We start from the raw sequence: 72,089 nt of genomic DNA, 5'->3' as shown, positions 1-72,089 counted from the left end.
GCTAAGAGGAGGTACACAACTGCAAGGAAAGAGTTGCTTCTGTATAACCTGCTCCAAGCCCACCGCTTGCAAACCTTTCCCTACCAGGCAGGACCATCACGTATACAGGCCAGGATGAAGAAGTCTGGCTACACAAGCTCTGCCACTGACTTCGATGACTTTAATTGAATCCTTTCTCTCTCCTTATACACATTTCCTCCTTCATCTTCTGTCAGCCTTCAGACTACCAGTTTTGGGGAGCAGGAATTATCCCCCCTATGTGCTATAGCATACATGGCACAACATTGCTGCAGATCCCGAGTCACAGTACACCATATAATCAACAGCAGCCAAGGATATCTCCTCTCCACTCAACTCGCTTACCTTTGTCACTCATTTCAAGGCCACTGATCCCACACAACCATCCAATATTCAAGAGGTTAAAAAAACTGATTCCAAGACTCCTAAGGCAGACAAAACCCAAACAGATTTCACGTCTTTGAATTTTGAGAGTTAGATGTACTGAATAGAGTTTGGTTGGGTAAGTAAAGGCAGCTAAGCTTAGAAAGATGTGAAGGCCAATTGATCACGTTTACTGCGATGTGGCCAAGTTAGCATATCATCACCATAACCTTCTGGGCTCAAACTGAAATTGTTTCCCTCCCCCCACTTCAAACACATAGGACGTTCGCTTTTATAATAAATTCCAAACAAATTAATGGATTCCAACATGCATCATCAAATTTATATTTCTTCCTCCACAGAGCCCTACCCCTGTAAGTAATCCTTAAAATTCGTCATGAAGCTTTCAAAACAATTTATGCAAACAAACATCAAGCGGAGCTATTTGTATTGGCAGCACATTTCACTTAACAACCTACAACAAGGAACAGATGGTCTGAGCTCTGGAAACAGCTACAAAGAAAACAGTAGGAGCAAGTCCATCAGAAGCACTTTTTTCCCCCAATTTTGTGAAGATTACAGACTTGTTCTTGTTTATTTCTTTGATTAGGCTGTTATTTTATGTACTCATGAATCCTTCCCTTGCATTTCATGGAACAAATCCACCAGAAGCACATTCCCCAACTGTCTGTAGTTTACAGAAGCACTGCTTTATGAACTGAGCTATCTGTTCCTCACTGATCCAGCGCTCTCTAAAGTGGCAGGGAAGGAAGTGAAACAACATACAGATGTTGTACAAGGGATTGACAAATTTAAGGCAAACCTCTTAACAATTCATAGTTATCTTTACCCCTTTGCCCATCCCTTGGTCTCCAATATGAAAACCAGCAAAAAGCAGATGATTCTCATGGTCACATCCACTACACATCGCTTAGTACTATTACTGGTCTTTAAGATGCGATGGTCTCTTCCTCTTCCCCTTTTCTAAGGGGACCTTCATCTTGTGAAGATGGATTACAAGAGGCTCAGCCCCAGCAGGATACTATGGCACAAGCAAAGGAGAAGCAGAATGATTAATACCTACAGCACAACGAGCGGGGTCTGCGCTAGCCGGTAAGAAGCCTGGTCAAATGGAAGCCTGGTTTACGCCCAGGTTGGAACCAGAGGGCTCTTCAAGGGAAGAGAAGGCCACACTGCTCAGTACAGTGTGGGAAGCAATCTAGCAAGCAAACATCAATAATAGTATTTTGAAATAAAGCAGAGAGGAATAATGTGGAAATGAAGCAAAAGTTACCCCAATGAGATTCTTTAATGGAAATGTAATGTTTCCTCATGTCAAAACAAGTAATAGAAAAAGTTTTATAAAAAGTAGAAACAATACTAAACTGTATAGATCTTTGAAAGAAATCAATCTATCCCTGATCACCAGTAATCATGTGTTTCTTGTCACTACCACCATCATGAAATTCACTGTCAGGTCCACTAGTATCTGTGCTTTCTTCACAAGGATTCCTATGAATTCATCCGCAAAGACTCTCACCCAGCCCTGGATTGAATTTGAGTAACATTAGGGACAGATAACATGCTGCCCAGTGTCAGCCCACCAGCCACAAACACACCGCCCCCTCTCTTGTTATCAGAAGACAGAGGCAAATTAGCCCCCTGGAGTTACACAGGGATGAATATGGACCATGATGTTAAAAAACGATGATAAACAAGGAATGAAGGACTTCTGACCAGAGACACAATCATGACATCTTGAAATAACAGAAATCTTTGAAGGGCATTAACCTGGGTGGAGACAGAGGTCAGTTTGGAAGGGTTTGGCTTTGAGAACTGAAACCATGTTAAGTTTTGGTGGAGCAGAATCAAGGACAAAGCAGACCAAACTGACAGCTTAATAGGACCTTTGAGCATCACAGATGAATAAACTTTGTTCCACACAACACTATGTAATTTCTGCTTTCATACTCTTGTTAGTGGAACAGTTTCCTATCAGGCTGACTACAAAGCTGTTTTCACTGGCTGCCTTGGCAAGCCATGGTTGCCAGTCCTTACATACCATACACATCTTCCGCGGGACCACTTAACCGACTGAGCAAGATGACTAAAATACTACTGAGGAGCAAACCCAAACACATCAGAACCACTTTCTGCCTTACGCAGCATCACAGACCCAAGCTTTTCTTTTTGGGGTGAAATACAACTAGATGCAGCAGCAAAAGCCCACGCAGCCCACGTACGTACTTTCGATGCAGCTTTTCCCATTACTCATCTGGTTGCAGGAAGAGGAAAGCAAACTCAAGCAGATGATAAAGCTAAACTAACAGTGCTGTTGAGCAAAAGGTGTCTCAGGGAAAACAGCCGAAGAAGAGTATCTGGACAAGCTTTGTCACGTACACGTTGCTCCTAGGTTTTACTTGTAAAAATAAAAATAAAAAAGTGAAAGTTGCTTTTTCAGGACTTGAACTGTCTGGCTGTAGTTTAAACTAATTTGAGAGTAGGTACAACTCTGAGTTCACAATCTGACCCTGTAACATGATACCCAAACTGAGCAAACAGTTTGAAGTTCACTTCAGATTTCTTCATTTGGAGGATTACGATGAAGCGTTTCCTGAGATGTCACGCTTTAAACAGCTAATGGCATGTGACAACCGGGCGCTTTTACATCTTACATTCTAAAGTTGCAAACACTCGGCCTCTCCCCCAAGCAGAGAAATATGTAGCAGCCCTAAGAGCTTGACATTTGGGGCCCCGTCGGACTCTTACTTCAGCAGGCACTGGATGCAACCAGGAGTCTGCTCACTGCAAGAGGAAGAAACTTCTCTGCCAACGCCTCGGCGCGAGGGGCCGCAGGGACTGCGGTGGGACCGTGGCGCTGGAGGAGGCAGAGAGCCCCTGACTGACAGCAGCATGGTTACATATTGAGCCTGGGTCACCCCAGCCTCCCAAAACAAGCTGGTTTATGCCTTTTTCCAACTTTTTTCATAAGGTACATGTGAAGTGGTATTAAAAAAAGACACAAGACAAGGAAGAGTTTCAAAGGCACAAGTGGAAGTAGATGCCCAATCCCTCTGGTGACCTCCCCCAAGCGTGTCTTAAGGCTTTTGGAGTTGATCAAATAAAACGGCATCATCAGGCAAAAAGCTGCAGTTTGACACAGTACCTGCCCGGGTTTCCCTAGCACCTCCGCAGGCCAGAGCTCAGCAAGGCCACTGTGCTTTATTGGAGCACAAGATTATGGATCACAGTCCTTTCTAGGAAAGGCTGCAAGTTCTGGAGACATTGAAAGTGTTTGTATATATTATGTATCCATACAAAAAAAAAAAAATCAAACTTCATTGACAACCAGTAAAGTTTTTGGTTCGGTTTCATCTCTATTTTAGTTTGCAAGCTTGCCTGTGTACTTCTTTTTAAATCAACAATAGAATTTCTGAACTACTGTAACTCAAAGAATCACCCTTAATTATTACATAGTACTAAGCAAGAGGCATTGCAACACATACAAAGCACCAGGACCCAGCTGCTGAGCACCAGCACTAACCAACGCCCTGACACTGCTTCTAGGTTTTGCTCCGAATACCAGAGCCAAAACTATTCTCAAGCACAGATAAAAAAAATCAGGATGCTTGCTATTAAGCTTCAAGTTTCCTTCTACTGGAGAAACGCTGTTTCAGCTGAATTTGGTGGAATTACAGGAGCTGATTAGGTTAACCACTGACTGTGTTTCCTGGAGGGCATCTGAGACTATGCCCTGACCCAAATTATTTAATCTTGATCCAGATATGAACCGTTTAATTTTAAGCTCTGGGAAACGAAAAAGGTAATACAAACTTTAGAGCAGCTTTTAAATTTGAGAGGTAGCAAGGGGCAGGGCACAAACGTGATCGCTCCCAGCCATTCGGGGCAGCAAAACCCAAAGCCTTGCTGCTCCTGCTGAGCGGAAAGCTTTGCCAGAGCAGGTTGTGGAGGGCAGGGATGGGGGTTTGATGCTGGCTGGGCACAAGCTGGCTGTTTTGCAGAACATTACAGTGCCAGTCAACCCTTTAGCTTCAGGACCTGAGTGAAATTCTGGCCAAAAGAGAGAAGAGCGGCAAATGAGCCCAGGCAGGCTCCAGAATCACTCCCTGGGCACCCCCGCGCCCAGAACCTGGCTCCTCCCAGCCCAGGAGAGGGACTTCCCCTGTCCCACATTATTTATACCTAGTAGAGTTTAAACCATCGCCTCTCCAGCTTTGACCATAAACCCCAGCCTGCTGTTGAGATTTTTTTAATGATGCTTTCATTGTGAAATAAGTCCCAATTACTTTTGTTTGGGATGTTATTTGTCAGACTGAAGGCATCCAGCCACACTGTGTCAATAATAATGAACTTCTTAGCTTGGAAAAGAGAAAATATTGATCAACTTGCTCACACCTTCCAACAGCTTGCTCAGTAACAGCATCAGGAGATTAAAATACTTCAATCTTTGCGTGAAAGGGGTTTTTAAACAACACATGAAGTGTGCAAGAGTATTCCTCAACTGCATGATGCAGCAGCACGCAAAACTATGTACTGTACCTTGTAAGATGCTGAGCGAGATACCAGAAGCTGCATAGCCATGTTAGCAGGATACCCCATAGAGCTAATTAGCCCAGGGGAGAAGCAGCATTCATTAATTCAGGCCAATGGCCCTATACCTTGGCTGTAACCACAGGGATGTATCCACAGTGATTTCAGATATCTTTCAACTGCACAACATTGTGCCATGTACCTTAAAAACTGAACAATTTAGCTCCAGACTCAGTTCAGCACAGGACAATTTAGCCCAGACATTTTACTACCCGCCACACACGAGTCCAGTTAAAGTATAGCAGTGAGGACAGTACAAGCTTACCAGCAACACAGAAAAAAGACTTTCAGTGGGATGCTACAGCACGTCCCCAACAAGCTTCGGACATGTCATCTTCTCCACTCCCAGACAGAGGGGTACACCCACAACCTCTGGCTGCAGTCAGTGAACGGTGAGAGGGTTCACCTGGGCAGCACCGTCCCGTCCCAGCCTCCCCTCCCCAGCAGGATGGCAAAGCCCCCCAAAACTGAGGACCTGGGCACAGCTCCCCTCCGCTCCTGGGCAATTACAGCCTGCTTTCAATTATACACAGGGCAAGACAGCGTAAATCTCAAATACACTGAATCTATTTCAGTAAGGGATAGTAATTTTCAGTCTTCCCTCCACAGCCTATAACCTCAGCTGAGCAATTCTGAAAAAGCTATGTCCTGGTGAAGCAGCCAAGCCCTCTCCCATACACTCCTGACCTACAGATATGCTTAATATGTTAATTTTTGTTTTGGTTTCAGAACAAAACCTGCCTTTTAAAGAAAATTTTAACAGATTCTAAACCAGAAACACTGCACTCCCCTGAGGCATTAAAAAATGCAAACTGAAGACTTCCCATGTGTCGGGGTTATTACTTATTTCCTTCTAAAAACAGAAGAAGTGTTGCAACAGTTGTAATGCTCCAGCTCACTAGGCCAAGAAGATGTTTTCTTTCTGCACACTCATTAACCATAGTGTGGAACTCAATAACTGTTCTAATTTCCTACCTTAAATGTTTTTCTTCCCCCCAGTTTTCATTTTATGCTTTACATTTACATAGGACTATACTCCACCACTTACCTTGAGAGTCTAGTTGCTGTCAAACACAATAAAAGGAAAGGAAAAGTGTCTGGAATCACAGAAGCTTTAGTGTTGAAAATTGTAATTTAATTTCTAGAAATGAATTTAAGCACTCAAAGCTTTCTTTGTCAGCCACAGATGAGAAATTGATAGGCTTTGAAGGCAAGCAAATGTTTTTTTTTAGTTGAATCTCTCAAGTAAATATTTATGTTAGATATAATAAGAGATGTTATTTCACACCACAAATTAAATACCAGCTAGTTATTAAATCTGGTGCAACGCTATGAAATGCTCAGGTACTGCTGCCCACAATAGGTGCACTGTAATTAGGCTGGCTGGGCTCCAGGAGGGTTCCTGAGCCTCATCTCCAAACACAGAGCATCGGTCAAGCTGCTGCCGTGGCCTCGGGAGCCCTCGGTACCAAGCCCGGCTCAAGGACAGATCTGCTCTGTGATACAGGGAAAAATCACCTAACCCTGCCACGCCTCTGCTGGTTTTGTAAAATGCTTCTGCCTTCAGGAGCAAAACACTGTTTCTTCTTTAGTTTGCAAGGACACAGAGTCTGCGAAGGGAGATGGGGACCCAGCCTGGGGAAGGGACGGGACCCTCCCTGGCCCAGCAGCCTCCCCAGCTGGAAGATGCCGGATTACATGTACCCCCTCTGTGGGGTGACGTTTTCTCTGGGCGAGCACACAGAGCCCCAAGCCGTTCTTTAAAGTCTTAAAGGTACAAAAGACACATCACACTGAATTTTATTTCTAAGAATAAATATACCAATATTCACACACCTAAGGCATAACAGGGACAAAAACTGCATCGTGCAAAATCATCCTGAATCCAGCCCAGACAAGTCATGCCACTAGTGCAGATACAGCAGCACAAGCTTCCGAGAGCAAGCGGTCTGGGGACCCGCGATGCTCAGCGGGGGCTCCAGCAGAAGAGGCAGCCCCTGCCCAGCAGCGCTGCGGGACCAGGCAGGCCAGAGCTGCTCTGCCCCAGGGCCCCGCTCCGCTGCCGCCCGGGCACGGCACCTGCTCCACCTGCACGCTGACGCCTTGTGGGAGGTGATAGAGCAGCAGCAGATGTAAATGCTGCTTTTTTTTCCTTTAAGTATCTTATTTGGCTAATTGTACAATCACAAGGAGGCTTCAAAGCATGCCAGAGCGCGGGATAACGACACTTCATGGGTGAAAAGGCCTTTCATTTCTCCTTTTCCTCTAATAACCACTGATGATGAACTATTATCCTACTGTGTTGCCCTGCCTTGTTGTGTCTTAATGCATATATTTAATAAGATTACTTTGAGTATAGCACAGGGGATGTCTAATAAGGCAAGATCATTAATTTTGAAAGTCCCGCTTTATCTCTTATTACTGCAATATTTTTGCCTGCTGCCTCGGCAGAGCACGAGGGCGGTAAACCAGCAGGGCTGGGCGGCGGGATTCCTTTACTCCACGTGGAGCTGCCTCACTGAGCGTAGTTTCAGTACTCTGGTTATGGCATTTTGTAAAGGCTGTTTTGGTTAGGGCACTCATAAGTCATTCCAAAGTGTCAGAAAGGAAAGGGAAAGGGTTGGCTGTAACAGATCAAGAGGGAGAGGGAAAGGGTGAAGGAAATGCATTCGGGTATCATCCATAACCCTAGTACAATGAAAATCCTAGGCTGGTGAACGGAACTGAGGCACGTCTGACTGGCGTGGTGGGACCCAGCCAGCCAGGGAGCCTGGAGACACACAGAAGTCAACAGGAATAAGTCAGCACATAGCAACACCTTGCTCCAGGCTTGTCGTTTGGTGCCCATGAGCAACCGCACTGAACTCAAAGGTAGTGCCATGTGCTCAAAATCAGGACAGCAGCTTTCAAACACACAACTTAATAAGTCAGGCTGACTACATCCATCTGTCCTTGCCAAACAGGAGGGTAAGCAGCAGCCTTGCTGCTGTTCCTGCTGGAGAGGAGCACAACATCCCACCAGCAAGCAACGCTGCAGCCGTGTATAGTCACCCAGACAAGTTATTTAACTAAGAGATGCTCACACGATCTCCTCTCACTCCTGGAGCATCATCAGGTTGCGAGAACTTTTTAGCAAGATGACGCAATTCTAAAAGTACATTAAATCACAGAAGCACCAAGGTGCAAAATAAGGCACATTCTTACCACTGGTAGACCATCATAATATTTTCCTCTGTTAGTCAGGATAATAAAACAGAGGGTAAAGCTCTGCAAACACAAAATTAAGCTAGAATTCTAGCAAAAAGGGCCTAGGAATCATACTGCATTTCACTAACTATCTACTAAGGAAGAATACAAGCATACACTTTCTAAAGAAAGAACACATACATAGTATGCTAAATGCAGTAAGTATTAATTAAATCATTATTAGCAATCAAAATCTAATTTCTTTCTGTCACTTTCTGATATCTTAACTAAAGGCATATTTGCAATACTATTATAACGAGTTACAGTTCGAGCAATAGAGCTGCTTGCAATAATTCAGAAACATGTACACTTTCATATGAATATATCATGCCTAACTAATGAGATTGCTCATTTCATAACTTCAGTTCCATTTTTATTATTTCATAAAACTGGAAGTCCTTATCCATTTTATGAAAAACACCAAACCTTTGTGAAATTCATTAAATAAGCATAAAAAATTCATTAAACAAGTGAATTGCATTCATGGCTGCTTTGATGCAAATGCCCTTTAAGCAATGTAAAACTCCATATTGATTTAACCTTTCATGTTCTGATATTTCCATGTGGAGAGATATATATATAAAAAAATCTTTATTCAAGGAATGAAATTAAGTGCTGATCCCTTGATCTCCAGCCAGGGCAAGGTAGATTGGTCAATTTAAATAGTCACTGCTGATCAGCAAACAGCTGAGTTTGTATTAAAACAGAGCACTAGTGTTTCTGTACATCTTTGCTGGCAAATTAATATACATATAATATCTTGGGCCAAATCAATATGACGCCTGAAGTTTCCTCTGTAGCAGAAAGTCAACCAAATATTGGCTAAATCCTACGGGACTAGTTATAACAAGGCCATGCTGGTCAAGCAAAAAGTAGAAGAGCTTCTCTTGAGTACCCGGTGAGGTTTAGCTGCTCGTTCCCATTGCCCTCGTTCCCACAGAAAGCTGCTGCAAACCCTACAGCCAACGAGCCAGGGTCTGTCTGAACCTACCACCATGTACCACCTGCACCAGGGAGCTGCCAAACTGAAGGATCAACTCAGTTCTCTTGGGGTTACTCTGCATCCCTTCATCCAGTGGTTGCAATATTCACTTGCCTCAGTTCCTACCTTTAAACTCCACTGAAACCACAATCCTCTCCCACTACTTACGGCAGCGTGAAGAATTAAAGAAGTCACTACTCCCTAGTCCAGTAGAGTCATTCTCTTCTGTGTTCCCAATGCATTGTACTAGAGAGGAGGTAACGTGAAACAAATCTGCAACAAATACGTGTGGCTGCTACCCAAGATGTGCGTCTGATTAGACATGGAATTGTCACGGAATAAGAAGTTCTTGTACTCCTCCAATCATGCAAAAACACCTGTTGACAAGAAGCCATTAGTTCCTCAAAGGCTTGTAACAGTTTGACCACAGCAAGCTAAGAAAAAGACACCCCCTGTATTCTCAAATAGCCATGCCCACAGCTGGGGCTCGTGCTGGATGTCAGTAATGTAAGGCACCGACTACTCAACCCTCCAAAAACACCATTCTTGTATGTACCAGTCTGGAGGGTACTAAGCAAACCTGCCACACCGAGGTGTAACGCAGTCCCAGGAGCTCAATGACTGCAATGGGATTCCAAGACCCTCGTTGTTGACCCGTGCCTGAGGCGTGACAGCGTGAGATGAGCGGACCTGGGTGCTATCTCATGGTTTACACCTACCTACTGCTGTACTGTTCGTTTCTGCTGTGCTTCATATCCAGCAGTTTTAACTAAGAAAATGTAATAAACATGAAGGAGAGAGTGACATACCAGCCTTATAGCTTCCTAAGGTCCACATTTCAATGATGCCACTCCCAAACCACCTCCTCTACAGCCCTTCCATGCCTCATTTTCCTTCCCAGGTGCCTCTCCTGCACACTTCCTTCTCCCTCAGCTCAATTAGCTCCAGCAAACTGAGCCAGAATCAACTCTATTTCCATTTCTAACCATTTAGATTATAAACAACAATTTACATGCACCAAAACAGGTCTTTAATCCTCATATTTCCCTCCAAAATACACCCAGACATCCTTATTCTCAGTAAGCCCAGCCAAACAAAACAAATCAAGTTTCTAGGCCAAGCTTTCCAGGAGTTAAAAATAAGCCCAAAAGTATTAAAATAAATTTCAAAAAGAGAGATCACAGCCAACATATTGAAAGTATCATCATTTTTAAAACTCTCCCCAATTTTTACCCAATGTCCCAGAAGATGCTGCTTCAACAGGAAAGCTATTACAACTTTTTTTTTCCCCAAAAAAAGAGAAGGAATCACATTGAAAATAAGCTTTATTATAAAGGAGTTTCAGCCTTAATCACAGAACTGTGTAAGCCAGCACAGCAAAAGGCTGCTCCCAGTTCTGTCATCACAACAGTGAACAAAAAGACAGATGAAAACATCATCACTTCCCACCTTTGTGCCTCCCAACCCCCTCACTCTCCACTCCTCAGCTGGCTGAGAGCCACCCCCCAGGAAGGGCATCTGTGATTGAACAGGCCCAAAATAGAACTTGAAGCCATTTAACTTAATCATTATTAGGTTTTAGTTTAGACCTCCCTTGACACCATTGGCCAACAATAAGGCCCCCAGGTACCCTGCAGATCCTTAAGCATCGACAGTCTTCGGAGGGAACATTTCCACCTACGGCAAGATTTAAAACTGGCTTTGTAATAATTAAAAAAAAGGGGAATAAAAACCTTGGGAGCTTTTTTCATGATTACTAATTTAACAGACAAACTATGTTTTATTGATAGTTCCAGTAGTAAATTTGCCTTCCGTACACACTGCTGCTGATGCCTAAAATAAGATGTGCAAGAAGAGATAATCTTGTGCCTAAGGCTTTTTTAGGATAATACACAACACAAGCTTGCAACAACTCAACCAAGAGAGATTCAATAGAGCACCGCTCCGCAAGGACTGCTCCTTGCCTTCCTGGATTGGAAAAGGAGCTTAGCATTTCTGCCTGCGTGCTGCCATCAGCCTCCCCGCTCAGGCGGGCGCAAACTCACACAAGTGTCAGTCCTGCAGGTTTATTCAGAAATCAGATTTTCATTTAAGAAAATCCTTGGTGTGACAAGACAGTGGCTTTTAAAATTTGACTTTCTATGTGCTACTGGAAATGGAGGTATAGACTCCAGAGAGCCTGCAGCACAAACACAACTCATTCATCTGGAGCAATATTACTTGGCAGGGATATAAAATTACTTCCGTATATTTTGGGAAAAAAATATTATCCTTAAATTTTGCAGGTGAATGAGCAGATCTGGAGTGCCTCGAGGTCAGTGGGACAACACCAGCTGAAAGTCTGACCCGGGATCTTCCAAGACCCCTGACTTGTGCCATCGCCGTGCTGAAACGTCACCCCTCGGTCAAACAGGGACACTGCCACAGATGCCAGTAAATCTCCCTCATCATGCACACAACTGCGTCTGCTTTCGCCTTCCTTCTTCCCCAAGCGCACGCTCCCAGCTCGGCTGCCAGTGGGGAAGTTATTGCAGCTGCAAATAACCAGGGTGCTGTTAATCTGCAAACACAGCTTTCTGCAGCCTTTTCCTCCCATTTAAATCAGTTTCACTTGAGAAAAAAAGCCGTTTGTTTTAGCTAGGCTAACTAGTCAGTGATGTGTTTGGCTGGAAACCTGTTATGTTTTGCTACTTTATCATGTTGCTATTTCCATGTTCAAAGGCTAGTTAAATTATTTACGCTACACTTCATATATTGTGTACAACACTTGCCTTGACACGAACAGCAGCAACTGCAAAGCCAGTTTCCTTGAGCCAGTACTTCAGAACAACACAGTGCTGTGCTTTGCAGGGAATGACCCATTCAAAGCCTCAGCTCTCATTCCTCCCAGAAAAAAATAAAAAAAAAAAAAATCAAGAGCCACATGGACATGAACTGGCTTCAAAGTTTCACATAGCAATATTGATTTAATTCTGGCAGATAATACAAAATACAGACTATAAAAGGAATAAACTGAGCATTATCGCAGTGCAAGAGCCTAGCTACATCTAAAATTCACTGTGAATGATAAATTGCTTTCAGCCAATAACACCCAACGCTGTTTTAAAATGTATATTATAGAACATGTACTTCAAGAGGCTCTGTAAATATTTTATTATACCATCCCAATCATTTACACTGTGTGATATAAGTCTCATTGTAGTTGCACTCTCTTTTAAGGTACAGTTTGATTTCTTCCCTGTCTTTATTTAATCACAACTCAGTTAAATTACCATTTCTTTGCTCATCAGCAACCAAACTGGACATAAGAGTCAAGCAGTCCCAAAAACTCTGAAAGTACTTCTGTGGCCAGAAAAACACAAGCCTCCTCAGAGAGGACAGAAGCCTGGAACGACGCTCCGGTGACCGTTCCTCGCTAAGGGAGCGCACACGCCTCCAGTCTCGCTGTTCTGCGGTTATCACCCAGCAGCATTTAAAGCAAACGCACGATGCGAGGGTGGGCAATGTTGTGGCAGGACGGCTTTCCTACAGCTCCGCTGCTGCAGAAGCTAACACCCTGTTTTTCTAAGGTCCACTATGGACAGTCTAGTGCAGAGCAAGCCCTCACCGCTGCTGCTTTTCCCCGGCCAAACAGCACCAACCACCCTCGCAAACTGGAGGATGTTTTTTCAGCACCGCCTCATTTTCTGCTGCGTTCCAGCTGGCTCTGGCATTCCCCCACTAAAGCAAGGGCCACGTACAGCAGCACAGGCAATAAACTCAGCACAAAGTCCAGGACAATGCCAAGCGATGGTTATCTACGGCAGATCCGACGGTGCCTCCCTGGGATGCCAGCGGAGAACAGCACGGTGCTGTACGGACATGCACTGCCACACAGTTCTTGCCTGAGGAGTTCCCAGCTTCATTTCCCTTCTCTATTTTAGTATATTGAAAACAATAACTTGTACATAAAGTGGAACAGGGGTCAAAGGCTGGGGAAGGATATTATAAACGAAATCTTTTGGTATAAAATATTACAGTGCTTTCCATATTGATCAGTAAGCCCAGGTGCTGCTGTATGCCTTACTGTATATTATTACTAAAATTCAGTTAAGAGGCATTTTACTGAATCAGGTCAGGGCCTGAGTGTTCCCTCCAGTTCAAGCCTTGATATTGCACAGGTCTTGTGAACTGAGTCACAGATACCAAGAAACATTACAAGTCAAATCAATATTTTATAGCCTTCGCACAGATCATAGTCTGAAACTCTATCAGCACGGTGCTCTGAACAGAAGGATTTGCAGGAGCTAAAATAATTTACACTAATAAGGCACTGGCCCATGCAGTCCTTAATGATCATTTAGCTTTGGCAATACTTTTTACTGCTACTGAGCTGCTTGGAGTTGTTTTCTTTCCAGCAGAAAACTCCTACATGAGATTAAGGACATAAGCAGTAACCTAACCACAAGGCTCAGTTTTGTTCCATGTAAATTCATTCCAATTATATAAACTGCTAAATTAAGAAATGAGGTATTTAAAACAAAGGGGTTATAACAGAGCCACAAATACACAAACAAACATCACAGAAATTCTTAATTCCATTTCTTGCCTTGTTTGCTTATTGAAGTGCCATATGTTGCTGCAAGTGCTATGAAAATATCATAAGATCGTAATTATAAGGTTTGTTGAATTATAGAGTAAAGAAGGCATTTATTTACATTTAAATATGAACAGTGGTAATTGAAGTGTCACATGCTTCTCTGTTCTTGACTCCAGAAAAATATTTATCTACCAACAGCTTGATGTGGTTTCAACAATGGCCCGGATTCATGAAAGAGACTGTTACATCAATCTCCGCTTTTATTTATTTCTCCCTTCTGATTTACAAACTCAAACAGGTTCACAGCTCCTGAAGTGCTCGGGCACGGACATAGCAATGAAGACGCTGCAATGCAAACAGGATTGTTACTAAGTTGGTGTTCAATAATTCTTTGACCTGTCAATACAGGAAGCCCTGCAATAGCTTTAGGAAATCCATTTTAAATTGACCTCATTGAACTGATGCAAAACCCAACTGCAGACACATTTAAACCGATTAGCTCTTGTTAAAGTCTGATAGCAAGCGAACCTGAGTCAGGCTGATGTTGAGTACACACAGAGAGGGTTTACAAGAGTTTAAAATGAAAATTGCATTAATTGAACCAGGAACCCTTTAAGGGGAACACACATCTAGAGACAGGCCCAGTGAAGACATGGCAATCCTGGACAAGATTCTGCTGTGCCGAACTCACTTATGAATGAATGAGTCTTGAAGCTTGAGCCTCCTTACAACACTACCAAGGTCAGCAGAAAGCCTCCAAGAGGTTCAATTCCACTAAGTAAGCTGAAAAGAAGAGCAAAAGGCCAAACCAGAGGAAAGCACCTTGCTGTGAGCAGCACATTGCTCAGACCCATGTACGGAGCAATGAGCGGTTGGCCTCGGGAAGGCAGAAGCCAGCCTCCCTGCATGCTCGCTCCTTAAAGATTTACCATCACCTATCCTGGGAAAGGCTCTCTAGGAAGATCCCTAAACCAGCAAAACTTGAACCTGAGCCTTCTCCAAGGAAGGTGAATGTCTCATTGTTGGGAGCTGGAAGCCCTGCTCTCCCTGGGGCATACCTCAATTCCAACATCTGTGGCCATCACAGAAAGCAGGGAGAAGCTTGCAAGACTAAGAGGGGTGTCTAATAAAAAAAGGTCTCAGATTTTATTTTTCCACATCAAAAAAAAAATCATAAACTGTCTTGCATAACCTCAAAATACACAAAAATTTTGCAAGTGATTTTTGCTGTCACTGTTTTTTGTTAGATATTAATAATTATCATACAAGGACTGAAGTTTGGGCCTTTCTTTTGTCGGTCTTTCTCCAAGAGGGCTATTCCACTGCATGAAAACCCAGGGGATTTTACCAACTCTGTTTAACAGCCACACACTCCGTCACTGAGTTAATGGTAAAGCTTTCCATTAACAGAAACAGTTTTAGGCTAATGCTAAACCAATGAATCTCAGTCACCTGCTCCGCTTTCTTCTACCTTTCCCAAAACACTCCTTGTTTTCTGGTTTAATAATTAAATGTACCAAGGCCTTTTTTGAAGATTCTGAAAAGAAACTAGGCTGACCGAGGTTCAGTGAGAACAGGTAACATTTGCAGGGAAATACTCAAGAGAGGAGAAAGAAAAATGTTTTGGGGCAGTCACAACTTGTATTGAACACTAACAGAACTCTTCAAAGTCATCGCATCAAACGCCAGCCGAGATGGGTCTCTGCTGGGTTGTGTCACTCAGTTTGTGGGAGAACACGCACACTGTGATGGCAAGAACAGCCGGCACCCAAGAGCGAGAACATCTCCGAAGCAATGGGTCAGTAAACAGCATAATGAAATGTGACAGTAACTTCATTTGTAAAATATACACTAAAGCTATCAGGGCAAAAGTGCTAATAGCAAGGGCAACATTTGCATAATTACACTGACTTTAAAGCTCTGGTTTTAAATTGACCTAACAGCACCTCTCATTGATGCAAACGGGAGTCAGCTCTGCTGTTAGGAGGCAGCACGCTGCCCTGGGCCTTGGCTACTCAGCACGCAGGATCGCGCGGCCTTCGACTGAGACACAGCAAAGAGATTTCCACTACTGGGGCTTTAGGAACACACTAGTGCAACACTGTGCATTAATGACCAAATCTGGCTTACGAAGACTACTGGGTTTTCTTTTCTGCATTTCTTTGATGTCAAAGATCTGCCAGATAACCCTCACTGCAACCCCTCACTCTCTAAGCTCCAATAATACAGCTCTGCTTCATCACTATACCACACAGATTAGGCTGGAAGAACAAATAAGGGGAAAATTAACAACACAAAAGGAGTATGAGAGCAGACTAAACTGATGCTATCTTAAAAAAACCACCACCATCCTCTGGCACAGTAAGAACATTCTTCCCATACCAGTTTGAACCATTACCTGTGGGGTTCAGTCACTAATGTCTACAAACAATGTTTTTTACTGCTCCTGCAGATATCATATCTATTAATACTAGAGAGGCTGGCTGCACACAGTGGAATTTAGTCATTCACAAGGGAATTAATTCAATATTTATTAAATAAAATAATATTCGTATCATGGTACACGTTCAACTTGGCTTGCTACTGCCCAGGGCTTATTTGGCACACATGATCAAGCCAAAGGTACAGAGGTGACAAGAGAAGGCCACTGCAGTCATGGTGCTACCCAGCCCCAAACTGGAGAGCCCCCAAACTGGTGACCCTCCTCCAGGGAGGACCACACACACATTGTTTGCAAGCAGGAGACACCTGGCCAGGGCTGTGGGAGCAGATTTAATGAGGCTGTTTCCCACCCATGCCCACAGCTGCGATGCTCAGGACCCCTGGGAGGCCGGTGTGCAGCCCTGCCTGCTCAGTCCTGCCCTGGCACACCACATAGTGGGGGCAATCAGTTATTTCTGCAGTGAAACCCCGTAACAGTCAGGCTACAAGCAACAGAAGGAGGTTGAATAAATATTTAGGCTTAACAGAAGAGTATGGGTAAAACAATCTATGGGGCAACATTTTTCTTGAATAATTTTACAGAGTAAAACTACACAGAAAGTGGTGAGGAACACAAGCAAGTAGGGCAAGGACCTCACAGCAAGGCTATTCCAGCACTGCTGACTGCCCACTGCATATTTACTCAGGCTTTTGCTAGCTCTGCATAATCAAAGAGGCACTGGGAGTTGATACACAAGTTAGAAAACAAGCAGAGGAACAAGCCTTTGTCCATCATTTAGGGTTCAGCCTTGTGGGAGCCTATGTTGTTATGTACAATTAAAACTCGTGAGAAGCAGCACCTCCCAGGGTCACCCCACCACCCCCGGCGAGGCACCCGGGCAGACCCACCACTCACTGCATCAGTAGTTGATACACCTAACTCATCTCTTGCTCCCAGCAACAGCCAGGGAAATATGTACAAATGTCTGCTCCGCCACTACCACCAGTACAGATCACTGGTGCTAAACCCATCCACCCAAAAAACAGTACATACTTTACAATGCTGAGAAGACAAAAAATTGCAAGCTATCTATGGTAGCTCTAGCGCTTCCCTGGCAGATATTAAAACACCAGACAATAACTCTTCATATTAAACTCTTCCTTGAAAATAATAAACACTGCAGATCCCCATTCCATCTTTGTTACATTTTGGTATTCTTTGCTTCATTGACCATTTACAAATCATGAAGAATTCATAGATGAATAATGGACTGAGACTAATACACGTGTGTATATATATAAAAATATAAAACCCAGCACAAGCTAAGATGACGATAAACTCTTCCTAGGCACAATAAATTAATGACTAAAGTAATAAAATAATAATTTAAAAAAAATCAAACTGATACTGTTAAGTGTCTAAAATCCTTTCCAGTGGCTCTGATGAGCAGTCATTATACTGTTCCACAATAAAGCATGCCACTTCATTGTCTGTAGAGCCTCCGCATGATATATAAATGAATTATTTTCTGGAGGTTTCCCCATTATCTCTAAAGAACTTGGAAGTTAAATTTAGCTCCCGTATCTCCTCCAAGAGGATATGCTACTCCAGCTACACACTGCTGTGTGCCTTAGCCAAGGAGGGAGGTAGCTTCTACCCCTGCTACTGAGTTATCCTCCAACCATGGGAAACCACCTCCCCTCTTCGCAGCCCATTTGCCCACCCACCTCCCCACCACCCGGGAAGACCCTCGGCAAGCGCTGCCTCTCCCAGGGCGCTCCCCAGACCCAGCCTGAACGCCGCTGGGAGACGCGAGTGCAGTGGGGACACCACTGCATTTCTCACCCACCTCAGGCAGTCCCGGTCCTGCAGCCACATGGCTCGTGCTCCCGCTTCCGACCCCATTCCATCCTAAACCACAGCCCAGCTCCTGCCTCTCACCAGCCCCGCTCCTCCCTCCTGCTCCAGGTGCAACAAATCCACTTAACTGAGGCCTTACAGGAGCAGCTCTTCCCCCGTCCTTACATGGAGCTGCCATTGCTCTCACCTGTGGGCGATCTCCCATTAAAGTGGCAGGGAGCAGGGCTGGCTCCTAGACCCACCTGTGGCTGCAATCACCCAATCATAGCTGCATTTTAATATTATTTATAAAATCCACATTATTTATAAAATGTGATGAATCCTCCAAAGCATATGTCTGAGGTTTTTATGCAACCCCACTTGGGGCACCAGTTACTGACCCTCCTCCTTCCGTCCTCTCCTTTTTTTTTTTTAAACAGCATATTTGAAGAGATGATCTCCACCTGCGAGGTGTGTACGACCGAAGAACCCAAATCCCATTTTCAAAAGTAAAGTAGGCCCCTGGCGTGTAAATTCAATGGACTTCCAGCAAATCTGACACCCTTAAATCACCCACGGAATGAAGCCACCGCCACGATAGGTTTGCTGAAAAATGTTATCCACGGGGTTTTTTTAAAAAAACTTCATTGCTGATTATCACTTCCTAGTAGAAGTAATGGGGCCTCCTCATTTTGAAAGTACATCAATGAAAACATATAGTCTTTTATGAGTTAAACTGTTTGGAATAACTTTTAAACAATTAACTCCTCTGAAATTTCTTTTCATGGGACTGAAGGTTTTTCCTGTATCAAATTATCTGGATTTCTCATGGATTATGCATTTCTCAAAAACTCACTGTTTGCAGATTAAAGAGAGAAAGGAGACTTAGAAAGGACACAATAGAAAAAAGATCAGTAAAGAAAAATATTTTAAATATTAATGACCAAGGGGGAAATGGAAACACATTAAAGGCAAATGTGAGAGCTTTTAAATATGTTATTAAAATTGATTTATAAATGAGACTCTTCTTTAACCAAGTGCTTTAGCCTTCACTACTTATTTCCTTCTGCTGTCTCTCCAAGCATCGGTGTCACCACCCAAAGCCTATGGCATTAAGGAAAGATCCAGAAAATAATTAGGCTGGCAATGACTATGGGCTGTTCAAACAGGGAAACATCATTATACTGAGAATCTCAGAGAGTGAGATGAGAAGTTGGCTATTTTCAACTGCTGGGAAGCCCCAGGCCCTTGCAGGACATCTGTCCCAGGTCGGGCGGGAGGCTGGGGGGCTCGCTGGCTGGGACACAGCCGGGGGCTGCTCTGCTCACCCCACGGGCCCTCGTGGGAGCTGAGCGAGGCAGCGGGCAGGCAGCGGTCAGGCAGAGTCAGGAGGAAGGAGGGACCAGTCAAGTCCACAAATGCAGACACTAATTGTTTACAAAGGCGGAAAAAGACATTTCCCACTTCTATCCTCCTCCTCGCCCTCCCTCTGCGCAGAAGCCGCGCTGATGGCCAGCGTGGCTGCGCACCAGCCCCAGCCGGGCTCTGAGAGCTGGTCCACACCCAGGGGAAACCAAAGCAGCATTTCCACTGAAAAGTGCCTGCAGGCTGATGGTGAAGGTCTGGAGAAGCCCATACTGTGCAGCCTGGACGTGAACCCGTACACAGTGTACAACGTACCACAGTCCCCATCCTTCCTTCTGCACCCGATCTCAAGTACAAATAAATTACCCCAGGAGCCTGCATTTTCAGGATGTATCTTCTAGGGTTTTTCGGCTTTGAGAACATTTCCAACGATGCACCACACGACCAGGACAGCAGACCGCACGTTACTGCTGCTGGCGTGTCAAAGCACGAGCCGCTGCAGCTTCCCGAGCAGCGCACGGCAGAGGGTGCATCTCAAAACCAGCAACAAGCAGTACGTGAAGCTGTATGACTCCTGGGTCACATTTTATTAAAGGACACAGTAGCAGATGTGTGTTGTATAAACCGCCCAATTAACATATCCAAAATTGTGGAAAATGTCCTCAAAAGGAACAAATTCTGTGCGTGAATTTGTGCAAATGGACAAAAAGTGCTAGTATTTGTTTAACAAATTAGTCTCTATTTATTTGATTTTAGTTTAGATGTGCAAAACATTTTATTTTAAAGCTGCTATCCATCATAAACCACAATAACATTATAGGTGAAAACTCCAAACAGACCTATAAAGCATCACTGAGAACTATAGATCTCCTACGTTGGATTTTGTGGTGAGAATGGTCCACAAAACTAATTCTGAATGTCCTCGTAAGGTCCTTTTTATAGCAGGTTATGAATCATCACATGATATCTTTAAATGGATGATCAATACTATATTTTCCCATAAAACGTTTGGTTTGAAATCCGATTTTAAGTGCATTAGAGTTTTTGTGCACTGAATGAGTGAGTGTCATAATAAATTGTCATCAAATATGAAAGAAATATAGCTTAGATTAATTGCCATATTTATTTATGAGTCTATAAAATACACTGTGAAAGTCCTGGCACATTTTTGGGATACCAGCTTGAACTTTCAAGAAAGTTAAAAGCATTAAACGAGACTGAAAGTAGATTTATTATTGGAATGTTTTTAATTGCAGTTTCAACCAGACACAGGTATTAGAATGGCTGTGCCCTTAATGGCCATGTCTCATGTGTTTTTCCTTTAAAATGATATACTTTCCATATTTTTATTGATTTTGTAAGATTTATTGTAGATTAGTGCTGCTTGTGTGTGAAATCACAAGTGGTCCCAGCTTCCCCAGAGTAGTGGGCTGCAGATGGCCCATCGCCGCCGCAGCTCCTCCCCGATGCCCCCCCAGCACTCGGTACCGCCTGAAATACTGGTGGAAGGAAAGACCAGAGAAAAAACACCATTACCTGAAGGAGACCAGCAGAACGGTCCTCAGCAAACTACTCAGCGTTTCTACAGATGCAAAACGGAGTTCATTCAGACAGGATTTGGAGGGGGAGTCGGGCTGAGCCCCTTCTTTACTCAGGCATTAAGTAATGAAGAGGCTCAAGGCCAACTGATTTGATGGGATTGGGACTAACTGTCTTGGGTTAAGTATGTTCTGGTTTTGGAATAAGCTATAAGCTCTCTGTGTTTCTAACGTACAACAAACACAACTGGGTTTTTGTAACTTACAAATGGAAGTACATAAGGAAGCAGTTCTGACATCCACGTTTAATAGGGCACATAAGTTGGTGACAACTCTTGGAAAATAAGGCACTGTTGCATGTAACCTGCTCGCTAATTAAAAAATAGATCCTGGAAATTACAGCAAGCAGAGCAGGTAAAGGAATAACAGAGTCATTCACTGCCACAGAACAAAAATGACGAACTATACCTAAGGTGATACTAAATTAAAAACCTTCAGCTTGGCAGCCAAATGACTCCTTTGCACCACCTGCACATCAGCTGATAAAAAGGCCACGAAAGCACAGACACAACTTGGTGGTGAGCCCAATATCCTGCTCAAGCTGTGTCAGAACAGCAATCGCTTTGTCAAAAAAAAAAAATTATTCAAAATTATTTCTCTTGATTTTACTGGAAACTGAATCCACAGAGGGATCAGCCTGAATGAGAGCTGCGACACTGCCCTGACCCTCCCACAGTAACTTAGCCCACATCTCAGCAGGGCACAAACAAGTCCTCAGAGGTGAAGTTCTCATGAGTTTCGTGTAGACCTGTCTTCACTGGGTGAACTTTATAGAATCATCTACACTTGATAGAATATTCTACAGATAACCCCAAGAAAGCTGGTACAGAAGTGTTGGATTACTCCGATGCAGAGTGCTCTAGAGAAGTATGTCCTCATTGGCCAAATACGGTTTCAGAAGCTGGGTTTAGCGATGGCCCCAGATCCATGGGAAAATCCCACCCAGGAGCGCAGGGAAGATCCACGGCCAGCTTCCACCCACCCAGCCAGCTCCCGGCACAGAATGGTCCAGACTAAAGCCCCAGGTCCAACCATCCTCCAGCTCCAGGAACACTCAAGCCCAACTCTTGATTTTACAGCCATATCTAAAACTTAATCACAGCTAACACGGTGATGGTCTGAGATTCAGCAAATCCATAGGTCATTATAAAAGTGATGATGAGAGCCAAGCGGAGCTGCCAGTCCTCAGAGAAGAGGCAGGAGGGCGAGGTGGCAGGGTCAAGCCACCGCAGAGGACTGTTAGGAAGAAGCAGCTCACTGTCACGTGAAGGAGTCTACACGTGCTTAGGGATGCCTGTGAATATTATTATTACCCTTGTCTGTCTCTTACTTAATTTCCAGATGAAACTTTAAACGGCTCTCATTTAGCCATCCATCTAAATGAGAGGGTCTGGAGAAGCCAAGTAAAGGCCCACCCATGTATTTCTTTCGCTTTGCACATACCAAAACCAGAGGGAAATTGTGCAGCTTCTTGGATTAACTAGCCTACATAGATAACTCTCCGGAAATCCACCGGCATCTTTTTGGATGTTCTCTTTCAGAAGACAAGTGTCCAAAGGCAATCAAAGTTATTCCTGACGTAATTCAAAAGTGATCTAAAAAAAAAAACCATCTACCTTCAGGTTCAGCCTTTAGCTGACGAGGTACCTCACGTTATCTCAGCAATTATACATCGCCCCCTAAATCAGGGTACGTCCCACGCTTCACTGTGCCCATTCTCCCCTCTGTCCTGAAGACAGTTCTTTCTGTTTTCGGCTTGTATGTTAAGCAATTAAAATGCGTTATCTTCAACAAGATATTAATCTTAATATTGTCCTAATTTGTTTCGTCTTTTTCTGCCTCTCATGCAGAAATCAGTCTTGACAATAGCCACTGAGATAAGGACAGTAACCAGCAAGCTTCAGAATAAACCATCACGTACACTATTTTAGTTTGTCAAAACAATTAGTGTTCATTTTGGCTTTATTCAGTTAAATCTGCAGTGACTGATCAGTATAAATTATGTATTAGGCTGCCCAGCTGTACTTGTTTATTCATGCATGGACTTGGAGAATTTTCATTTTCTCAGTACAAAAAAGCAACAGCCAAAAAATCCCCCTGTATTCTAAAATATAAAGACACTTTCTTCTCAGCCACATTTCTGCTACATGTTTTTGAAGCTGCTTTATTCTTACCCCTCTTAGAACATTATTCTTCCTTTCCAGAAATGATACTTCACCGCTTATTTCAATTAACCTATTATTTCATTCGCAGTTATCAGCAGCTGCATTTGCATCGGTGGGAAGCACGTACTGTTACTTTCACCCCTAGCAATTACCTCCCGACCAAAGCAGTATCAGAGCTAAACCAAATGACGTTGATTTTAAAAGCATCAAAAATCGCATTGGAGGCTGCATTTGAACTCCTGCCTCGCTTCAGGAGGAACTGCTCGCAGACATGTTTACAGTTAAGCCTCACACTCCTCTCTTTCAAGAACAAAAGTTTGTCGATCAAGAGAGATCGTCTTCCGGTTTTGCTCATGTTTATAGTCACGCAGTCCTCGCGAGGACGACTGGGTGAAGGCAGGGCATGCCGTGGGGTGGGATGATATGTTTGTACATGGGGAGAGAGATGACACAGATCTAGATAAAGGAAAGAGAAGAATCTGTAGTGGCCACATACACCATCAGTTACGCTTCTCCGAGACGCGGTGTATGAGCAGAATGGAGATCTGGCTGTTGAAGCTGTTTCCCTGCGATGAAAAGAATGGCAAATTGCACACTCCTTCCCCAAAGCTGCCCTCCGCCAAGCCGAGTTCAAGAACCTGTTAACAGAAGGTTTATGCCAATATTTACAAATCGCAGAAAGATGTTTCCACAGCTTTGACATGGTGAGTCCAGTCGCTCAGTGACGGACTGACAGGGTGAATGGTGGCAGTGCTCAGAAGAACACAAAGAGCCAGAGTTTGTGTCCTCCCGAAGAGCTGGTGAGCAAGGCAGAACTTGTATTTGTTCACGGGAACGCCACTTAATATCCCAGGTTGTAAGGGCAATTAAAAGGGTCGCCCGGGTGGTTCCTGGGCATGTATAGAACAAAGTATGCTACAGAAACATCTCCGTAGGGCAGAGTGCTGTAAGTGGAGAGAGAGCTGGGTTGCAAAAGGCCATCTCTCAAAGCTGGCCTCAGCTACAACGTACCTGACAGGTAACAGATTTGCTTTCACGTTGATTGTGCACGATAAAGATTGGCAAACACAATGTTTGCATTGATCTGCGTTATGCCTGTTACAGAAGTGCTTTTGCGCAGTGAATTCTGCCCCGGTTTCGGCGGCTGCTGTGCTCGTCACATCGGTGAGGAGGGCGAGAGCCCCGTGTGCAACCTGCCCGCGTGCACGCAGTGCCAGCGACAGCTCCCATGGGCTCTGAGCACAGGCTGGATGAGCACACAGCTACTCTTGTTGTTTCTTTCCGCAAATAACATAAGAAATGTTCTGGTGAAAAGACTAAATTTTGCTGAATTAAGTGCTTTAGAACAAGTGGGTTTATTACTTTATAATTAGCATAATTTCCCCCATAGGGATTCTTGCAATTAAATAATTAGCAGTAATGTTACCCAAAGGTGTTCTTTAATGAATTTTCTTAAGTTATTGCCCCCGTTAACGACAACTGAAACGGCTCAGCGGTACACCGCCTGAGCGCTCCTTCTTGCCAGGCCACGGGCGATGTGAGAGGGCTGTCACGCCTGACCCCGAGCCCCGGGCCGCGCTGCTCACCCCGGCGGGGCGGGCCCGGCTCGGGCGCCGCGCTCCCCTCCTCGCCCCGGCCCCGCGGGCAGCGGCCGGGCGCTCTGCTGCCCCGACGGCGCGGACAGCCCGCTCCGCTCCGCTCCCGGCCCCGCCGGAGGGCCCGCGACCGGGAAGGGGCCCCGTGAGTGCCCCGCTCCGGGCAAGGGCCGCTACGCCCGCGAGCCGCCCCCCCGCCCGGGCTGAGCCGGGGCCCAGCCGCTCCAGCCGCTCCCGGCGGCGGCTCTGCCCGCTGGCTGCCGGCGGAGCGCCGCCCGCGCGGGGAGGGCAGGGGCCGCCCCGGCTCGGCCGCGCCGCGGGGGGCAGCACACGGGACCGGGCCGGGCCGGGCCGGCGCGCATCGCTCGCGGCTCGGCAGCGCCACCCGTCGGGGAGCGGGGCGGCGGCCGGCGGCGGAGCGGGGCCGCTCCGGCGGGGCCGGGCACGGGCACGGGCATGGGGGCTGCCCGCCCGCCTCGGCGGGGCACGGCCCCGGCCTGCCCGGCACGAGTGCCGCCGGGCCGCCCCGGGCCGGGGAAAGTTGTGTTTTCTTTTCCTTTCTTTTTTTTTTTTTTTTGTGTGTCTTTTTCTTTTTTAATTGCCACCGGCAGGATATCGCGCCCGGCCGGGCCCGGGAGCGCCGCGGCGGCTCCCGCCGCAGGGGGGGGGAAATCCCCATTTACCTCCCGGGGATCTCTCCTCAAAGGCAAATTCGCAATATGTAAGTCGCTGGTTAAACAAGGGCATTTCCATTTGTTAATTGATGCAATTACGCCGCAGCGGTAATGGGCAGGCCGGGCTGCAGGCAGCCATCCATCACCTCCCCACTGACCTGCCGCGGCCTCCCCCCCCCCCCCCCGCCCCGGTGGGACCATTTCGGGTCCGAGGGAGAAGAATGGATGCCCCGCTCCGCACTCGTTAGGGACGGAGGCTTCGGGCTGCCGCCGGGGCGGGCTGCCCTCCGGCCGGCTCCCTGTCCCGGCCCCCGCCGTGCCGCTGCCCGGGCAGGCAGAGCGCGCCGTGCGGGGCGAGGCCTGACCCCGCTCCCGCGGCTCCGGGCCGCCGCGAAGGGCAGGGGAGCCAAGGGCGGGCGGGGGGAGCACAGCCAATGGGCTCGCTGGCAAAAGCAGCGCCGTGCTGCACCGCGGAGCCCGGCCCTGAGGGAGGGAGCCGGGGGCAGCGGGAAGGGCCGGGGGGCTGCGCCGGCCGGGCCGGCCCCGAGCGCTCCCGCCCCGGCTGCGCCCGCCACGGCCGCTGCCCCGCGCCCCGCCGCCGCGGCCGGGGCCCTCCGCCCGTCCTCCTGCAGCTGCAGGGTTACGCTGTCCGGGGGCGGGGGGGGGGCACACGGGCGGGTGCCGTGATTTCCCCCCTTTGTATTTTTTTCCCCCCAGCCAAATTTGGATTGCGTTTAAAAAAGAGAGAGGGCGGGGGGGTGGGGGGGGGGAGCCCAACCGCAAGGCACGGCCGGTCCCTGCCTTTGACGTGCATCGCGGCACAGCATTAAACCAACATGAACCAAGTGGTGCGGGCGCGCGCGGGGCGCGGGGCGCTGCCTGCTCCTGCCCGCCGCTGCCTGCTCCTGCCGGCAGGGCCGTGACGTCACCCCGCTCGCGCCCACCGAGGAACGCTAAAGACCTATAGAGCAGAAAATAATACAACAAGCAAGCTCCGTATCGTGCAAGCCCTACGTGATTTTTCCCCCCCTCTCTGAAAAAGCCCCTTTGCACTTAAACTCTCTATACATGTGGGGTGGCTTTTTAAACTCTCTCTATACAAACATATTTATTAAGAGCGATGGGAAGTGGGGGGTAGCCTATTTTTTTAATCCAGGCACCAAACCCCCCCCCGCCTCAGATGCCTGGCTGCTTTTCTTAAGTGCAATCATCTATAATTGAGAAAAAAAAAAAAAAAAAAGCCATACGTGGAAATGTGTGTGTGAGAAGGTGCATCTTGAAGCAGGGTTTAGTTACAATCGATCTTGGGGGGAAAATATTGCCTATGGTCCAAAAATAAGGAGCAACTATGTCCTTCTCTCAGTTCGGATACCCCTACAGCACCACTTCACAGGTAAGGCGAGTGAGCAGCACTCACTTTTGTTCAGATTCTGCTGCTGCTGTCCAGATGTCTTGTTCCCCCTCCCTTTTTTTTTCTTCCCTTTCCCTTACTTAGTCTTTTTTTAAAAGGGCACATCTGGAGCCTTTTTTTAAAAAATGTGCGTGTGTGTTTATGTCTCGTTTGTGTTGTGTTAGGCTTAAACAAATAACTCTCAGCGTGCACAGCAAAGGCGTTTAGGAAACCGGTAATTCCTCCCCCCTCCCCCCCTCCACCGTTCAGTTTTAAGTGCAACAAACAAATAAATACATAAATCCCGGCTGCGACCGATTTCCAAGCCCGCGGAGCTGCCCCGCGGAGCGGCCGCGCTGCGCCGGGCGCTGCCCCCGCCGCGCCGCTGCCGCCCGGGCACCCGCGGAGGGGGCGCGGGCCGGGGGGAGCCGTGGCGGGCGGGCTCGGGATTTCACTCGCGTTTCTGCGGAACCGGGCTGTGCCGTCTTCTCCCCCCTGCCTCGCCGGCTCGGTCCTTCTCCCGGGCTTTATTGGGATCTGTCGGGAGGGGTTTTTTCCCCCCACACGATTTCCGAAGGACACCCCACTCCCACACCAAGGCACCCTGTGTTAAGTAAGTCGTCTCTATACGGTACCTCGAGTCACGGTTTATTTGGGTGGAATTATTTATACACCGTAATCACTGCAAGATGTGCCTCCCTCGCTTGGGAAGTTAGCTGTCCCCTTGAACTTGGTGAAATCAAATGCCTTCGATTGCGTTAGCTGACATGTTTACTGCTTTGTCTATTGTCAAATTAACTGTAATCGCAACTTCTTGCCTTTAAATCAATGGAAACGGACCGGGAGGGGCGGGAGGGAAGGAGCCGTACGGATCTTTTCCCATTTTCGAGAGCGATTATTTCCTTAAAGTTTTGCCTGCTTGATTAATCGTGCCCCCTTCCCAAGGGCTCCCGCTTCCCACTCCGTTTATTTCCCGGTTTCTATAATTAGTTGCTTCAGCCCGGGCTCCCTATCCCCCTCCTCACCACCCCCCCCCCCCCCCCGCACACACACGGGCGCGCACACGCTTCCGAATCCCCCCCGGTGGGGCTGCCTCGACAGTCACTCGGCGCCGTCCCGCTCTCTCCTCTCCTCTCCGCAGTTTTTCGTGCCCGCCAGCCCCAGCACGACCTGCTGCGAGGCTGCCCCCCGCTCCGTGCCGGATGCCTCCTCGGCGCCGGCCACCGCCTCCCTCTGCTGCGCCCCGTACGAGAGCCGGCTGCTGGCGCCCGGCCGCGCCGAGCTCAATGCGGCGCTGGGCATGTACGGCGCCCCGTACGCCGCCGGCCAGGGCTACGGCAACTACCTGCCCTACAGCGCCGAGCCCGCCGCGCTCTACACCGCGCTGGTGAGTGCCCGCCCGCCCGGGCCGGGGGGTGGGGGGGGTGCAACAGGCGGCAAACTTCGTGGTTAGCGGTCGGGGTCGGGGCGGGGGGCCGCCGAAGGACGCGGAACCGGCGCCGTCCCGTCGGGGGGGAGCGAAGGGACTTGGCTGCCGCGGGGCCGGCGGGGGGCGGCGGGGCTCCCCTCGGGCTCGACGCCAAACGCCGCCGCTTCCCTTGCAGAACCCCCAGTATGACATCAAGGACGGCGCCGGCACGTTGCACTCGGGAATCGCGCAGCCCGCTGCCTACTACTCCTACGATCATTCCTTGGGGCAGTACCAGTACGACAGGTAAGACCCCTTTGATCAGCGCCCGGCAGCATTAGCATCCCCCTGCGAGGCGGCGGCCGACATCAAACGGCGGGGGGCGGGGGGGCTCGACCTGCCAAACGTTGTTGAAAAGAAACGAGGCGCCCCGGGAGCACCAGTCAGCTAAAATCAAACGGCGGCGGCAGGCGGGCAGGGGCAGGCAGGCGGATGGGCAGGGCCACACCGGCCTGCGGTGGGGCCGGGCCGGGCCGGGCGGCTCCCGCCGGCCCCCCCCTCCTAACCATCTCCCGGCAGGTACGGGACGGTGGATTTCAGTGGTTCGGCCAGACGCAAAAATGCAACGCGAGAGACGACGAGCACCCTCAAGACCTGGTTGTACGAGCACCGCAAAAACCCCTACCCCACCAAAGGAGAGAAAATCATGCTGGCCATCATCACCAAAATGACGCTGACGCAAGTGTCCACTTGGTTTGCTAACGCCAGACGGAGGCTCAAGAAAGAAAACAAAATGACCTGGTCTCCCAAGAACAAAGCGGGGGAAGAGAGGAAAGAAGAAACCCCGCGGGAAGAGGAGGAGTACGGCGCGGAGAGCGAAGGCAGAGGTAGGCGGCAGAGGCAGGACGGGCGCCTCGAAGTAGCTCGAAGTGGCGGCCGGGCGCGGCCCCCCCAACTTCCCCGCACCCGCACTAACGCCCTGCCGCCCCCTCCGCCCCGCTGTGTGTCCAAGCAGAGCAGAAGAGCTGCAAGGAGGACAAGGAGCTGCGGTTCAGCGACCTGGACGACCTGGAGGAGGAGGACGAGGAGGAGGAGGAGGAGGCGGGGAAGCCGGAGAAGGGCCGGGCCAGCTCCCTGCAGGAAGCCCCCAGCCTCGGCGCGGCGCTGCCCGAGGCTCCGCGGAGCGACTGCAGCCTGCCCGGCCCCTTCCGCGCCTTTCCCTGCGCCAAGGCCCCCGCCGCGGACTTCGCCCCCGCCGCCCTGCCCGGCCCGCCGCCGCCGCCCTACGCGCCCGCGGAGAAGCCGCGCATCTGGTCGCTGGCGCGCACCGCCGGGGCCAGCGCGGCGCGCAGGGGCAGCCCCGAGGGCCGCGGCGCGGAGGGGGGCGGCGGCGCGGCGGGGGAGCTGCCCCCGCCCGCCAAGGCCTTCCGGAGCTCCGCTTTCAACCTGCAGCCTCTCCCGCGGAGCTGCGCGTCCCACCGCGGCCTGGGGGAGCCGTGCCAGTACGCGGCGGCGGGCGAAGGTACCCGCGGCGGTGGGGCCGCGGGGACGGGGGGGACCGCGGGCCGGGCCGGGCCACAGGGCGCGGCGTGAGCCCGCCTTCGCGCTGACCGCCGCCGGGGCCAGGTGTCAGGCGGGCTGCGGCCGTGGCCCCCCCCCGGCGGTGCAGACGCCGAGGCTTCCCCGCTGGAGGCGAGCGGGCAGGGGAGGGCGGCGGGGCCGGGCCGGGCCCACCGCGAGCCGCTTGTGTCTGTGCAGGCTTCGGGCGGGGCGCCAAGGGCGGCCCGGGAGGCGCCGAGCTGGGCGGGACCTGCCTGGACAGGCTGCGGACGGCGTTCCGGCCGGTGCTGCGGAGGTGAGGTAGGTAACGGGCCGGCTGCCGGCGCTGACCTCGCACGAAGCGTAAGCCCGCCCTCCCGCCCGGCCCCGGGACACCGGAGCGGCCCCGGCCTGGGAGCGCAGCGCCGGGGCCACCGCCCTGCCCCCGCTGCCAGAGCCCCCGTCCGGGCGGGGCAGCACCCCGCGGCACCGGGGAGGGCCGGCGGGGCCCGCCCGGGAAACGCTCATCACCGCTTCTCCCTCCCGCAGGGCCGCCCGCCCCTTCCCGAGCGCTGGCGGCGGGGCTCCGGCTGCAGCGAGGCTCTCAGCTTGAAACAACGAAAGAAACCTCTCCCCTGCCCGGCGAAGACCTCCCCGTCGCGCAGGCATCGCCCGCGGCTCTGCCTTCCCGGCCCTCGCCGGGGGAGCGGCCCGCCGCGGCACAACGTGCTGCTCACATGGGGCCGAGGGGCGCGGCGGGCGGAGCGGCCGCGCCCGCGGGACCGGCGCCGCCCCCCCCCGCCGCCCGCTGCCGTGTGTTCAACACTCCTCATTAACGGCTTTGCAAAAAACAAAAAACTAATCTCTCCTCTTTTTTCCCCACGTCGTGGTCCGCTTTTCCTTCTCCTCCCAAAGCCGCTTCCCCCAGTCAGCGCCCTGCCCCGCGAAGCTGCGCTTGTCGGCGGCTGCTCCGCGCCGGACCGAGGAGGCGGGAGGAGGAGGAGCGGCGCAGGTTACGCCGGGCCGTTTATTTCCCGTCGCTGTACATAGATGCCGCTGGCAGTATTTTTCAGAGTCTGTCATTAACACGGGTGAGCTGGACGCCGCGAAGCCGTCCCGTGACCCCGGCAGCCCTTCAGCCAGGAGCCGGCGCAGCCCGCGCAGAGCGGCCCCCGGCCCGCCCCGGGCACCCGCCGCCCGCCCCGGGGCACCGCCGGGGCACCCCCGGGGCACCCCCGGGCAGCGGGTGGCGACCGGACGGCGAAGTAGGACGTTGTTAGTGGGTCACCGCCGTCGGTCAGTGAAAAGAGCAGTGCTGCACTTTACGGGACAGACGAGAAAGGGAAACCGTATCTCTGCATTATTTCTGTTTAATTAAAAGTGTCATCAAACACTTTGTGTTCAGACTAATAAACCAAGCAGGGATGAGGAAAGAATGTTTCTTTGTTCCTGTCTCTAGAAGCAGTGGCAATAATTTAAATTAATAACTGTGGTAATTAAGAGGTCATCTATAGATCAACCCGATACCTGCTATTCCCAAGTTCACCGGGGTCAACATTTACATTAAGTCATTTGTGGTCAATAGAGTCCAATGAATTCTGCCTTAATAAATCAGGGAAATCAATCTTGACTATCGAGTAGACTTCTGTATGTTTACCAAAGACTACCGAGACAAGTGGGGCTGCAGAGGTGGGAGTCCTCCGGGTTTGCGACCGGAGAAGCAGCTCGCAGGGGAAAGGAGAGGCTGCAGGTCACCGTGGGGAGAGGTGGCGGGGGCTGCCCCCGCCTTCGGCCCCGCTCACAGCCCCGGCCCCTCCCGGGCTGGGGAGCGCAGCAGCCCCGGGCTGCGGGGCACCTGCCAAAGAAGGCAAACTTTGTCGGGCTCTGCAGGGGCCAGGGCGGGAAAGGGCGGGGGGGTTAAGTGTACACGAGGGCCAGCAGGTAACGGAGCGGCCGGGAGCGGGGCAGGGCCGGCCGGGAGCGGGGCAGGGGCCGGCCGGGAGCGGGGCAGGGCCCGCCGGGACCCCCACCACGGGGCTCTCCGCGCTCCGGAGCAGTCCCGCGCAAGCGGCGGCGCAGAAGCCGCAGTCTGTTGCAGTGACCCGCAGCTTAGAGGAGGGGAAATTAAGCTGCGAAAAGATAAACATTATTTCAAGTCGGATTTGAAGGATTAGGACTTGTAATAAAGAGTATTAGGCCCTTTCGAAAGGTTCTTGCAAGGAGACTTTTCCTCCCCTCCTCTCCCACCGGAGGGGACAGGTGTTACCTGCCCTGGGAACAAAGCGCAGGTTCCCCACGCGTGTCCGCAGCGGCCGTGTCCCAGCCACCTCCGCCCAGCGCGCAGCGGAGCGGCCCGGCTCCCTCCGGAGCCCTTTGCCCGGCGGCATTGGAAGAGGCTCCGCGGGGAGTTCTGCAGCGGCCTCCCGGGCTGCCCACGGGGGACGAAACCTGCCCGGCCCCCGCGGCGGCCAGGAGCTGCCCCCAGCTCCCCCGAGCTGCCGGCTCTGCCCCGCGGCCCCGGCCCTGGGCCCCCCCCGGCCTCCACGGGAGCGCCCGAAGGAGCCGCGAAGCCCCCGGGGGTGGTTAATTGGTCGGGTGCAGGCTTGGGGGTCTTTTTAAGGCAGGCGCAAAGGTAACCTCCAGGGAGTCTTAAGACTTTTAGTTTTTATTTATTACTTTTACTCCCCTTTTATTAAAGGTCAAGCGAGCGAGATGCAGATTATCCCGCCCGCCCAGGACTCCCCTGCAATCTGTCACGTCGGCAAGATATGTATCGCAAATCTCTCAAAATATAATCTCCGGGAATCATATTCCGAATACTGTTTTGATTAAAAACCAGAGCGGGGATTGACGGAGAACTAATACCGGGAGCGGAGGCTGCGAGCGCCCAGGCACAGAACTAAAATAACGGGCTCGCCCGGGTGTCACAGGAACGAATTCGGCGCCTCCAATGCCATCATACACATACTTAAACCCTCCTCTGGCCGGGCTTCGCTACGAGCTGGGCTTTTTAGTGCCGCTGAGCTCTGGGCAGTGACCTCGGGCCGTCCGCCGGCCACCGTCTGACGGGGACTCGGAGCCTGCTCCTCCGGGGCGGATCGGGGAGACGGGGCCGGGGCAGCGCCGAGCGCCCTGGCCGGTGCGAGGCCCCGCGGCCCGCCCCGCCGCAGGCGCCAGCACCCCCTCGCCCTCACCCCCCCGCCCGGGCGAGGCAGAAGCCAGGCGGCACAAGGTGCAGGGCCCGCTCCCCCCGGGGTGGCGAGGCCGCCGGCGAGCAGCACCCCCCGGCCGCCCCATGTCGTTACTATTAAGGGCCGGGTCTCCCCCTGCCCCGCAGCCCGCTGGGCCGCGCCTGGCACCGGCTGCGCCCCCCCCGCTGCCCCGCATCGGCCCCCAATTAGCAGCGGCGGGGGCAGGCGTGGGCAGGCGGGGGCAGGCGGGGGCAGGCGGGGGCAGGCGGGGCGGCTGGCGGACGCGTCCCCCGCTGGGGTGGGAAGTTTCCGAAAGCAGGCTGCCGGGCTAATGGCCCCGAGCGGGAGCGGCGGGGCCGCGCACACTCCACTGCGCCCGCTCAAAGGCGGCGCGACCGCGGGGCCGGGGCCGCCGGGGCCGCCGCCGCCGCGCTCGCTAATGAAGTTTTGTCAAAGACAATTACGGGCTCGGCGGGGGCAGGAGGCCGCGATGAAAAGGCGGCTTTGTGCGGCCGAGACGGCGCGGCTCCCCCGGCCCTTCCTGCGCCCCCGCGCTGACCCCCCGCTCCCCGCGGGGGCAGCGGCCCCCAGGTAAACGCGGAGGCGGGCTGGTGCCGGCAGCGAGCCTCTCGGTGCTCATCGGCCCGATTTACGGACGAGCGAAGCAGCCCCGGCAAGCGGAGGGCAGCGGTAAGGGGCATCCCCGGCCCGCCTCTCAACACCCGCGCCCTTTCGGGTGCGGGGTTTCTGCCCCCTCCTCCCTCCCCAGACGGGCTGCTGCAACGGATTCCTGCTGTAACCTGGTTGCGTTCGGCAAGTGGGAGACTTCATGTGAAAACTGGCCACCGAGATGGCCAAATCTGTTTAAATATACACCAGAGAGACATGAAATGGGGGTCTCCGACTGTGGCCGCCTTCAGCTGCAGCTGGACGGAGAGGAGGTGTGGAAGAGCTGGACAAGAACCATCTCTCACCACCTTCCCCATGCTCCCAGCACCCGTGCTGTCCTCCCATCTCTGGTCCCCAGTCACCCGCTCCCAGCACCTCACCTCCCTCCCCTCCCCAGCCAACACAGGTGCCACAACACACGCTGGTTCTGCTAGAGAGCACAGGGAACCTTTCAGGAGTCATGAGAAGGTCTGGACAACACAAGTAACCACCCAGATCGGCACTTCCCGGCCTTTCGAAGCACAACCCTCATTTCAGGAATATGGGAGAGAGGAAACCTTCCTTTATTCCCGCAGGAGCAGCAGCACATGAGGAGAGTGGCTGTGACACTGAAATGGTCTGGGACCTCTCACCCCGAGCCAGCTGGTCCTTGACTGTCCCCTCAAACAGATGTCCTGTCCACCTACAGGGTTCCCATCCCGCATTAAAGGGGTGATTTTTACTGGCCTTGCAGCAGCAAAAGCCTTGGAGATCCCTTTTCAAAGGTGTCTACAGCAGAAGTTTTAGCATTATGAGGTTATGAAGGAATGGATTGGAGCAGTTAGTTCAAAATGATCTCACAAGCTGCACAAGCAGCTCTCCAGGCCAGGTGTCATTTCAGGATCAAAGCATCTGTTAGGGGAAAATCATTTTTGCCATTGTATTGCCTTTTTTTTTTTTACCTACTGTTCATCTGAAAATAAATTACAGGCCAGAACAGGTGGATAACATCCTGGAATGATTTAATGATTTATTTAATCTGGATTCTCTTTCAATCTACTTAGGATGAATACTTTTTTTTTTTTTTTAGCCTGAATCCAAAAGCTGGGCTTTTCATCTAAAGAAGAGAAAATACCCTAATACACCGCTCTGCTGCCATCAAGGTGTACTCCCCACCGCCGTTAGCAACCCAGAAGTAACGTTCACCCTGCTGAAGGGCCTGAGGGGAAAACCTCAAGAAAATCAAGCAGAAGATTTTAATTTTCTTTTCTTCCTTGCCATCTTTCTAGTGCTTTAGATGTTACCTGCCTTTCCTGGGACAGTGTCTGGGTAATAAGGTAACTGACTGCAGCATTCAATCACTGCTCCTTAAATCTTAACATGCGTGGGCTTAAAAACTAAGGGGACTGCTCTCTGGTTTTCCCTCTCGTTAGGACAGCTTTGTGTACTGCTGATCGGGAGCACAAGCAGGGCAGCGGAGCCTGAACGGACACACAGCAGACTTCTGCTGCAGACACCTGTGGATCTGCTGACACGGAACGAGGCCGGGAGTGATTCCTTCAGGCACATTCACCCAAGACTGGCACCCTGTTCCTCACTGAGCAGACCCTAACGTGAGACTTTCCTTCTTGAGTCGACACAGTTTTGCTAAAGAGGGATCAGCAACATCATTGCCCACTTACTCAGCTGTGAATTTCTGATGTTTGGTTTCAGCTGGAATAAGATATTTTATGGGAAAGATACTCTCGGGACCTGTAACATGCTGAAATTCATGGGATAACTCCCCAGGTGGCTGGGCTTGGTGCTCTGGTCCCACCGGAGTGGTAATGCAGATGTGCAGACTGTGATAGGAGCAGACAAAATGCTTTTAGACACAGGGGAAGGTTACAGCATACAGGAGGGGCTGTAGTTACCACTGCCAGGATGTTTCCCACTCATGCGCCTCTCCACCTTAGCTTAATGGTCTAAATCAAGGTAAACAGGTCTTAAACTTGCTTTAAATACATCAGACTTAGTATGTGCACCAGCAAAACCATACTTTATTTTGGGGCTGGGGGATGTTTGTTGTTTTTTTTTAACCCAGCACAGCTCTAAGTGTGCGATTGCTACTAGGCAAGTCCTGAGTTCATGCCACGGCACCAGCTCATTCATGGAGAGACTTATTTGGAAGAATTTCTGCATTACCAGACAAGACAGCCAGGTTGGTGAACCTGCCAGCCCCCACCCTGACTGCCTGGGGTGGCAGAGAAGGGACTTGGTGCAATTACCTGTCAGCCCTCCTGGTAAAGGGCTGGCGCTCTCCGTCACGCGGGCCATTCCAAAAACCAGACCCACAAGAACTGGCATCCAGAATAAACGTGAAACATGTGAAAGCTAACTCCAGTTTTTAACCAAAAATAGAATGCTAGAGGTTCCTCCACCCGACTAGGATGACTTATTCAAGTGGATTCACTTCGGAATTTTAAATACGTACGTCATCAGTGTACAACTTCTAAAAGATGCCCTCCACAGCCATCTGCTTAATGGCACGTCTGAAATTTATTGAACAGCTAAGAAACAAACAGCGACTGGAGCTCCCTGTTCCCACAACTGATCCCAGTGTTGCTCACTACACTTGACAGAAAAATCAAGCATCCACATCACCATGCTCAGGTTTTCTCTACACAAACCACCTGAGGTGCAGTGATAAGTAATGGGTTAGTTGCTTAAGGAATTGGACAATGGGGACCTCTGAGTCAGCAGCCTGCCAGGGATTCATGCTTCCCAGTTACATCTTGTTTATCTGACCATGTGCTTCGCAGCTCCTCAGCCATCGGCTGCGATTTATCCTGGGGAGGTCTGACAACCTGGTCACCATGCTCAGCCAATACAAGAACAAGTGCTCCACATACTGTAGGAGGGTAACTCGCCGCTAGCAGTGCTCAGACCTTCCTGCCGATGCTCTCTTGCAGTGTTCGCAGTACCTTTCCTGAAGCTCAGCACTGCGTGTGGAGCGTAAGTCCTGACGGTGCAGCTGTGGAGCAGCTCCCCAGAGTGAAAAGTGGGTCATTTGTTACAGCCGTAGGACAACATGACAAACAAAGCTCTTTTGAGAAGTGTCACTGGCAGCAGAACTGCGATCATGGACAATTCTGCTGCGGCAGTGTACCAGCAGCAAACCGGTCTGCTAGCCCACGATCCACAACCAGCAGTGACTAAGGCAGGACAGCTGATTTTCCCTTGAATAGTAAGTACCCAAGAGAAACAGACGCAGAAATAAGGCTCCTGTGAGACATCTGGTATCAGCCCTGGCCGGGTACCACAGCCTGACCGTTACCTAACCGACACCCGGGATGCTGCTGTTGTCAGGGCGCTGCTTTATATTTATGAGATCTCTCCATTGCTCGTACAGGAAGATAATTCTGAAATGGCCCAAAGCCACGCGGGGAGTGAGGAGATGAATGAAGGAGTCTCCGTGAATCACTCCAGCATGAAGAAAAGACCTGAAACATGAACAGCCCATACTGCTAAGAAATGAGGTGTCGAAATTCTTCCAGAGCAGCAGCAGTTCTGCTGTCCAGCCACCCCCTCAGCGTTTATTGCCTGTTCCTTCCCAAAGAAAGGCCACAAGCACTTCAGAGTAACCCCACTGTCAGAGGGGAAGGTGGTACCGCTGACTCACATATTTCCAGCTCTTTTACACTGCCATTACTACTTTGACTTCAGCATCTTCCGTATCGGCAAAGTGTTTCTGTGACGTTACCGTTTAAAAGAAGAAAAGGGATACAGCAACGACAATGTGTATGTCACACCAGCAGGTTCCTGTTAAGCAGGTGTTTTTGCACCAGACCCAACACACCATAGCCTCCGTGACTACCGGATGCGAAGCAGTGGCACACTGCAGCGCGCACATCATCAGGAGCATGTAAAACCAACAGTGCAAAAATCTCTCCACTAACTCGCCTGTAAAAACAAGCACCAGCACAACTGAAAGCAGAAGGTCTCTCATCCGCAGGGTCAGTCCCTTCTGCTCCTTTCATTGCTGCCGCCTCCTCCGAGGCCGCAGCGACCACCCCCCTCGCTCACCCAGAGTCCCCCCAGCAGCGTGGGACAGGAGCCCCAGCGAAGGGACGTCGTCGTTGCAGACAGACCTGCCTCCTCCTCGAACTACCCGAGCTCAGGCTTCCGAGGGCTACGCAACCAGGGGCGTCCCGCAGACCTCTCCGCAAAGGTCTGTCAGCTCAAGAGCTCAGCAGCATTTATCTATCAGTGCTGAACATTAAGTGTGATTTTTGAATCTTTAGCTGATATGGCACAGAGATACAGAAAGCTAAAGACTTACAAAAACATAGCACAATTAGGGAATGATAGAAAACAATGGTACGTAAAAGTTAACACAGACCTTGACAAAGTAGTGTCTATAAAGAGAAATAATTTCTTAAAACACATGTCAAATTACTGATTTTTTAATCACTCATATGCTAAACATTCTGTGAACCTTCAGCATTCAGAGTAATGTAGATAATGCAGTAATAGCTGCCTTAGCTGAAGGAAAGGTAGCTTCTCCAGGCAGGATTTCCAATTTCCAATTTCTCACCGCCTGTCAGAGCAGAGCTGATACACCTTCTGCCTCCATTTCATCATACCCTTAGTGAGTGCATCTCAGTGGAGACACTATATTCAGGGGCACATCTGCCTATCAAGGATTACAATTTACCTGTAGAAAAATCAATTGCCAGTAAAACTCTTCAAGTATCCTCCGGAATTCAGAAATGTAACATATATTACTCTTCTCCCTGAAATTTCCCATAAAATATTGGCTTACTCAGTATTCTGTGGCAGGAAATTAATAAAACTTGTCCTAGTTCCTCTCAATTACAGCAATAATATAACCTCATTTTCTCTTCATACACATTTAAAACTCAGGCTACAAATATAATACACGGTATTCCGTAAATGAAGCAGATGTAATTACCGTGGGAGTGTAGTCTCAGGGACAACTGTACTTAGAGCACAACTCCAAAGGATAACAACAATGATGGTCTCTAGGTGGCTTTTCACCCCAAATCCCGAGGCTGACCCAGGGCTGCCCCACCTCCAGCTCCACTCAGCATGGCAGTCAGATTGGGTTAACTTGCAAAGGCTCACAAATGACATTTTAAGGGCTGAGGAGAACCAGTACACAGCAATGACCCAGCGATCCCCGCTTCTTTGCAGAACTACACGCTCTCTTTGTGCAGAGATGCCCGAGTCTCAACCCGAAGGCTCTCTGGAGCGTGATGCAGTGCTTGCCGCTCGCTGCCCCCTTCACTGCTAACCGTCAGGTCAGGCTGATAGGGCCAATAAATCAAACCTGTAAGAGTGATTACAAAATTAGCACCACTTGAATTATTAGTTATGAAATTCAGTGCACTATAGTTTTATGCACTATAGTTTTCTAAGCTCTACTGATAGGCAGTGCTTTCCCCTCCTGGGAAAACTGTGAGGAAGCCTAGTGGGTTTTTTCTTGACTACTGTATGGATGTCAGCAGAGTTTCATTGCATAGACCTAGATTTCAGATCTGTGTTTTTGCTTATGGCAGCCCAAACAGCCCAGTTGTGAGTGCAGCAGCCTGTGAAGGGATCTTGAACATCATCTGTCGCATGGTTAGTTCCCTCAGCCTCTCCCCAGAGAAAACTCTGTGCACACTATTTGTTTTCAGAACACGCTGGTTTTTCTTCTCCAGAATAAAACTTTTGGCCTGATTTCTTATGGAAACAAAGCTCCTATAATCACTGTGGGAGAACACAAACATCTGCCCACCGTTGCGTAATTTCTTAAATCGACTGGCACATCTCAGCCAATCCCTAGCATGAGGGGGTGTGTGCTTTGGCCTCCACCTCAAATAAATGGAGAAAAAAGTTTCTCCCATCGACAACAAGAAGTTTCAGAGCCGTCTTCCTCTCTAGAGGAACCCAGAGCAGCCGTGCTCCTGAGTCAGGCAATACGCTGAAATGCCTGAAGTCCAGAGGGATTAATCCTGGCCTCGGGGTTGTACTGGTCCCCTGTGGTCACTCGAGCTTGTCAGGAATGGCATGTTTGTTTCTTTTTTCTCCTACACGCAATTGCAATGACTGATCACACAAATCACAGCAGTGATGCGCACAGTTGCAAACACAACCCAAAATACATTTTTATACAAACTTGTGCTGTGCAATACTGTGGGAGAGTATACTTTAAAGTACTAAAATGATTTTTCAACAAGAATTATTTGAGATAGAAAGTAGGGGAAAGACAGGGGAACAAGAAATTAAGTCCCCCAAACCAGAAGGTATAATGAAATCTCTGCTAGAGCTCACTCATTTTCTTTCAGCCTTCCAGCCAGGTATACCGACATGTCTATAAAGCTCTGCTAGTGACGGTTATTAGTCCAAAGCCTGGATCACAATTTTACCCTAGATAAAGTGGAGAGAAAATCTAGGTATTTTCCTCCATAAGATGCCAAGAGAAGCCAGCACGACCTGCCGAATTCCCCGCCACGGCTCACAGCAGGTTAAATTGCACGCTGGCAGCTCTGTGGCCAGTTGCACTGTCTAAAGAAAGAAGCACTACAGAGAGGTCCTACTTAGTACATTGCAAAGGGTACGGGTTGTTTGCTCTGAGGTATGGTTTCAAGAGAGCTGTTTGGGTTTAGAAGCGATATACCTGTTTATTATATTGATAAATGACACATTTTTCCTACTTGATTTGTTGGGGACTGAGTGACCTGGCAGTAAAACTTGACTTGATATTGCTGCTTAACTCTTATTGATGTCTTTTCCGGTTCACCTTTTATTTGCATAAATGAGAAACAGAAAGAAACCCCTATTCTTTAACAGAATGACATGGGACTCCCTGAGGAAGGCTGATGGATGTTGCAGACACACATCTCCCCAGGTACCAAACCGGTAACAACTTTGGTCCCCGCACTCTTACAGAGCCTCGCTCAGTGACCCCTCGCCCCACCTTCGGCTGACGCAGAGCTGACAGGCCAGCAGTGTTTGCTCAGGCACAGGTTTGACACTTTAACACGTGAAGTTTGTGGGGAGGAACAAGTGAGCGAACAGTAAATTTTAATTTTGGTAATTAACCTCTAAAAATGTATGGGACCTATAAATAATATAATTATAAACCTAAATCTCTAACTATGCCTATAAATAGGCATTTTTATAAATTCAAAGAACTGTGAAGCTTTCTTATGATGGAAGGGACAAGAATACTTGTTTCGAGAAAAAAAAACAGAAAGACTGCAAGCACTCACATATCACAGGGTTGCAGCTTGGGGTTTTGTCTCACTGTTGCAAAGATTACAACAATATTCCACAGCTGCATTTCACTTTACCATATCTTATAATAAAATAATAGTTAAAACCAAACCAAACCAAAACTGAGGCCCATTTTTTGTTGCTTAATTTCCAAGGAAAAACCCCAGTGAATATATTAACATGACCTTCACATAAGTGAGACTTCTGCCAGGAGGGGACATTGCTGGGTCAAAACAAAACCTTCAGAGACTCTTTCTCAGAAACCCAATCACCACCAGAAAATTCTGGTAGCTGACCCTGAACACTCCAAAATTTAAGACATTTCAGATTCAGATCCATAGTACTCACTCACATCTTTGCAGAAAAATCTTGTGGAATTAAATGGAGGCTGAAGATAACAGCTTAATTTCTATTAAGCTTCGAGATCTGTATTTTCCTGTTCTGTGCACTCCACAGTAGTGTTATATATATGTACTTCTGTTTAATTTTATCCGACAGTTCCAAAGTCTTAAAAGAAATTATAAGTGTCTTGATAATTCATAGGATTTTTTCCCCATAAGGCATTTCTCTTCCTTTTGTTTACGTTTTGGGAGGAAACGTCAGTAGTACAAAGAAATGGTGCTGCACAAAAAAACCGACCCCAAAAGAGATGCTGCAAAACAACAGAAGAAATGAACACAACCAGGAGGAGAAAGCTCTGCAAGGGGGTCCCCAGTGGAAAGAAGTGAATGGAGTTTTACACACGTGGACTCTTAGATTTTTTGATAGCCAGAAATCTACTCGTTTACTCTTTCTTTCAATTTCAGTCCTCTCACCTAGGAATCCTCTTTTTGTTTTATACCAGCATTTGGAGCAAGTTTATTGTTTTTCTTTGCCGACTGCTGGAGTGGGACTCGGGGACCTGGGGAAGGTGGGCTGTGTGGTCCTGCACTCCTCCTGTTCAGAAGCTCACCTGGTTTAAAAATCAAACCAGGATTTGAGAAAAACCACCAAAGAAAACAAACCCCAAAGTTTGTGCGTGCCTTTCCGTGACATTTCTGACCCATTTCTCCTGACCCATTTCTCTGTGTATGTGCATCACGTACTTATGGGACAGATGAGTAATGAGCATTGTGACCTATAAAAACAGCAGAAGACGGGAGGAAAAAAATCTGCATTTACTTTCAGATTTATAAAAAAATAGTATTTATGGATAAACCAGAATGGAAGGGACTGGGCCAGTACAGAAGTTTTTGCTGTTTATAACTCCCATCCTTGCAAAGTTTGCGATAAGGTGAAAACGATTTAGAAGACATGAGCATTCCCCCCTGTACAGCTGACTGTACACAAGCAGAAGCTGTCTCACGGACGGCTTTGGGTGGCAGGATGACCAGATTTATTATTTTAACATTCTCCACCAATTTGCTCGGTCCCATGTCAGGCACTGATACACAGGGAATGAAACCAGTGGACCTTTGCTCGCCCACACTTTTTTTTTCCTTTAAAAAAAACCCAAAAAACCCCACAAACCACTGGCTGACGTGGAACATATTTCCCCCTCATCACAGGCAGTCTGACACACACCTGAACACTCACAAACTGCATATCCCTGGTGGACCAGACCCCCCTGGGCTCAGAGGTATCTCCAGGAACGCCTGCCAGTGAGACAGTCGGTCCCACCGTATGGAGACCCAGGAGCTGGTCTCCTCCACAGCAGCAGATTGCCCTGGTGACTAAACAACTGGTGACCCACCAGCTCTCAATCTCTTCAGCCTAAAATCCCTCCTAATAAATCTCCAAGTGAGAAGGAGCAGCCACCCAACAGCAGAGCACCACGACTAGGACACCAGCAGAATGCCAGGCACCTATTTTGGAAGAAATCTTAAAAGATTAAAGAGCAGAAACACCCGCTCTCTCCAAACAGCCTGAGGAAAAAAGAGCTGGAGAATATGGCTCACTTCAGTCTGCACTGCAGCAAGGAGGTGGGATTTTGTCTAGTTTGCCTTGGTAACACCAAGAGAGATGTCACAGCTGCAGAAGGGTTCAGCACTAACTATATAAGCCCTCCTACCACGTGCCCGGCTTCATCCTGTAGTTCTCCTTTTGCTGTCTCCACCGCTTTTGTTACTAAGTGGACTGGATTAAAGCCAGCACAGATGCATTGCACACCACCGAGTACCACACCGACAGCTCCTTGAAGGGCTGGATCAGTTTAGCTAAACTGGAAAGGAGACAGAGGTAGCACCGTGCATCACAGCCACGTACCAGAGAAAATCTTGACAGGCTGGAGGTAAAGCAGGACAATATGAACAATAAGGAACACATTTGAGCAGAAGAGTAATTAAGCACTAGATCAGATGATCAAAGGAGATGGTAAATTCTCCATTTCGTGACACCTCCAAATCAAGACCGGGTGTCTTTCTAGAGGATGTATTCCAGCAGTTCCACCCAGCTGCCAGGGCATCATCTGTCCCACAGTGTATACGGGGAGCAGAAGCAGACAATCTGGCTGTCCTTCCTTGCCTTGAAATATCCATAAAGCAGCATTATCAGCCCTCTTTGGGAAATCAACTTTCTCTAATCCCAGGGTATATACTTTTTAGGACTTTCTTGGTTTTTTGCATTTTCTTTTACCTCTCATTCAGCGACCTGCATGCATATTACAAAAGAGCGGCACTCCACCCTCATAGGAGTTAAGTACAGATTACTCTAGAGGGCAAATATTGCAGAGCATTTTCCACTTTAACCTGTGCATGCAGTTTGATGGGCATTTTTGCAAGTATTGTAGCAAAAGCAAATAAATGGCAGGAATATCTGCGGAAACAGTGGTGCTGAAGCACATAATGAAAAACCTGAAGGAAAGCAAGTTTTGACTGCATACTTTTGCCTATTAGCCCTCCAGTCATATTTAGCCATGCAGAGAACAACAACAACAAAAAAAGATCTAAACCGATTGTTTACTGCTCAGACGACAGCCTGTTAAAATCACCCTCGTTACTACAGCAATAGTACATATTTACAGGGATTGAGGCTGATTTTGATCAGCCATACCAAGCCATGCCTCAACCCATTTCATACTGATTAGAGTCTGGTCATATTTTAAGTGTCTATGAAATTATGCAAATGGAATCTGTACCAGAAAATCAGATTGCCAGATAATTGACCATTAATCTTTGATAAAAGTTTAAAAAAATTAAAGCAATCAGAAATCAGCTTAGTGTACGGTCTCTTGGGCCTTATTTTGGTCTAGTAAGTCGGTACACTAAGCTGATTTCTGATTGCTTTAAGTTGTAAAAATTGCTTTTTAACCCACGGATATCAATGAGATTGCACCTGGTGTAAGTCGGGGCTGAATTTGATCCGCTGTGTGCCTTAATCACAGTATATTTTTGTTAAAACCCAGTATTTGTGTGGATCTGTGGATACTGATTTGTTCAAGTACACGATAATCTCCCTCTAAGCCCGTCAGAATACAGCAGGTTAATAATGCTGTAAGTAGAATCCAATTTATTCATAAAACACCGGAATGCTTTAACCAAACTGTTCTTTTGTGGCAAGCCCCCTCCCGCCTGGCTGCGGCAGACAAAGGCTCCTGGTGCAGCCGGTGGGAATGGGGCAGGATAACAACAGCACGGCATCTGTCATGCCTTCCATCAGTCTGTCTGTCCGTCCATTGGGCAACTGGGTTCCCTCTCCATCCGCCGTTTTGCACAACCAAAGGCACTGTCGTGCCCCGTCCTGCAGTCCGTGGTACCTGCTTTGGGAACTAACTATGGCTCCACGCCCGTAAGCATTATTTTGATAAGTGCCCCAACGTTTTTGGTGGCAGCAGGAGAGCGTAATCCTGTGACAACATTCCAGCCCGTTAACATTATCTATTAATTAGCATATATAGCACTTGCTGGGTGTTTATCGGAATTCAATGAGCACACGCTGTAAAACTTCCTTTCCTCTGTGACCAACAAAGTAAATAAAAATCCCACATGCTTTAGTGGGAAGTTAGATTTGCTTTGCACAGACTTAAGAAAAGCAAAGTATTTTCTATTTAAAGACTCCTTGTGCAAAGTTTTCCAGCCAATGAACTTTGGGAAACCCTCCACCTCTTTGTGATCCCCCCTCTGTCAGCATCAGGAGCCCTTGCCTGGAATCACGGCCTTATCACATTTGGCGTCACCTCAGCAGAGGACAGAGATGATCTTACAGCCAAGGACACCACAGTCTGAGTAAGAAAAGGAAGACAGAATGGCAGAGAGACAGACATGAGCTGTAATGAGGAAACAATAAAACTATACTGGCCAAAACGACAGAACCACCCAAAGCACCGCAAAGGGATTCAAGTCAAAGGGGACACCCAGGTTACCTCTGATTAAATTAAATTAGCAAGAGGATGGTTTATTACGGAACTTTGATTTTTCATTAAGCTGGATTTTAGGCTATTAACCAAATGCACGTGTACAATCCTGTGTTGCTCATTCGTATGCAGGGCCAGGGAGCTGTTCACAAGCCGGGGGCACATCCCGCGCTCGTGCCCCCACCCTCCTCCCTTCTCGCAAGAGGGCTGGTGGCAGCTGGAAAGGGCCACATGACAGAGAGGGTCATTGCTCACTTCTTCAGGCCATTTACTTTTGCCAAGCCCCAAGATAACTCCTCCTTCTAGAGCTCGCCTCTGCAATTCTGCTCATAAACACAATTTCAAAGCTGGCAGGTACCAGAGCAGTCTGTGCCCCCTGTCCTCAAAGGGCAGGTTCCCAATCTGCAGGAGTTATCATTGCAAAAACACATGCAGGCTGCTGCTTATGGCCCTTCCATGATCCCTGGGGAGGGGAAAACCAACCACGTTGCAACGCAGACTTCAGATTCATCCAAAATTAAAAGCTTTTGATAAAATCACTGGTTAAGATAATTCATAAATTGAACAGACTACTGGGACGGAGGTCCATCATTCAATGTGCTCTAGGATTCCTAGAGAATAAACCACTGAGCATGCTTTAATTCAACTGAGAGCTTGTGGGTGCCACAGTGAAAACATAAACCCAAAATCTATGCCCTGCGTTACACAGGTGGCCAGTCTAGATGCTCATAACATTTTCTCCCACAATAATAAAGTTACTTTGCTGATGTGACGAAATTTTTGCAAAAAACAGAAGTCCAATCACCTTCAACTCCCAGGGATGTTGCAGTAATGAAGTCTGGCACAAGCTGGTAGGGATCCAAATGTTCTAATACTGTTGCTACGGCTGTGCCCAACGACACCACCGCACCTAATCGAGATGGGTAAATGCAGTAGCCAGACAGCAACAAAAACTCAGTGAAATTATATTTGGGACAAGCCATCCAAAATTTCTCTCGGGTTAAGATGCACTCGTGTAAATCATTTGAGCTACTGTACATCAGCAACAGCTTTGAGAAAGACAGGGGTTTTTTTGTGCTTGAAAGTAAAAAGAGAGAAGGGGACCAATTACTTGTTAAAACAAAGCAGCTCGGTGAATCCTCGGGATACCAGCCTCTCAAGCTAATCCCACAGTGATGGGGGAGCGGCTGCTGGGAATGGTGTCTGGAGAGACACAGCATGTGATGGGCCCCAGCGCTGATCCCAAAGGAAAGCCCCAGGGCAGGAATTACAACGCTGCCATCGACGAAATGCGGGAGATGGACAAAAGTTACACGGAAACACAAAGGAGCACTGATGTGTCCAGTGATGAGTACTGCAGAAGTGACCAGTACAGCGCCATGCGACTCTGTTAGTGTGTGCCATGGAATGGCTCAACAAATGCACAGGTATCAAGAATGAGTTGAAAATGTCAAAAGGTTCGTTAGAGATCATGGCTGGTTTCCAGAAATGCTACAAAATACAGACACTGAAGGATAAGTCTGCAACTCCAAGGTAGAGGTGTTCTTATCACCTAGGAGTTGTTATTAGATTTCTGTCTATGTTTAAAACAATTTTTAAAAGAACTGTTATCATTACAGGAATTTTCTCATGTGCACAACAAAGACTAACAGGGAAAACGCTGTCAAATACTTCTGCGACCTCAATGCCTTAGGGAGGCAACTGATTTCAAACCATATTCTCCATTCTCATCAATATGACAATCGTATCCCACCTCTGCAGGATTTCTCCTTTCACCTTCCTTCATAAAATTGTCTCCTCAATTTTATAGCATTTGGTCTATGCACGTAATAGGAGGTGACTGTCTTGCTGATGATTTTTCAGTGCTTAGGTGACTAAAAGGCAATATAAACTAGTGCAAAATGAGATGATCCAGTGAGAAAGAAGGCAATTCAAAACTGAAGCAGGAGACGGAGAATGTTCATCTAGTTCAGTGCAACTCACCACCAGCAGAACGTAATTTTCAGTAATAGCAACAACCTTGGCGAGCTTTGACCTGCTAGACTAGGGGTAATACATTTGGGCAGGAGTAATGCATGATATCTTATTTTTGCAGAAAAGCTTCTTTGTTTCATAAAAATTCAGAGCGACAGATCACCTTCATCCTCTGGCATGTAGCAAGGATCTAATGGATAGTTTCTGCTGGCCACTTGAAAACTGAAGTTATGAGAATTCATGAGCCTCCAGGCACAGAGCATAAAAATCCATCTCCAAATGCTCAGACATGGCAAAAATAACTCTCTCGATGTGGATGGAAATGTTACCACAACCACAGAGTCAAGGCTGTTTCTCCTGAGGCATCTCTCATCCAGTTCCAGGGCTGGGCTTCAGCCGAGTGGACGCAGCGACTTGCACACGCTGCCCTCCATGAACAGCAATTCTCTTCCGAGTGCTCTAGTCGAGCCATTCACAATTCTGCTCTTCCAGGTATTTTATCAGGAGAAAAAAGCCTCGTCTAAAACTACTCCCTGCTGATAAAGGAACATAGGACCGCTGCAGTGAGGCTTAAGACACTTTGAAATGTGCTTCAAGATTGTCAGGGAAGCATTCCTGGATTAGCAATGTGATTTGATCTGAATGTTTGAAACTTTCAAAAATTTCAGAAGAAAGTTACTTCTTGCTTGGTTGTTTGCATGAATATGCTTGCTCATCCCTTGCCTTTGCCAGTAACCCAGAGGCGTATGGGACTGGAATTTCTCCCCACCTGCTACAGCAAGACCATGGAAGCAGCAGAGCGATTGGCAGAAAGCTTTGTGAGAGGAGGGGGAAAACACAAGACTATAAAGTGAAATTTTACAGTCATAGGAGAAGGTTCTCTGGATTTACATAAATCTACTTGGCAGTGACTATGTTAACAGTTGACCGTAACTGTTTGGAGAGAAACAAGCCGCTTGGATGCTGGCAGCAAAACCGCTGCTTTATCCAATTCCTACCGTGCCAAGCTCCTCCACCCTCTCTCAGAGCAGCATTTAGACAAATGCCAACATTTTAAAATTAAGTGGCCCCATCATTATTAATTCATTTGGTATTCATTGTAACAACATTAATCATAGTAAACTGCAGCAGCTTTATTACACATGTAATGTGTACTTCCTAGAATTTCCCTGTAAAATCTCTGACATTGCTAACAATGTAAAGCAAAACAATAATAAACACACGACTTAATAAATCATTATTCTGCCCACAAGTATGTTAAAAAATAAACTCGTTTCAAAACTAGAGGAAAAAACAACATGCAATAAGTGACATCAGTGAGTTTGAGGCTTTTGGTTGCAACAAAGACACAAAACAGCATGCTAATATGACATTTACAAATAATACCTAACCGCAGCCTAATTAACTTATTGTGTGCTTACTAAACTAGCATACATATTATATTAGAAGAAAAACACTTATTTGTTCTGTTGCTAAGAAACTTCAGACATTTGCATATTTAACAAATTGTTAGAGTGTTTTTAACCAGAATCCATCACTATTTATAAAAGACAAATTTAAAACATGAGATCAAAGACACAACATTAATTTTTCTTTTGTCAACTGTCTTTGTTCAGTGGCTCAAAGAAGCAGTTTTACAGCCGGCTGATACATAATGAAACATCTGGTATTATTCTGAATTACAGCGGAACCCACTAATAGTCAAGGGCTTTTCTTTATTTCTCGTACACCAGTCAATGTACTATAGGGACCAATCCAGCAGCACTTGAAGAATGTGCCTTTGCAACCGCTGCAAGGTTATTCTGACTAAGGAGTTCAGGATCCAGCTCTAGAACAGGAATACCACTAACTTTTTTTCTTTTAAAGGCTCCAGATGTCAGCTGATTTTAATTGGTCTCGTAAGTTGTGCAAGAGCAGGAGACGGAAGCACAGTATCAGGGAGCGAGGCAGTGAACAAAGCCCGAGGGTTCTCCGCTCACTGGGAAATAATGGTGGAAGCCAGTGCCGCAACACTGCTGCTCACCGTGCCCATGGATCCTGTCTGCCGCGTCGCAGCTCGTGGCTCCTTGGACATTAATCCAGAGCAGCGCTGGGTCACTATTTTACACACTGTGAGCAAGGTCGTTTGCCAGCTCACTAGGGATCAGTGTAATGACCAGCAGAGCTTGAATCCCCTTCTCCTATCCCATCCACACTAGACACTCACGAACACAGCAAGAGGCCTGGGCCAGTACGCTGCGTGTGTGATAGCTCAGGCATGTCCACATGCCGCTGAGCATGCTGTGCCAACGTGGCCAGATCCAAAAATGCTCTTGGGGTGTCTCTACCCTGCTCTGCCACCTCCAGTGTAGACATATGCTAGGAGGAGCCAAATGAAAAGGAAAGCAAAGAGACACTGGAAGTAAATCTGAAAACTCAAGGAGCTGTAACAAAACCACGGTAATCTTAAATTTTCTGTCTCTGGGCTACTTAAAGGACTTAAAGCGGAAAGGATGTCATATGGAGTTAAAGCTCTCTTCAGAAAGCTACCCCAGGGTTTGTCATCCTAGAGCTGCTTTTGCCACCTACCAAAGGCAGGGGGTAGTCACGTGTCTTCTTCCTCTCCTACCTTCCCTGCTCTGCCCGTCTGGCTAAAAACCCGGGACCAAGGAATTCCCGTGGCAGGGCAATATCCTCCTACACTCTTGGGAACAAACTAATAAAATTTGTACTTCCTCCTCAGTCAGCTAAATACTTAGATTTATCACTTCAAACAAAGAACTCCCAAAGAAAACATGTGACAATCAAAATCATTATTTATGAGAGTAAACACTGAAAAAATAATAATTCTGCTAAACTGTAGCATTAACCAAATGAAAGTAATAGTTTACCTCACTCGCCAACAAAGGTTTCTGGAGGATTTTAAGGAGTTCCAAGACAAAATCTCCTTGCAAGGGACAACAGTTTGTAATAGCTTCAGTAACAATCATGGACAAACTTTATTAACTAGAAGTAGCAGGCGAGCACAGCGCAGGCAGCAGTTGAAGCTGTGCAAGGCTGAAGATGACTCTGCTGTCGAGAAGAGCTGGGTGCCGTCACAGCACCAACGCCGGGTTAGGATGTGACCAACTGCAGCTCTTCCCTGCGCCCAAAGAGCTCTCACCTACGGCGTACAGAGGGGAGGCTGCTGAAAAACACTGCGTTTGCGGCAAGACTCGGCAGGTCCTGCCAGCTCTCTCCCTTGGGGAGGAGCGGCTCGTACTGGCAGCTCTCTCCAGCTCCCTGCTGCATTGCACAAACTCCCTCGCAGCAGGGAACACATTTTTCAGTGGTCTCCACCACAGGAATATGTTACTTCACACTAAGGGGTAGAGTTGGAAGAACACGTACAAGAAGAATGTGCACATTTTTAAAGCCTTTGTGGGTTCAAAACGTACACACAAGCCTATGGCCCGCAGTGACATTTGTCTGTTAAAATTTCAGGCAGAGGCTGTGTATGACATGACTTCATCCGTGACTCTGCTGGCTGGTTAAAAGCTCAGTTTTTCCATGAGAACATCATCTGCGCTTCCAGCCCAGCACGCATCCATGTTAGTTAAGACGAAGCAAACTTTTTCCCAAAAAGCTTACCGTGCTAGAAGGTGTCCCCACAGGACACTGGTGTCAGGCTGTAGCCCAGCTGGGCATGTTCACGCTGGCTTTAATCTGCCCAATTGGTGGCCTGTGGTTCCACACCTTCACTGCTAATAACTTCTCTCGCCTTCACCCGTGTTGCCACATTTGCATTGCAGCAGTAGGTACCTTTCATCCCCGGCAGCCAACCCGTGTTACGAGTACACCTGGATTTGTTGCACAGACATATGCCGAACAGGACGAGATTGCAATCACCAGCAAGGCAGGAGAGTGCTGCCCACAGCCTTCTAATTACAAGTAAACAGCTGAAGTTCAGCTATATGATAAACAATTGAAAATTGGGCATGAAATGGGAAGCGGGTAGCCTTAATCGAAAGCAGTGCCAACAACCTCTGTAGTTAGAAAATACACAAATACAAAGCTTTTGCTAATAACAGCAAGTGCCGCAGTTTCTGTTTGAGGCAGAGGACTCCAGTTGTAGCCAAAACCATTTCTTACATCTTCTGGGATGCAAAAGGGGGCTGATGGAGGAAAGATCATCTAGGGGAAGTTCTGCTGAAAGTAATAATAATAACAAAAAAATGTTGGTATGTCAAGACACTCCCAGAAGACAGTCAGTCCATAAACCACCAAAGCTCTTCTGGTGGCAAGTGCCAAGGCTCTGCAGTCAGTTGGTATGGGATGGGCTGAAGCAAAGCCTGACTGAACACCAAAAAAAGGCGTTTGCCGCTTCCCTCAGTTCTGCCTGGGCGCAGGTACGGAGCTGCCCGCTTCTGCAGGTCTCAATTGCTCTCTCTGGCAGCGCAGCCCAAGAGGCGCACAGGGAGTTTCAGGTGACAGCCAAATTCCAGGCATGTGCTGGACATGCAGCCAAGTTCTACCAACCATCTTTAATGGGAACGCTACCCCCCTCAAAATGACTTAATCCAAGTTTTGTGTTACAAACGTGCAATGCCTCTCCGCCGGAGCACTACAGCATTTCTAACCCAGCTACTTTCTTCTTTGCTTTTTTCAGAAGAATAAAGCAAATCAAAGGTTCGTTTTGGACTTGACAGACAGCTGTAGCTGGTAGTGGCAACACCGTCAGCATCACAGTAACCAGAAGGGAACAGAGCACTGAGAGAATAAATACAAGTAGTTTCCAAGCATTTAATTTTGCACTTTCAGTACACAGCATTCAATGCTCAAACATGTTTTTAAAACAGAAAACAAACCAGATCTATTTCAAGTGTGTAGATACAGAGGTAATAATCTCCCAATCATTTGGTAGGGAAAGTAGGGTTTCATTTTTCAAAGAGCTCTAATTCCTACTAACTTCTGAGCGCTGTGATCTCAGTTACAGCTCTCCACCCATGGGTACCTTACATGAGAGGATAAATTTCCCTTTTTAAAAACTTACTGGATCCTTATTAGTACAAGAAAAACAAGTAACTACCGACTTGGAAGCAGTCTATAGCTTTACCTGTCAATAATCCACTTTATCAGACCTTGAATACAGAATATACATTTCACAGAGCTCAAAAATATACATTCCCTAAAATGACCATAATGGCACTTTCATCATAGTCCGTCTTGGGTTGTGTTACCTATTTTGTCAGGATTCCAACCTTCCAGGGAGATTTTTTTTTGAAACCTTTTCTAAAGTTCCCATCCAGCCAAAGGAATAAAGGTATAAAAGAGCTTTACGATATTTTCGCTTGTTCTCCCTCCCTTAAAGAATATTTCTATGATCCAACTTCATCTGCGTAATGGATTTGCAGCTCTTTATGACAAACACAGTGAAATTTCATGTAACCTGTGTGAGTGCATGGCCCAGCCAGGGACACTGATAGAAGAGACAAATTGTCAGCCAAAGGTCTTGTCTACTACTTATGCCCCCCAGTTCCCTATATTCCCTCCCATCCTGTACTGGTTAAGCCACATCTCTCTTGCAAGCTTCTAATTATTATAGACTAATTATTATTACTAGTCTATAGGCTTCTAATTATTATTAGACTTCTTTTGCACTAGCTTTTGCACCCCTTAGGTAGAACAAGCGCTTGGGTACGACACTGCCACCGCAGTGGAAGAAGCCCTGAGATATGTTGTCCTTGTGACAGCAGTGCACTTTATTGCTTCTCGAAAGAGGAGTAGGATGACAAGCTGCATTTAATCAACTTTCAGAGAAAGCCAAAAATCAAATGTCTCTAAGATTAGTATCAAATACTTGGATCCTTTCCTTCTAGGGTAAGGCAGTGTCCAGTGGAGAAAATCTCACAAAGAAAACCAGAAATTCTGGAGGCAAATTGAGACGATGACAGTGAGATGTACTCTGTCAATTTAGTGCTTAAGGAAGGAGTGGGCTGGGTCTGCGGAGGATTTGGGTGCAGGTCAGACAGGGGCTGTTGTCAGACTCCTCCAGAGGAGCCTGTTCCTTCGCTGGCCTTCGCAGGAAGGAGCGCAGAGAAGTCTTGCCATGCCAAAAATTCATCACTGCACCCACTCATGGGTAAAGAGGGAAAGTCCACAAGAAAGCAACACGAGAAACCCTCCCGCAGGATCCAGTTCGGATGGGTGGGACCGAGACTTCACCAAAGAGCAGGAGGAAAAAATTATTAGTGACTGTGTCTGTGGGCATGAGGACGGTATTCCATGGCTCTCAGCATGTGTACTCAACAGCATGCCCAGCCTCAGCAAAAGCCCAGCTCTCCACCAGCTGGATTCAACACTCAAATGCATAAGCTAAAGCTGTCTGGGTGGTTTTAATTTATCTTCTCGGTGCTAGTGCTTAATGTGTTTTTAATGGGGGGCAGCGCTGCAGGGGCAGAGGAAAGTGGTGCTGCTGGGTTTTTCCTAGAACTCTCCCTCTTTCCTAGAACTCCGCCAGCTCCGGGGTAACCGCGCTAAGGGCTGCGCACGGTCTTACCAGAAAAATCACAAAATGCAATTTGAACTTTCACATTTTGACACCACACAAAACTGGGTCACCGAAGTCCTCCTTGCGTTTGGAGGGCAACGTTTACAGTGGCGGAGAGAGAGGTTTAAGGAGATGAGGAGACTTTTATACTGCGCACATATGTGCAAATTGAAGTTAAAAAAAAAATCCCTCGAGAGTGTGGAGAGAAGGAAAGGTGAAAAACAGTTAACATGAAATCGAGTTAGTAATTGCAGGAAAATCACTGGGCAATTTTACAGAGGTTCCTTTTTCCCACATTTACGGCTATGTCAGTACCCCCCCTCCGCCCCAGACGACACCTAACACAGTACTGCTCTGTCCGTATCACACTCGCAGCCAGTTATCACTCGTGGGCAACAGTCCATCTTCTAGACTGTAGGTATTTCCACAGTGCCTTGTTTCCCTCAAATAAAGATTAACCTTTCCACACATGACCAATTCCACAGACAGTCCGGGTTTCCTGGCAGAACATTTTTGGCTTAAAATCCATCATGACAGGCTTCCTGCAACTCTCCGTCAAGCCAAACAGGTACTAGATTTGGCCAACGTTAATACCAGAGATTATCTACCTTGCAGTCCCTATATAAGGCACACTGAGTGTTGCTGCTCATCAGTCATTATCGTATGTATACACTACAAGGTATTTTTGTTGCAATTGGGAAAAATCACCGTTACGAAGTGTGCATAAAGAGTTCAGCTATTTGTTTGTGGTTTTTTTTTTTTTTTAATTGTGCGTGGCTTCTCAACATCTTTTACGCAAACTTGCCCTCTGTAAGCGTTTGAGTCAGGACAGTTTGATCACTTGGCTGTTCATAGGCAGTGGGCAACAGGGCATCAACAAGACAGAGACAAGTCAGTTAAAAATCTTCTTGAATACTTGTGACCAAATGATGCCACTGATCATTTATCTCTAATCTCCCTACGATTACTCCTCCCCTTTTTTATTTACGCAGTTTATTATGTCATGCAGGTTTTCTGAAGCTTTGCAGAAAAAACAGAGCAAATATAACTTTATATTAAATCAATATATTCAGTGGTTATTCAATCATTTCCTTTGGCAATATCACACGAATTGGATCTAGGAGCTACAAGCAAGAGGATGGCACTTCTTGTTTGGAAATGAAGAGCCACATTGCACATTTAAAAAAATTCGTAATGAAACCTTCATTATAGAGACATATATCTCACCATCCATCATCTCCAAACATGCAGGCTTGGAAATGAAAACCTGCCTGCGTTTAATTTGATGGGCCGAGCGTACAGGGTTCCCATCCTGTCGGGGGGAGGGGAGCGGTACTTTATTTATTCACACGCCTGAAAATAGACAGGTAAATTTTGGAGCATCATCTCGCCTCGAAATCCTGGAACTGCTTATTTGAAAACGACCCTGAATCACGCGCCCTTGTTTCCCGTCGAGGGCTCCATTGTTTGCTCCCATTAGCACGGTGGGGGGGCTTTGCACGGCGCTCCCCTCCCAAGCTGCGCAGCATCTGCCAATGGGGGGGGGATGTGTTTCCTTTTTTATTTATTTATTTTCCCCAATTTTGTTTCTAATCTCTGTTTCTTTGTGGTTTCCTGGAGTCGTCCTGACAAAGCCACATACTCTGTTCCTGTTCTTTATAGCACCGGAGGGCACTGCAGAACACATGAAATTTGTTTCTAATTTTACATCTGCCAAAAAGCATTCCTGGGTTACAAATACATGCCAGCAAAATTGGTAGGGCCTATCCCGCTAATGCCACAAGACAAACAAAGCCAAAAGGAAATAAAAAAGACTAAAATACAGCACAAATATTTTTGCACTTCTTTTAGCTTGTGAAGCCTTTCCTTTTTCCCCTCCGTCTCCCACATTTTACCCAAGTTAAGCTTTCTGGTATTACATATTTATCTGTTTATATTTAGAAAAAAATAACTAAATACAAGAAAATGAGAAGGAATAATTCAGATTTTCCTCTTCTGCAAGTCCCATGCATCAGGAGATGGCTAGAAACACCTTCAGCCAGAAGCACGCGGAGGATGACTCTCTCCCCACTGTATCAGTGGAACACTGAATGTTTCAAGCAACTGGCCAAAATCCTGAGGCTCCAAAATCAGTTTAAATGCAAAGATTGATCGCAGCTGCGTTGCTGCCATTTACATATGCGGTGTGCTTTACAGCAGCTATTTCTTCTCATTATCACCATTTTCTGAATAGTATTTTAGCTAAATTACGCTAAACTTTGTAACCCCGGCAGGGCGAGCGCTGAGGTAGCCTCTAAGGCAGTAAGAGCAGCACCCGAGCCGGGACAAAGCTGCCGGGGCAGCAAGGCCCTTCGGCAGGGCCGGCTGGGACAGGCAGCACCCCAGCCGCTGCCCCACTGGTTTCTGCCACAGGTTTGAAGTTCAGGTTGTGCTTCGGTGTCTCGCTGTGGCCTGTATGTGCTGCACCGAAGTTTCACGTACGTATAAGCAGCAGCTCCCGGCCTGGCTCAGACTTCACGACTGTAAATGTCAACAGACCAAGGAACACAACTCCGGGTTTATTTTCATTAGTAGTAGCACAGTGTCATGGTATTTCAATGCTCTGCAAGCACTAATTAAAGACCTTGCCATAAGGAACTTGAAAGAACATTTCAGAGCTGGATCCAGCTCTGCAGCTCAGGTTTATCAGACTAAATGTAATATCACAGATATTCCAGCACTTCCTACAAACCATAGAAGGGACTCTTGCATTTTCACACCTGCAGAATTTCGCACTAGATAAAAATATACAGCTCCTAATGGAGAACATCAGATCTTGCCTGGCCTGGCCAGGAGGTGCCCATGGGCTGCCCGCAGGCGCGCTGGCCGTGCAGCGTTGCCGTCAGGGAGCCGGGGCTGCAACTACAGGCATGTTTCCTCCGGCGGCCAGAGCAGGTCGGCCGCTTACAGATGGGAGCTGGAGCAGTTGTCGCCATCTGATCCACAAAAGCCCATATCACAAAGTTAAGACTCAATTTCTTCGACTAAAACACACCAGGCAAAATCCAGCCTGAACTACACAAAATTCATCAACTTGCGCATGATTCTCATTCAAAACTTCAACCATTCCCACAAAATTTCCCCCGACAGCCGTATATGTGATCCAACATCTCCATTTAGGACCAGATCTGAAGAGCGTGCTGCTTTTCAGATCGCATTACAGAAATTTTACAGGGCTGAACAGAAAAAACTTTTTTTTCAGTTGCGTTTGGCCCTTCATGTTCTATATCCACTTCCCCAGTGATCAGTCTCAGTGAGTAATTTCAACTATGCAGACTTGCTAGAGACTAATCTGCCTGCATCCGCACATGCACAGCGTATCTTGTACTGTACAAATGTCTTTTCCAATATGGATTATGGGCTAATAAGCTATATGGTTCTGCAAATCTTCATGGCCTTTACTTTTTAGCTGTTATATGAGAGTCATATTTCCTAAAAGGAGAAACATATGGATTGTATCTATCCAGCACTAGACGATCACAGAGTCTGCTGTTGAAACGTATTTGGGGAAAAATAAAGCCATCTATAGGAGAACTCTGAGAAGAATCAAATGTTTTGGAGGGTTTCTCCTGTCTGGAGTGAAAAATATTAAAGAGAAAAAAATTAAAAAGGGTTTGTGTTGGAATAAGTTGACCCTACACACTCGATGTTTGTGGTTTTCTATCCCTTTAAAAATATTTTCATTGAACTTGTAAGATTCTGAAGTGAAAATGTTATTTCAGAATTCCTCGTTGGGAAAATACTTCAGGCTTTTGGGAGAAGGAGCTTTTTGCTCAAAACTGTTCAATACATTTCATCCAAAGCACTTCTCTCTTCCCCTTCCATCACCACTGCATTTTCAGTTATTTTACACATTGTTTACTGTAAACACTAGGGAAGAAAACCCAAAACAACCCACAAGCAAGTCTAGTTCTAGTCTCCAAAAGACAGATTTTAAAAAGATGCAAATACCAAGACTTCATCTTAATTTTTATCATTAACTACCCATTATATGGAAAGCTTTGCTGGTTTAGACTTCTTATCCTAACTTTGACATAAATTTATGCTCTTCTGCTAACTATTCATCTCAGTTTTCTTATCCGTAACACAGGGATAATAATACCGACTATACCTGCCTCAGTGGAGGGGATTAGTTGGTATCTACACGCATCCTGCCCATATAAAGTACAATGGTTATTGCCTCAACGTCGGTATCTCCTCCGCTAGCCTTGAAAAGTATCATATGCCTTCTAGCCTCAAAATTAAAAAAATAACTTCAGTATTTAAAATATTTCATTTTTGCTACGTCAGAAAGAAAATCTGCAGTCAGCTGGGAAGTTTGCAGAGCGGCCAGCGCAGAAGCACGCAGCATCCTAAGGACGCACTCACAGATTATGAGTCCAGATAGGCAAGTTGCTTTGTTTCTGAAGTGATCAGTGCCAGACCACCAGCACACAAAGCAGTATGTTTGCTATATTTCAGTGATATCACAATGTCCAGTCCTGTCTGTTGAGAAAAAAAAAGTAAAAAATAAAACAAACAAACAAAAAACCCCACACATTTCCCTCCATACTTGCCTACTCATCCTACTTACTCCATCTCGTCTCTAACAATTTGCTTACAAATTATATCTAATTTTTTTTAAAATAACATGCAAGTTACTGCAGTCTGATTTTTTTTCATCTGCAGCTAAAGTTCCAGCCTTAATTCTGGATGCCCAGCTTTTTGTCAGTTTATTGCAGGAATGAGACGTGAAATATATATATTTTTTATTGATAAAGATAAACATGATTTGTAAGATGAGTCAAATTAACAATCGATTACACACTAATGGGCTCTAATCAATACATTAATTTAACTAAAAGGGGGGGAAGAGGAGGAAAGATGGAAGAGTAATTTAAAATAACAGGACTGTTCTGCTGGTATAAAAAAACCAGCTTATAAAATAAAACTGAGCAACCCTTTGTGGAAGAATGCAATATCCTCTCTCTCGTTCTCTCACCTTGTTTCTCTGTATGATGTGGCGTGTGTTTATTAAAGAATAAAAGAGCAATTATTACATTTCCAGCAGATTGGAGGGCCTCAGCCGGCGTGGCAGCAGCGGTACAGCAGTGTCAGCCTGCTCTCTAGTGTTGCTGGAGGTGCGCGGCATCCGGCAGCCGCCGCGCAACCCGGCTGCGCTTCCAGCTGCACCCGCTTAAAACACAGCCCAAACCCTAAAGAATTCCCTTGCTATCTTCTGGGTGGTAAGGAAATCTCAATTATGCACACAAGGGATGTGGTTAGGGGAAAAAAGGAGAAAGAATGTTTAAATTGTATACGTAAACTGTTTTGTTTTACAAGCTGGAGTAAATCAGCACATTTGTAGGCCATATTTATCTGATCCACTCAATAATCATCTCTCTCAATGAACGCCATTGATGTGGCATTTATGCCATTGCAAAACATAACCAATCCCTTAAATTCAATTAAAGCATTAGTGAAAAAATAAGAATTTTTGCTTCTGGGCAAGTCACTAGTGCAGAATGGCACAAATCTCTGCCACGTTGCCGTCAGGGATCGAGAAGAGAGAATACGGTGGGAAGGGAGGTAAATGCAGACTCCCCCCTATGCTCTTGGCCTTCCGAATTCAGTCCTCACTCGCAGCCCCGTAACGTTAATAGAGGTGCCATGGTCTACAAATAAACCAACCGACCCCCTCACAAAGGGATCAAGAAAGGAATCCAGCCATTTTAGCACCAATTTCCTAACGGGAAGCGCAATCCTGCAGGCTGATGCTAATGGAGCCTTGCATAGACCCTGGTGAGAATTTGGGTATAAAGAGGGAGCACAAGCAGACGGGCAGCTCCATCATCCGGTTTTGCTTTGGATGACATAGTTCAAGGCTTGTATGCTCAGCCCTTCTCAGCTCCTGTAACACAGGGCCTTTGTGCTCTTAAGCCTTGTTACACATATGGAGAGTGAAAAGGGAGATGGTCCCAGTTCATGCCAAGTAATTCCAAGAAAATTCAAACAGAAGCAATAGAGCTGTTATAATAGCGCACAAAGTTGCCATCTCCGAGCAAAAACTTAGAGAGAAGAGACAGCAAGTGCACGTTACACGCTATGGTTTGGTAGAGAGAGCACTTTCAAGGCACAGCTAGTCTTTGAAAAAGAGATGCTGAGCTCAGTTACACTTAGGCAAATCAGGAGAAATGCAAGTGGAGCTACTCCTGTTTGCTAACACTAAAACCTCCTGTCCAAGACTTCAGCGCAATCACAATAATACTGTGTATTCTCTGCAGGCTCGCCGATCAGGAAACCAGACTGGATCAGAAGAGCCCTCTTGGTCTCTTTGAAAGTTATTCCACTGATTCACTCTGAAATGTCTTCTTTTGAATATAGTCAATAGCAGCTTTAAAAAATAAAAAAAGAATGTCATGTCTCCAGAAAAAGTATTTTGTCAGCTCAGGCAAAGCGGTGGGTGTGGGTTTAAGTGGAGGACAGCAAAGCCCACTGAGAGCCGGCGGCGGGGAATTCATCCTACCAACTAGGATGCGCTCCGATGGGAAACTCCTCACTCAGCAGCAGTCTGAGAGCTACAGGCACCTACGGCAGATTATCGACACTAACGAGAATTACAGTTCCTGGGCTGAAGGTGGGGGACCAAACCAGAAAGGATGCCAGTATAGTACATCCATAACCAGTGGTGCCTCTGCAAGTAGCGTTTCTCAGACCCTCTCAAAGACAAAGTTTCTTGTCAGTCGAATACCAATGCAGAGATGCTCAAACACCAGTCTCCTCTTGGAGAGCAGAACTACCAAGCACATAAATGCTAGCTGGTGTTACAGACGAAACAGCTACAACTGCCTGGGTTTCATTACATGCAATCAAATATTCAGTTAATATCCAATGTATACCTAAAATCAGCTCAGACTTCGGAAGCTTTCCCCGACATATGCACGGCTGCTGGAAGTGGATGACTTCTTTCATTAATATTTGCTTCAGAAAATATTTAATTCACTTTGGCTGTGTTCATGTGCTTTCCACAATGACAGCAATAAATCAGTGTGCTGGGAAGACCATTTCACAGAAAAGGCAAATCTTAGGCGGGTATTAAACAACGCTCATTCAGAATGAACTCCGAACTTGTGAAATGAAAATTTGAAGATCTTATGAAAAAAATCGACTAATCTAGATGGCAAGAACAATATGATGTTAGAACTACAGATATTGAAGATACTAGTTTTGATTAAGTGCACCCACGAACTATTCACAGCAAAATATTAACAGCCAGTTTGCTTAGAACAACCTAAAATAATTTTGCTCTGTAGTCACAACTGTCCTGATATACAAATATATAATTTTTCTTAATAATTTCAACTGTTTATTGACAACGGCTGATCAGATTCACAAACTAAATTTAGGAACTGGTGGTTTAGTTTAAATCAACTTCTTTTGTTCGTTAGTTTAGATTATTATGAAGGGTACTGAAACGCACACAGACGTACAACCACGCAGGCAAAACAGGCTCTGCCGTCATCGTGTTTACAGTAGAAGAGCCTCTGGCTGTGCTGGGTAATACCCTGCCTTGCTCCAGCTCTGCGCACATTTTACATAAGTTGTTTTCATAACTGAAAATATGAGAGTTTTATAAGCAGGGAGCAGAAGCCTCTTGTTTTGTTTGTTTTACTGCTAGACCTATGGGGCATTGTTTTGCTTTCTCTGACACTGGATAAACTTTATTGATGTCAGTGAACTCTGAACCTGTATGTATGAGTATTTTCAAAATAATCTCTCTGTATGGAAAGTGAGACCAGTTAGGATCAAGTAGAACACTACAGCATAAACCTAATGTGTCTATTAAAAAACATCTCCATTTAGCAGGAGAAAACATTTACAATCTGCTGTTTGAAAACAATCTACCAGGGTAAGTTTAAAGAGAATTAACTTTTTCTTGAACACTACTTTATTTCCTAATGTACATTTACACTTTAACTAAATTTATTAAGCTTTTTTGAGTTTACCCTACCGACAGGTTTTCGCAACAGCTCAGCCCTAGCCAGTAGTTCAAACTCTAGCAGCAGCCATGGCGTTAAGAAAGGCCCCCCCGCGGTGCCTGAACCCCCCCCCCCGCGTTTCTTTTCAGGTAGGGAAGGCCAAGAACAGCCTTCTGTATATATCCTACTTTTATGGCAGCACTGGGAAGGTAAATAACCAAGTGCAATCGCTCCCTGCACACCTTAGCTAGTACCTGGGATACACTGATTATTTTTCCCAAATCAATTAGTACTGCGTAACATCACTTTAAGGCGCTTTTCTTTTATCATTGATTCCTACCGGCATCTGTCTTCTGGCTTGTATACTCTGACCATCTCTGTGCCTTGCAAGTATTATCTCAAGCCCGCTAGGTCTCTAAAATCTCAGGAGTATCTTTGCCTGCCGTTCACGATGAAGATTTCTCCAGTTTTATTTTATTAAGCAGAGCAGAGCTAAGCTTGGGGCCAGCAGCAAAGGAGGACTCGAGAGCTCAGCGGAGTAACAGAACCCATGTACAAGGCTTCAGCTAAAGCAAAGCAGCTGCATTATTCTGCAGCTCCCTCTACTTGCTGCATCCCATCATGGCAGTGTGACAATTTGCCTCTGTAAGCTCCCGATCGCTCTTCCATAGATCAGATCGTAAGACCAATACGAACAAGAAAAAAAGAGACGTGTACTCTTGTAAGAAAAGCCAGGAAGTTCAAAGTTACAGCTGACAGTCTGGATTCCACTCTGACTGATCTGGGAAACAAAACAAAAGTAGAGTGGTGACATGAATGAAGGATGAAGTGTCAAACTGTAAAGCACTTGGTTTTTATCAATCTAAGTCAAGCCCTCACAGTGATTAAACCCAAATTTCTCCTATTACTTAGAAAAAACAAACAAAAGGGAAGAAATAATGTTTTCATAAATGTTTACACATGAGAGAGCTCCACAGCTCTCAAATGAATACATCGGTAATTTAGCCATTTAAAAAAATTAGAGCAGTGCGTTCTGGCCAAGGGACATTTCTCCACATATGTGACGATACCCGAACGACGTTGCTTACACCGACAGACCAGCACTCCCCTCCCAGTTCCGCATGATTTGCCTGCGCATACAGTGCATTTCACAAGTACAAACAAAACAGTAAGGTAACAGCAGCTCAAAAAGAGAGGACCAAAAACCAGGCTGCACAACCACCATAGCAGAGAAGGGCTAGCTCATCAAATACTGAAATCAGCATCAGTGATAAATGGTCTCAGCGGGTGTATACTGCTTTCCCTGATCCCTGCCGACAAGCCCACCAGTGGAAAATGTTTCCCTTACTGTTGCTCTGACAAGGGAGTAGATGATCAGAAGTTTAGGATTAAAATACTGCACTAGGATTTGGGGGAAAACCTGGCTGAGATCACGGAGTTTAGAATCAGATTCCTCATGAATTACTCGCACAAGTGCAGCAGCTCTGCACATAGAGTAACACAGCGCTTGGGATGCCCAGCAGCCTCCGAGCACGGCTCTGGCACACGGTGCTCTGCAGCTGTACCATCACAGGTGAGGGATCTCACTGGGCTTGCTATTTCCAACTCGTCGTGTTCAGGTGGTGATTCCACCCAAAACCAGATCCTCAAACTTTCTGAAAACACTGCCACAGATCCCTACAGTTGAATTTGTTATTTGGTTTTCCAGAGGTAGCTTCTGGGCATTTCACAAAAATTTGGATCATATATTCATTACTTAGCAAATAAACTCCTTTACTATATTAATGGGAGAAGATAAAAATCATACAAGTTTTTAATGCAGCTGCCTCAATTTCACACGGTTAAAGGAATCTGCTGAAAGACTCCATTCAGTTTCATGACTTAATGAATATTTATATTGTTTTAAATAAAAAGAAAACTTGAGAGCCTTGTTTTGCAAGATTAAGTAACAAATGTCTTAGATTTCAAATGAACTGCTAAGACTTAATCCTGCAATTCTTTTCTAATCCGAGCAGTCCTAAGGATCCATGAGATCAAGGACTCCTGACAGGAGTGTGTTTGCAGGGTCAGGGCTTTCATCTGTGTAGAACGCATGCAGCCAGCCACCAGGTGAACTGGTTTTGCTGAATTTCTAATCCACTTGAGTATCATGGGTTTGAAAGTTCAGATAAAAATAAAATTAAAAAAAAAAAAAATCAAACTTTATTGAATTTCTTTTCCACTTAGACAATGAAATAGCAATGGAGAAGATGAAAAACGTGTTCAATGAGAATGTGATGAAATATGTAACAGGACCCAGAAATGGGGATGCTGCTCTGCAGAGTTAAGCAAGTACAAATTGCCCCCTTATACATTTCCCTCTTAAACAGAATGTACGCATCCATGTCCAGTCACACACGCACATATATGCAAAATGCCATTGACCTACGCAGTAACTGTCAGTAGGCTCCTTCCCTGCCATCGTACCTGCCACGATACCAATACTACTTCTTCTCCTGTTGTTAGAGCAGCCCTTCCAGGAAAGGAGCAATGCAGTGGTGAAGGACAGGGCTGCTCTGCCCTACACCAGGGTTTTCCTTACAGGCATCAGGGTGCAGGCAAGATGAGAGCAAAGGATGAAACTAAGCAGCTGTACCTATTTCTACCTTTGTTTCTACAAGCAGTGATTGTGCAGCATTGATTAGAGGCCCTGGCCAGGGCCCACCCCCAAGAGCCCTCCAAGGAGGACCAGAGCACCTCATGAGGAACTGGGAACACCTTCATTTACACACTAGAGCCCTATGGAAACAGGCACAAGACCACTGCTGATATCAGCCATCGAGGTCCCCCCAGTCAGAAGCTTATCAAAAGGCTCTGCCACACCATGCCCCCAAAAGAGGCTGCCCCCATTTTCCCCCACCCACCCAGAGGTCCCAGAGCAGGGCTCTGCCCCCGTGACGTCAAGGGAAGCACAGGGCAGCACAAGCATCTCTGAGAATGGACTCGTACAGAACCGAGCAAGATTTGTAACAGAGCTGCAGAGCTTTACCTGGGGATGGCTGATGGGGACAGCCCCTTGTAGCTCTAAGAGCTGCTCCAGCTCCAGCTGCGGAAGTTTACTGCAACTTATCAGATTTTTTTTTTTTTTATTTTTGGCCATTTCATATCAAATCTGTTGTCCCAGCTACAATATCTTATTTTAAACCCACCATTTGTATATTCCTATCAGTTCAGCTACTTGTTCCTAAACTGAAATAAAGAGTATGTTGGTAGTGAAATATAAAAAAGAGACTTTTACAGGTTTTGGTCATTGTTAGAAAGCTTACTTGATTATTTGAAAGGTTTGCTCTGAATTTAAATCATTACAACTACAACTCTTATGAAATGAACAGAACTGCGATAATTTCTGAGGTTTTTGTGCTCCTTGGTCTTTTGAAATGTAAGAGGAGTTCATAGGCTGCTTAGTCTGAACACAGCACCTGAGTCTGAGAGTACTGCTCCTCCGTCCGCAGGCTTATACTGAACGCACAGTTGTGATTGCAGCTGGGTCACAGGGTAAATTCATTAATTAGAGTACCCAATAAATTGTTATTGATATTGTTCAGTTGTTTGTCACAACCCAAAATGCTCAATAATGTCAACAACAGAAAAGAGAACATGGCAAAAGCCAAGCTAAGCTCACATAAATTAGCTGAGGAAAAAAGCACAGATGAAGATAGTGGCAACTGTGGAGTGAACGAGGAGAAAGCAAAGAGATGGTCAGAGGGTTTCTGTGTCCTGAAACGCTACATTCAGCTAATATCTCGAAAGGCACTTCACAGGGTCCCGCTCAGCAGCAGCAGGAGGGAACAGACGTTGGCTTTTCTCCTTAGTTGCCTGCATAAGAAGCCAATATTTACTGTGAGCTGAAGGAGAACTGGGCCTTCCCTGCAATACCCCAAGCAGGCTAGACTCATCTTTGCATGAGTAAAATGAAGAACTCTGTGTTGCTGGAAGACATTTTTTTCTATTTGATTTTGCAGATGTGGATGGGGGGAATGCTCCCTTGGAACATCAAAGCCTTCTGTGAATATACATTATTTTGGTACAGATCCTTCTGTAGTCTAAAAAGTTTAAAACAATCATTCTGTGGAGGCTTCAGTTTTTCTTTTGCTTTTCTTTACAAGTGTTTTCTATAAAATAAGAATCCAGATCTTGACACTGAAATGAAACATTGGGTTTACTGATATAAATTCATAGGTCAAAAATAATTTCCCCCCATAATCCACTTCACCTTTATTAAACCCAAGGGTTTTTCACTCTGAACCAGAATTGCGCAGAATTCTTTAGACAGCTGCTGAGCAAGACAAAACCCACTTTTCAGCCAGCTGCAGCAACGAGTCGCAATTCAAACTGTGTTGCCCTTTTTCAGCATGGAGTGCGACACCTATGTCTGCTTTTATTTAATATTTGTACCATCTTCCTCCATATCCACTTGAGGTGGCTTTCGTACTGAGGTTGTGCCAAGCAACTCACGTTGCAAGGAAAAGCCTGTTTGCTCGACACTGCCTTTCCTTCTCGTCCCGCTTCCACCAGCGTGGCCTGAAATGCAGGCTGTCGAGAGACCCAACACTCCTGGACTGGTTCAGTTCTGAGCCCTTGAAGGTTTGTTCCTCACTGTAGTATTTGAGTGCTTTCCACTAGCACAGTTACAAGTAATGAGAAGCAGGGAGGGGAATCACTCCTGGGGCTGCAGGGAGCTGGGGCGGCCAAGCCGCAAGGAAAGCCGGGGACCGAGCGGCACTGCTCCTGTAGGATTTTCAAATTTTGCAGAAACAGATAATATCAATACTTAATTTTATGTGATTGAAAATTACCACAACCAACACTGGGATCAAAAAATTTGATTTATGCATTTTAAGTTTACCAAGAAGAGTTTTTTCCACCATCAGTTGCATTCCTTATAGCTCCCAGAAGGAAACGATCCTTCCTAGGCAGAACTAGAACAGCCCGTCATAATCACTCATACCTAATGATGGATATTTATTGCTGTCACCAGAGACTTAAGGTCTAACAATCCCATCATATAAAAATAAAAAAAGAATGTAATGACTTCACTGATCCGTTGCTGCTAAATCTATAGTACGTGGAGAATTTGGATTAATTCACACGTTAAAATTGGTAAAATATGTTGGACTGACCTCGGTGGCTGCAGTGTGGAATATTTGGAATACTGGGTGTATACGCAAGCATGCACTCGATCATAATTTTTCTAACTCACTGCCAGTTCGCTTCAGTTTGTTTGCACTAAGCTGATGCAAGGTTCCTAACTGTGTTAAATGGGAAGATCATTAGGTCAAACACCGTGCATTTGAAAATCCTGCCCATGCATTGCAAATACAGCCAAAGTTTTGGGGGCCTGACTTATTTTGGGGTGAGAGTCTGTGGGGTTTCTTTTGTAAATACACAATGGAAACTATTTCCTTGGAGCTCATCTGGCCCTACCCGCTTTAGCAGGGCAGAAGCAGTAGCCCCTCTCTGAGCACAGTAAGCCCTTCCCAGGCACATCTGAACTGCTGCAGTGTCCCCACTCGAACAGCACACACCGGATTCTTCCTATCGAACCGCACGGAAGTATTCATATGTATGATAGTGACTGTATGAAGATGTTCTTTTTTAAATAGCAGATACAGAAACAAGTCTTTTAGACGACAGCACCTTTCAGCTCTCGTTCTTACATTTTAGATACCACATGTGAAAAATTTATATACTCATTATTCATCTATCTAAAGAGCATACTCTGGTTATCTGGAATAGTTTGGGCTATTGAGTGACAAAAAGACAGTGCATTTGGAAATACGGGTCTGAAAAAATGAAATAACAAGAAAAGAAGTGGAAAGCAGGTATATAAATAACAAGGAACAAAGTAAAACTAGATTACAGATAAGAGGGGACAGTTCTGCTTCACATTATTTTTTCTTAATAGTAGTGACAACACTTCTAAGGCACCTACTTCATCTGCTTTCGTTTCTTTTTTCTCTTTATCTTTTGCTTCATTAGCAAGGTTTTATTGTTACTTTAATTTTAGATGATAGCTTATTTTGTCCTGTGGACAACCAATGGGATGCCTATACCCATTTTAAAAGCTTTAACTCAGTTATATGATGTAGACGGGCATATAAAGACTAAATTTTATCCTCTGAAATTTCAGGATGCACTAAAAGACTTTCGACACTCTTACCCTTGGCTAGGGTTATCCACTGATTTGGGGAGTTTTGATTCATGGAAGTCAAAGGACTTTGGATCAGGGCAATAATTTACTTTACAACTCAGTGCCTTTGGTGGACTTGCACTCAATTTTCCATTGGTCCAGTGATGGTGGGCCCTGAAGTACAGACACAGCTCTCAACTCCCTGTCATCTCTTCAGGAGCAGAGCAATGCATGAACTCTTTTCATCCTTTTACCATACATGTCATTCCCTTTTATCTCTAGGAAAACAGTTTCCTGTTATTTTTAGCTCAAGTCACAGCTTCATTTTTCAAAAAAATACAGAGTCTACGCTGTTTCTTAGTAGTCCCCCAAACTTAATTTCCTGGCTGCAAAAGAAAACTGAAAAAGGTGAAAACACCATTGACTTTTGATCTGTTTTAGTTAAGAGCATGCCAGGCTTCTCAGATCCAGTTCATAGTCCTCTTTTAAGTACCTTAAGGTAAAGGATGCAAGTCACAGCTATGTCAGAACATGCTTTGCTCACCTCTTCTCCCCCCCTCAAACCATTTCTGACCCTGCTTTGGGGGACAATATTGAAAACAGTGAAAATATAACCCTGCTAAAAACATGAATCAAAAAGTCACTGCTTGTGGACATGTTTTTAAAATTGCTTAGTTGCATGGAAGTCCCTTTAGTGCTTGAAGGACTTTAATAAAATTGATTTTCTGAGTATAGCCTTTTAGCAGCTACTGTATAAGCTTGAAATATGAACCCTTCATTGTTGAAAGTGTTTCATTTTTGCCCTGTAACTAATGATCAAGGGAAAGAATGTGTTCAGAATTCTCCATGGTTGCCATTTTCATAATTAAATCGTGCTAATAATAAAGCTTTGCAGACTTTAAACAAACTGGCACTGGAGTGGAATGTGCTTTGCGGTGTTTCATTTAGAGACCTCTGCAATTAGCCCGTAATGAATAAGCATACCACAGTGATAAGTAAGACATCTCTGTGAACTGGTTATTTACCAAAGCACAAAACTGTGACATTCTCATTCCAATGACTGAAAATTATACTCCAGATTTCTTCTGAAGGCTCTTAAGTAATTTGGGAAGTTAAAGCCCATTAATTGTCTTTAATGCCTGATGTACAATGCCAGCAATACTGCAGCAGTTCTCCATTGTTTATCCTAAGTACAATGGCTCAAAAATAAGCAGCCGAGTCAGTAAGACACATGTAGCTGAATACGAGCTGCATATATTGCTGCTAGTGCACATCTACTATTTTTGGTCAGCTACACAGAACTTTGACTAGAATCACATTCATTGCAGAAACATCGCTGCAGGTTATACTTTTGCCTCCCATACTGTATACCTACTTAAACTAAGACTCACACTAAAAGATTCTTTCTTATATTTGCTCATTAATAAAATATAATTTTTTAAAACAACCCAAGCCATACACATCTCAGGACATTTTATGGTAGCATAAAGCTGGGAACAATGCTGATGTACATCAGCGAGGAATCCAACCCTCTGTGACTGAACGCACAGAATTAGGAGACTTGGGTTAGTTCACTGACTGTGCCTTTCTTACAAGTGTGACACACTGTCTATAAGAGGGAGTCATTATTTTCTGGCAAAACTCATTTCAGCATCTAATGAACTGGATGTAGTGGACTCTAAAACCCATACTTTGGCTCGTATAGTACAGCAGTATATAGGATCCTGGGATTTTTTCCATGGACTTTGGTGGGTATTGGATCTGGCCCTAGAAAGAGAAATGCAGTGGCTGCTGATAAAAGGGAGTATCGAGAAGAACAGACAGACGACCTGATGGAGTGTCAGCAGACTGTTCTCTCATATAGCTATCAGAAGGCAATAGGAAGATAATACGATATCTCCAAAAGTAACTGTGCTTCAGCCTAGGTTATCAAACCCAAGTTTTTCTAAGTCGCATTTTCCTGACAGGATCACAGCCACTGCTGATTATCTAAGCATGTTTCCTGTCTCTCAAATATTCGGATAGGCAACTTTGTAATATCACATTTCAATTCTACTTGAGAACTTTTTCTTCTTCTTTGCACATAGTCATCTTTCTTTTCTTTTGTAAAAAAAGACAAGAATAGCAGAAGAAAAGATTGGTGTACATAAAAACATTAGAGCCTCTGATATATTCTAGGCTCCCTTCCATAACAATCTGACACAAATCTTTTCCAAAAAGAAATACAAGATAAAGACACAGCGAAATATGAAACATGGAAAAGATTTAGACATGCAGTCTCCAGAACCACAAATAATAGACAGCAGTTTTGTGCAGTTTGCAGTAATTCTTGTGGCAATGCTTGGTGCAGAAACATTGCAAACACTAATCTGGACCCGCACGGTCCCGAGTTCTCCCTGCGGTAGTGGTCAGCCTGAGTTGGTCAGCCTTCACAGACAGGAACAGCATATACTCACAAAGGCAGGCAGGGAACTACCTGACCAGATACTTAGAAAATGTGAGACCACAAGGTCTCTAGAGTCACTGCTGCCTTTACAAAATAACCTGCTTTCAAAATCTGATCAGGCTCCATTATCCATGCAAACAAGGGATGCTAGGATACACCGCGCAATGGGAAAAACTGGAAAAAACAGGCATTAAGGGACACAGTGCAGCTCGTGGTGCAGAGACACCCCAGCGCCTCAGTATAAATGAGCTCAGGTCCATCAGGGCTTAATTAGCTGCGGCTCACCACCGGCAGCAGGATAGTTATGTTCACGTCCTGAACGTCCAGCTCAGCTGGACACAACCTGGCTCTTTAGAGAGCCAGCTCAGGTGCCTCTGTCTGCAGCACCATTAATCGAAACTCAGACAGTTAACTCATGGATTACTAAATTTGGGCTGTAATTGGGTATTTTGTTTCAGCTATTCCTCTTGAAGTTGCTGAACTTGGTTCCTCAGATAGGCAGAAATTATCTGCTTTAAGCTTAAATCAACACCTGGCCATCTTATACCCATTTATTACCCTGCTGGAGTTGCTCTTCTCCCTTTTCTCTGGTGTTTATATTCCCAATATGTTTGAATACAGAAAACTTAAACCGTGTTTGTTAAATGCAGACCTATGCTCTGAAGCACACATTTCACATGTTATCCACTGCATTTTTAAAAAAAATCCTTTCTGTTAAAATTCTGGCTATTTCTATTATTAAAAATGGTGTCTTCCTCTCAGTGTTGGGGCAACAAGCTCCACAGGCTTCTTTTGGGAAAGTGTGAAAAATTATTTGCTGTTCTCTTTTTTGTTCTTAAAAATCTCAGCTTAAAAGCACTCAGTGTTAGATTCTCTACCTAGAAACGTATAAAAATGATGTGCTATAGCCCACACACCAAGCGATGGGTCATCTTTGAAAAACTGGCAACATTGCAATGGATAAACTGACTTTATGACAAGGGTCGTCATACCCAGTGATGACAGAGACCGTGTCCCAGCTCTCTAGACATCCTTTCCCATGCGTGAGAGGTTGGTATGTGGCTGTGATGACACACGCTATCATGCCAGGTGAGAAGCATCTTGTCAAAATCACACCCAAAGTCCCTTGTGAGCAGCCTTCTCTAATGAGGCCAGGCAGCAGATAGATCAGAAGAGCTCCTTCATGGGCATCTTAATCCTACCATCTTGTTGATTCGATAGATCCTGGGTGTCAGTAGGCTTGGGATAGAGACTCTCTTGGAAACAGTACTTTTAATCATGGTGCAGCTATTTCCAGGACTGTTACCAGAAAACTGATTCAGTCATTATGCCTCCAGGTGCTGCCTTTTTAAAAAATTGTGTAAGAAAGGAGGAGGTTTGGGGAGGTAATCAAAACCTAGAACTTGAAAGTAACATTCCCATCATAAAACTAGTACAACATGGACAGAAACTTTTACGCACGCATCTACCAGGCTTGCTAAAATCCAGCCCCTATAGCTAGACAGCGACTGGTACAGCCTGCATGGGACAGCCCGTCGAGGCTGCACTGATGTGAAGTGTCTCCTGGGCAAAACTGATATTCCTAAACTGGAACCCCAAAAATGAGTGAGGTGGTGACATGTTTTATTTATACCAAGAGTATATTCACAGAGGAGTCCCATGAAAGCCTAAAAGTATTCCTGCAAAAAGCAGTTCTATGACTGATCGTGCAAAGCAGCAAGAGACAGTAACAACTTCTTCATCCCTGTTATAATGTACAGACTCTTTTC

General features: G+C 46.7%; 1 protein-coding gene across 1 annotated transcript; it reads left to right on the top strand.

Annotated features, from left to right (window-relative positions):
- The first annotated feature begins 26,805 nt into the window (after positions 1-26,805).
- Positions 26,806-30,114, top strand: IRX6 (iroquois homeobox 6). The gene is made up of 6 exons (XM_059825011.1): positions 26,806-26,850; positions 27,989-28,234; positions 28,452-28,561; positions 28,835-29,142; positions 29,271-29,777; positions 30,014-30,114. Exons 1-6 carry the CDS (start codon positions 26,806-26,808, stop codon positions 30,112-30,114), a joined length of 1,317 nt encoding a protein of 438 aa, XP_059680994.1.
- Positions 30,115-72,089: the final 41,975 nt, after the last annotated feature.

The sequence above is a fragment of the Gavia stellata genome, chromosome 15, assembly GCF_030936135.1.
Source record: "Gavia stellata isolate bGavSte3 chromosome 15, bGavSte3.hap2, whole genome shotgun sequence".
Taxonomy (NCBI): Eukaryota; Metazoa; Chordata; class Aves; order Gaviiformes; family Gaviidae; genus Gavia; species Gavia stellata.
Note: the sequence above shows the minus strand (reverse complement) of the source record. Positions and strands in the feature narration are given on the sequence as shown.

Excerpts from the sequence above, each read along its gene's own strand:
- IRX6 (XM_059825011.1), top strand. The coding sequence starts at position 26,806 with ATGTCCTTCTCTCAGTTCGGATACCCCTACAGCACCACTTCACAG. Across the intron at positions 28,235-28,451 it reads CCGCGCTCTACACCGCGCTG|AACCCCCAGTATGACATCAA; the intron begins GTGAGTGCCCGC and ends CTTCCCTTGCAG. Across the intron at positions 28,562-28,834 it reads GGGCAGTACCAGTACGACAG|GTACGGGACGGTGGATTTCA; the intron begins GTAAGACCCCTT and ends ATCTCCCGGCAG.